We start from the raw sequence: 55,699 nt of genomic DNA, 5'->3' as shown, positions 1-55,699 counted from the left end.
ACTTTCTCTCTAACCAAGCGACAGTCTATTTCAATGTACTTGGTTATCTCATAGAAAATTGGATTTGCAGCTATGTGATGAGTTAATTTGTTGTCACAATGAAGTAATGCATGCCCTTTATGCTCAATATTAAGCCAAATAACTTTATAAGTTGTATTGGTCATTGCTCAATATTCAGCATCTACAGAGGACCTAGAAACAATATGTTGTGGACCAAATAACTTTTCCATGAGATGATTGAATCTCTAATAAAGATGCAGAACCTTGTTGTGGACCTTCTTGTATTTAGACAGGCAACCAAATCAAAGTCAGTGTAGGCCTGAATTTTAACTTCAGATGTAGCTAAAAGAAAGATGCCTTGACCAGGAGATTGTTTAACATATTGCAGTATCCTATGTGCCGCATTCAAGTGACTAACTCTTGGTGTAGCCAGAAATTGACTCAATTTATTAACTGAGTAAGAAATATCTGGTCTTGTGATTGTTAAGTACTGCAACTTACCCATAATTCTTCTGTATAGGGTTAAATTTGCCAATTTTTCTTTCTCATCTTGTCCAAGTCTAAGATTGGCTTCCATTGGTGTGCTCACTAGCTTACAACCAAGGTAACTAAGATCCTCTAATAGTTGCAGAGCATATGGTCTTTGGGAAACAAAAATTCTCTTATTTGATTAAGCAACCTCTAGTCCTAAGAAGTATTTCAGCTGTCCCAAATCTTTTCTTTAATTGAGCATTCAATTTGAGTTTTAGTGTTGAGTTCTTGAGCATTATTGTTGGCTAAGATGACATCACCTACATATACCAGTAGAAAGATGAATCCTCCAATGAAGTGTTTTATGAACAGAGAATGATTTGTTGCAGAATGAGAGAAACCTTCAACATATAAAGCACTCAAAAACTTTGCAAACCACTCTCTTGAGGCTTGTTTCAAGTCATATAATGACTTTCTTAGCTTATAAACATGGTTTGGTGGTAATTTCCCCTTATGTCTATACTCAGGAGGTAGAGACATATAGACATCTTCTTGGAGATCACCATGCAAGAAAGTATTGTTGATATCTAATTGGTGTAGATGCCAATCTTTGATTGCAGCAAGTGCAAGAACTAGCTTTACAGTAACTAGTTTGGTGACAAGGGCAAAGGTGTCAGTATAATTGATCCCTTATACTTAGATTAATTGTATGTCCAGACATACCACAATGAGTACATGTATACTTAGATCGAAAAGGTTGGACAACACCAACAAACTGTCTGGTGGTATTTGATGTAGATCTATCAATTTCAAAGGAATTACTAGAGCTACTAGTTAATCCTTATTGCCTTTTTTCTTGAATGACAACAACATAAGCTTTATTCACACTTGGAAGTGGATCATGCATCAAGATCGGAGATCTCATAACACTGTAGGAGTCGTTCAATCTAACCAGGAATTTGAGAAGTCGATCCTCTTCTTGATATTTCTAAATCACCTTCAAAGCACCACAAGAATACACTGGTTGTGGTCTGTATATTCCCTACTTTGATCTCATAAAACTTTCAATCGAGTAAAATAGGTAGTGACACTGTTTAATCCTTGAGTAAGACTTTGAATAGTCTTTTTAACTTCAAAGATTCGATGTGCACTTTTTTCATTGAATCTTTCATGAAGCTCTATTCAAATTTCAGTAGCATTATCATGATACATAATGCTATCAGTGAGTTCATAAAAAATAGCATGAAAGATTGAAGATATAATAGTGTTATTGCAACGACACCAACTGACATAATCTTCATGATCATCATTGGGTTGAGGTAGTCTTCCATTAACAAACTTTATTTTATTTCGAGCAACGAGAGCAATTATTATAGATCTTCTTTAAGTACTGTAATTTTTACTTCGAGTAAGAATTTTTGGAACAAGCACATCTCCTGGATTATCGCCATTAGAGAGATAGTAAGGATTTGAAAGGTCATTGGCATTTGTCGATTGATAATTTTCTCCAAGAACAAAAAACATATTTGAATCATTCGAAGCGTTCTCTGCTTCACGATTTCCATGAGTCTGAACTCCTCTACCATATGCCATTGACAACAAAAACAAGATCAAGGAAGAAGAAGAAAAGAGCTCACACTAATGGTTCTAATACCATATTAGCTCAAAGGAGCAAACAAAGTAGAGAGAGAGAGAAGAGTAATAAAATACAAGAAGAATGGTACTACTTATAGTAGCTTAGTACAAAGAACTAAGAAGAGAGTAGAAACTCAAAGGCGGCTCACACACACCTAACAACTTAATTAGCTCTAAATTAATCCTAACAACCTTGATACTAACTCATTAATACTTTTAAATTATTCAAATAGATTTCATTATTGTTAAAAAAGAAAAAAAATTGAGATTTAATAAAAGTGCTTATGATAATCCTATCTAACTTTTGCTCTAATTCTTAAAGAATTTTTCAAATGAAACTTGAGACCATAGGGATGAATCTAAAAAGAAAATTGTAAATATAACATTCATATAACAATATTTTATTTCATATTTACATGTACTTCTTCTAGGGGTGTTCATCAAATTGTTCAAACCATTCAAACCACCCGTACTACACCGCACCGCAAAAAAAAATGTAGTTTGAAATTCTTTGCAGTGCGGTCGCGATTTGAATTTTTCTTAAACCGCGCGGTGTAGTGCGGTTTACGATTTTGAATTATTAATATGCGGTTCAAACCACACTCCACCGCACATTATAAAAATATCAATTTTTATATTTAGTTAGATTCAATATATGAATGTCCAACCTAAAGCCTACTAATTATTGTATTATTAAAACTTTATTTTTTTTCATATTTATTTTCAATAATCCCTATAATTTCCCTTTTGTTTTTTGCTTCTCCATCACACACTGTTTTGCTTCTGGTCTCATTCTTCGGCCCTCTACTATGGGCCCTAGCCCATTAAATATGGCCCAATTATATGGAAGTTTTCATTTTTATAATGTATGTTTTCAGGAATGCTAATTTTATTTATTTATTTTTTACGTTTTTACAACTCTATTCAAAAAGTCTTTTTTTTTTTCTATTATTATTATTATTATTATTATATGGTTTTTTACATCTAATTACAACTCTACCAGCTTTTTATAATCTTTCTAAATTAACTTAATCTATTTTTTGTACAACATGCCATTCGTAACTTTCCAACCACCAAAGCTGAGTTTTCGTACACGCATTGTATTTGTGGAAAGATAGATTGTCATTACAATAAAATTTATATGTTTTAAGTAATCAAATATGGGCAAATTGAAGATAATTGTATATAATTTTCTTTACATAATTAATATATATGAAAATCTATAAAAACTAAACATTTAAAGAGAGCTACAATCCCATATTCTCTAAGGCTAAGGCTCCTCAGTTCAAGAGACCTTCTAAATTCTTATTATTTTTTTTCTTTTAAAAAAAATTACAGATTTTATAAGTTTTTGTACTATTTATGCATCAATATGTTTTTCTTTTTCAAAGATATTATGAGAAAAATTCAACAAAAAAAGTGTAAAATATGGGAAATCAAATAAAGGTAACCATGTACCGTTAGAATAACGAGAAGGATAATTAATTATCTTATACTATATTTTTTTTTAATATATATTTTAACTTTTTCTTAAAATTTTCTCAAAATATTAAATTTTTAAAAATTTAGAGTATCTCCAACTATACTCTTTAAACATACATTTTAGCTAAAATAGAAAATGAGATTTAAAAAGATAAGGTTCAACCATACAAAAAAGACTCTTTATAATAGAGAATGAATAGAAAACTCTCTAAATATAGGGAGCTCTATACTCTTTTGCTAAATTTTTTAATAATATTTTAATTAAAAGTAAAATTATTTTTTTATTATTTTATAAAATTAATTTATATTTGATATATTTAAATTATAAAATATTATTAAATTAATCAAATACTAACTATAGTAATCAGTATAGTTGGAGCAAAACAATAATACTGTTAAAAATACTCTTATAATTTAAAAACTAAAAAAATAAAAATCCCCCTTATTGTTTTACATTAGTCTATAAGGTCCACAATGATTAGTAGTTAAGTCCACAATGGTTTGACAACAAAATATATTTGTTTCTTAAGAAAAATCAATTGATTGGAACTCACAATAAAAAAACTATTTTAAAATTTTTGCTCCAAACTCCATAAAAACTTGAGTGGCCCTTTTTAAATTTTAGACCATATATAATAATTTCATTTCTAGCTTTAAATTAAAAATTGTGAGAGAGTGATGATATCATTTCAATCTTAATTAATCATTAAGGTGTGCATCTTCAAAAGGAGAAATTGCAAAAAAGAAGAGGTACACAAAAGGATTTGATCTCAACACACTTTTAAATACAATCTTAATTATTATTTCAGTCTCATAACACTACTATTAAATATTAATTGGTGTTAGGTGAATTTGAGTGGAGTATTATCCATTAATTAATGTTAAAAGTGATGAGTGTTAATAACATAAGACAAAGAAGTATACCTAATAAACTAAAAAAATGATGACACCTCATATTCAATATCACGTGCATGCATAGTAGTAAGTACACATTATAAATAAAAGTTGTTTTTATCTTAATTACTTGACTTTTGTTTCTATGTGTTAATTAATAAATTACACCATTAATTAATCAAATTTTGAGAGGGGAAAAAAAGATGTTGACATGAATCATAACTTGAGTAGCTTAACTTTGAGTCACAATTGAATATATTTGATTTTCTTTTAGTTTTTTATTAGTAAGAAAATCTTGAGTTTTGGTCATTGAGTTAATAAAATTATTAAAAATCACATCTATATTTATTAATTATATGGGTAAATATTATTTTGTACTTTGTGTTTTATAAAAGTTATTGATTGGACCTTCTGTTTTGTTAAATGACAAAATAGACCTTGTATTTTCTAAAATAGTAAAAATAGGACCCTGGACTTAATTTTTGACAACTCTTTTTTTTAATAAAATCAACTTGAAGATAATTCCTAACACGAATAGATACAAAAAATATAAAAAGTTTTATCAGAACATATTTAGATCAGATTATTATTAAATTTTATTTTGATAAAAAATCAGTTCAGGATCTTATTTGTACCATTTAGGAAAATACAGGGCCCATTTTATTATTTAACAAAACAGAGAGTCCAATTAATAAGTTTTGCAAAACATAAGGTCCAAAATAATATTTACCTCAATTATATTCAGTTATTTATTCATCTTTATAAAACCCAATAACCTGCAAATAGTAAAAATCATAATTTTTTTTACTAAAAATATTATCACTAAAAATATATTTTTTTTATTTTTTTTTATTGTGAGGGTAAAACTATATTAAGCATAAATTAACCTACAAAAATATAGATTGTTATTTTTACAAAAGTATTATTTATATTTCTATGTTGTTCACATGACTAATAAAAACCTAATAGATCAAAAAAAAATATAAATTAATCATAATTCATCAAAATATGTAAATTTTTGCGTAGCATAAAAAAATTAAAAAATATGTAGCATATTAGACACTTTGTATAAAAATTCTAACTTTAGTATGTGCGGAACTATGTGTAGAAGCGTACATGCTCCTAATTCCTAAAGGGAAATTTCATTAATTGACCCTAATAAAATACCCCATTTCAAAATATATACCCTCCACTAATTTATACAAATTAATTCCATTATTACTCATTTGTACCCAAAATACCCCTCAAATTTAATTTTCCTATTCACACTCTCTTTCCGTCTCTCTCTCTTTCACTCTCTCTCTCTCTCTCTCTCTCTCTCTCTCTCTCTCTCTCTCTCTCTCTCTCTCTCTCTCTCTCTCTCTCTCTCTCTCTGTCGTTCCATCTCTCTCTCTGTCGTTCCCTATTCCCTCTTCGACATCGACCCAACATCACAGTCCCAACAACACCCCACCACGACCACGACCCACTCCGGCCATCCACCCACGACCCCGACCCAACCACGAACCACCACGGACCAGAACGACCAGTGACCAGTGACCACCACCACGACCCAGTGACCACCACGAACCACCACGGACCACCACAAAACGTCGCCACCACCACCACCCGTGATCGTCGACACCGAACAGAGGCCATCGCCACCACGAGCAGTACCCGTCGCCACCACCACCCGTGATCATTAAAAAGTAATGTTTATTTTTGAGAAAAAAATACATTTTTCATAGATTTGGATGCCAATTATTGCATGTTGTTAAGATTAGTGGATTTTGTGTAGCTTTTGTGATCTTTAGGTTGTAGATGTTAGTGTTTCAATGAAATCTGTGTATATTACAGGGTTGTCGATGACATGTCGATAGGTTGTCGATAGGATGTCGATAGATTGAGTGTCTGTTTGAATTTTGCTGTAATTTGTATGTCGATAGGATATCGCTTGTATGTCGATAGGATGTCGACTGGTAGTTTAAGTGTATTTCTGCCCTATATTGTCGACGACTTGTCGACAGTATGTCGATGGTATGTCGATTAAATTAACTTGTTGATTGTTAGGTTGTATTGTCGACTGAATGTCGACAGTATGTCGACAGTATGTCGATATATTGTGTAATTATTATTTGATTGAATTGTCGACTGAATGTCGACAGGATGTCGATATTTTGTCGACATAAAAGTATTGTGTCTGCTTTTGATAATGTCGACATAATGTCGACATGTTTTGAAATTTTTGTGTACTTACTGTTTGATAATGTCGACTGAATATCGACATGATGTCGATGTTATGTCGACCATTTTTTATTTTTTTGGCAGTTATGTTGATTTGTTTTTTGTTTTTTCAGATGGCTCCCAGACTCATCATTCCAGCACCCGAGCATTTTACTGGCCGCGTCACATATAGGGGCACTGGAATTTTTGCAAAAATCAAAGCTCGGTTTGAGGAGTTCAACCTTAATAACACGGCGAAGGAAAGCCGTTTCGGGAACTTCTGGAATGCCGTACCATTGACATTCTCCTCGGTGTTATTTCACCAGCTGATGCTCCACAAAATGAAAGTGGATGCTCAGGAGGAGTTGAGGATGAGGTTTTATGTTGGTCGGAAGGAGGTCCGATTCGGGGTGCTGGAGTTTGCACTCATTACGGGTTTGGACTTCTCCTCGGGGCCAACAGAAGAGGAGAAGGCTGCGCAGGTCGCGCGCTCGGGGTCAGACCGATTGATCAACAGATATTTCAACCGGTCTGATAGTGTGAAGACAGAAGCACTCCAACTTCAGTTCACAAACTGCCAGAACCCGGAAGACTTGTACAAGCTCGGCTTGTGCTTGTTTGTGGAGTCAGTGCTTCTGGGCCGCGAGGCAAACGCGCTGATTACGCCTCACATACTTAGATATGTGGAAGACCTCGAGTTCTTCTTCCGGATTCCTTGGGGGAAGCACTCATTCGCCAGACTCATGCACTCGCTTCAGAAAGACATGTTGAAACAGAAGGCCAACTACGAGAAGAAGCTGAGTTCGGATGTTCAGCACGAGTGCAAATACACAGCATATGGCTTCGCACCTGCAGTACAATATTGGGCGTACGAGGCCATTTTGGAGGTTGGGAAGAGGTATGGCACGAACCACGGGATTCGGTTCCCCAGGATGCTTAGCTGGACGAGCAAAGGCGATATTGGGAAGAAAGACGTCAGCGCATTATTTTCTAGACGGGTATGATTTTCACTTATGTTCAGAATAATTATTTAACATAAATGCTTGTAATAAATGCTAAATGGTTTTATTTTGATATTTTTTGAACCATAAACAGAATCTTGAAGTGGTGAAGGGGCTACTTCCACGGACAGAGGAGGAGGCATTTGTGAGGACCATATCTTACGATGGTGTGGAGAACCTGGTTGATGATGTTGTGGATGACACAGAGGCTGAGGCAGTAGTCGTACCGTAGACTCGGTGTCCCGTACACTCAGAAACGTACACTCAGGTACCAATTTTTGGAACTTTTTTTTTATGTCTTTATTTTTTATTGTTTTTGTTTTGTGATATTTGTTACATTGTGGAATTATCGTATGCTTACCGTATTTTTTTTATATATATTTTTTCAGGCCACTGGTTCAGAACCTCAGCCCAGTGCACCATCGTCATCAGGCGTTCGGGGTGCCGAGTACACTGATTTAGTGGCTCGGTTGGATAGGATCGAGGCTGACACTCAGGGTCTGTATGCTGCTCATGTCGAGCTGAAGAAGGCATACGAGACCAGTCATGTAGAGCTGAAGGGTGGTCAAAACGTAATTATGGAGCAGCTCAGACACATATTGGCCATGTTGAATCGTCCGCCAACGACAGCCGGACCGAGGCCCCAGGCGAGATCCATCTACCCCACCACCAGCTGCTTCACCCCCAGTAGAAGAGGATGAGGTCTTCCCCGACGATTACGATCCTTATGAGGGAGCTCCAGCGACTCCGATCGAGGCACAACCTCTTATCCATGTACATGACACCGAGTCGCAGGGTGAGATTCTGTCGATAGAGGCACAACCTGCAGTGGTTAAGAGTCGGAAGAGGAAGAGAAAGCCTCATGTATGGTTCGGTGACTATACGGAGATGAAGAGGAGACATAGGCCATCTTCGACTTCTGATCCCCTGGAGCCACCGGATGAGAAATTGTTAACCACTTTTTGAAAGTGGTGTGTTGGACTCATTCCGAACCACCGACTTCGGGATTTGAGAAGTGGTGATTACGGTCCAGGATTCTTTTGGATAATGCTCACACCAAAGGAATGGTTTACAGATGACGTAAGTAAAGTATTTTATAATATTACTTCACTTTACAACTTTATGTGCAATTAATATATTTTTCTGTCTAACTGACATTTCCCTTTATATGCAGCATATAGATGCAGCAATGCATATGCTGAGGAGGCGACGCACCGACTATCCACTGACATTTCCTCAGAAGGGTATCATTCTCTCCACATTCGTGACCGCCATGATGAGCAGTGCATGGACGAGCCACAAGGGTCCGAGAAAAAACTTTAAATGGGAGGATTATATCCTGGACTACTGCAGAGGGGCTCATAAGGTATTGTTTTAGTAAGATTTTAAATGTTAATTGTTTGGTAAGATTATTATGGTTTGTTAATTGTTTCGTTGTTCTCTGTAATTACAGTCCCAAGTCTTTGAGAGATGGAGGGGTAACGAGTTTATTTACTTCGTTCTGAACCTTCCCGAGGCAAGGCACTGGGTCACAGTTGAAGTCGACATAGAGCTGTGGAAAATTAATGTCTACGACTGTGATTCCAAACCGTCCGTCATTGGACCGCCTTGGAACCCATCCCGAAGGTTTGGGCGAACCGCTCGCCCTCGCTAATCCTTGCAACCGAGGAATTTCCACATAACAACCGCATCATGGCGTTAGCTAACCGTGACATCACGGTGCTTCCAAAATGCACGCGACTCGAGCCACTCACGACTTAGTTCCGAAGTCAGCAACCAGGTACATAGCGATAAAAAAGTACTGTAGTATTAAAATATGTTTTACGTTAGACTGACTTTACATTTTATTTTGCATTTAGTGGTGATTGTGGCGTCTATTGCATTGAGTATGTGGAGCATCTCATGATGCAGCGTGGATTGACCTTGTGACGCCAGACCGGATAGCTATGTTTCGTCAACGGTGGTGTGTCGATTTATTTTACCAAAATGTTGGCTGATTATATGTGTAATTATTGGGACATTGTATATTTTGTGTAATTAACATTACAGTTATGTATATATAGATTTTCTTTTCGTTCAAATTTTGATAATTATTCGTGGTTTCAAATATAAAATATCAACACTATTCAACAAAAATAACTATTAAACCTAAAAATAATTAAAATATTTGAAAAATATTCAACCTCAACAAAAATAACTATGACAAAATATGCATCATTACAATATATCAAATTTCCCAACGAATACGTACAAGACGCCTCAGATGCGGGCTTTGCATGTTGCTCTGTTGTGGCCTGAACTGCCACAACGGCTGCAGTTTCGTGGTACAGAACCTTTTTTATCACCAGACGGGAAACGGTTCTCCCGTCTTCTTCCAGCGTTGCTTTTTCTTGGACGACCTACAGGCTTCTTTTCCACAGGTACCCCAACTTTCATATTCTTGATGTGTTCTGGGAGAACCCAATCATCCTCGTCACCAGCAAGATTGATGGTATCATCGTAAATCTTCCTCCACGTTTCTTTTGAATAATAAGGTGAGCAAAGCGTGTACACACTTGTGTTCGCTTTCAATGCCGCGGCACATGCATGAAGGCAAGGGAGTTTCAATAACGTGAACACGCCGCAGGTGCATGTTCTTTCAACTAGATTCACATCACCACCTCTTTCACCGTTAGGTCCCCTACCAACGTTATACAAATTGGCTCCATTTCGTTGGACGCGCCTGTACCTTGCATTTTCATGAATTTTTGCCAAGTTTTTTTCGAAGAGCGTGGCCAAAGGGGTGGCACATTTGTCAGCATTTTCGAGGCGATCAGCGAACCACGATTGGAGTGTGAACCTGATAAATTCAACCAAAGTAGTTATTGGATATTTCCTGAACTCTTCTGTGACACTATTGAAGCTTTCAGCAGCGTTGCTCGTCATGATGTTGTATCTATCGCCCAAACAATAAGGGTGAGCCCACTTCTCAAACCCTATACTCTCCACATATGCAGCAATGGCCGGATTCATCTTTCTAAGCTTCTCAAACTCTCTATCGCATTCAGTCTTCGACCATGCGTAAGCAACATTATATATTTGGTTGTGAAAAGCACCAGTCTTGAATTTGGCGTTCACGTTCATAACAATGTGGTGATAGCATGCACAGTGGACTGCTTCGGGAAAAACGAGTTCAACAGCATGATCAATGCTTGGATGCCTATCTGACACAAACACTAAGTTCTCAACCACGCCAATTGCTACCCTCAACTTCTGTAAGAAATACGTCCAGGAGTCGTTATTCTCACTATCAACGATACCATAAGCAACCGGCAACAATTGGTTGTTCGCATCGTATGCCACAGCAACTAACATTATACCGCCGTACTTGGTCTTCAAGAAGGTGCCATCGATACTCAAAACAGGACGACAAAAAGAAAAGCCCCTTCTACATGCACCGAGTGATATAAAACAAGATTTGAACCGCTCATCCTCTAAGTACAAGTCAGTAATGGTACCTGGATTCTTCTGTTCCAGCATGTACAAGTACTCAGGAAGCTTCATGTATGAAAACTCAGGCGTACCCCTAGCATACGTAAGTCCCATCTCCCTGCACCTCCACGCCTTCACATAACTCATACTGATACCGTAGTTGTCAAACATGTCCCTCTGTATGTCTTTAGCCTTGTACTTAGTTCCGTCTTGGGTGTACTTCCCCTTAATAAGGTGGCCAACTACCCATGGTGCTGCTTGACGGTGATCTGAACGTCTCGCATTCAAGTTACATGTGTGTTCATTGTGAAATACAGTGACCTCAAAGTTGTCAGAATGCATCTTCTTCCTCCCCTCAATCTCCATTTACAATGCGGAGCCTTGCATGTAACGTACAACACATCAGGGGATGACTTCTTCACCATCCACTCGAAATTGTTATTAAGTGCAAACCTACCCACTACTTGTCTCAGTTCTTCCTTGTTTTCATAAAAATTACCAAGCTCTATCACCCCTGCTTCCTTACTTTGTAAACAAGTAGTTAGCTCATGATTTTCCATTATATCTTCCTTTGTCCACATGGGAGCTTTGAACTTGGTACAAACTTCAAAAGAGGAGAACGTTGAGAACGTTGCATGACGAGCATGTTCTTCAGTTCTGCCTGGTCGACTACTGCTAGTTCCAGGTGTAGTGCGATTTTCACTACGAGGTTGTCGTTCTCGCTGTGTACCTTGGTTACTCGGTACACACTCTAACCTCAACAATGGTCCCGCTACGGGTTCATCGACTGCTAAATCATGTTCATCGTCCATATTCAAATCTACAATAGGATCGTTATTGTAGAAGGGTGTATCGAACTCTTCAAACTGATGAAATCCTGTCGCTTCTTGTTCTTGCCCTACATTGGTCGGAACCTCTAAATTGGTCGGAACCTCTAAATTGGCCGGAACCTCCTCATTCACACCAATCCCAACATCTGTTTCGGGAACGCAAGACCCTACCACACTCCGAGGGAGAGGATTAGTAGGCGGCGTAGGCTCCGAATTCCCAACTTTTCTCACCTTAGTCACGAATAATGGCATAAACTCTGTATTTGACATTGTTGCCCTCATCTCTAAAAACGTTCTCAGTTGGCGTTCTCTCTTAATAACCTCTGGCGCAACCATTTTTCCCTTCATGTACAAGGAACAAATCTCCAACTTTAAATCATACGCTACCGGATCAACTTCCAACTCTTCATATAAAATTTGTCGCAGTTCTTGTAGGGTTGTCTCGGTTGTAACTGTCAACGTCAAGCTGCTATTTGCTTTGTAGATCCAATTATAATTCTCACATAACCAAACACCATCGTACGATACAACAAGGAACACTTTGTCTCCTGCAATTGCAAACCAAAAAAACAAGGTGAGTAAAGGAAAAAACACCCAAAAAAAAATCGACATCCCATCGATATCAATAGACATAATGTCGATAATCACAACAGCAGAAATAAGGGCACTGATTGTCGACATTGTGTCGACATACTATCGACATAACGTCGACAACCACACCAAGCATGCTCGCCATCGACATAATATCGACATACCATCGACATTCAATCGACAATTAACAACGGTTGCACATTTAATGTTAATAAATTTTACCTACGTTCCCAACAACCCTTCCCAACTGACACGTTGCATGTCAGACACGTGTCCTATCGACAACATGTCGACATGACGTCGACATGGCATCGACAAATGTGTTAGCAGTGACACTAAATTGGCATGTTGTCGACATGATGTCGACATAGTATCGACATTCAGTCGACAAATACACCATTTCATGCGTTTTACCTGTACAGTTACGCATTTAATGACCATTAAATTTTCATACATTCCCAACATGTTTACTGCTCTATAAAAGCAAATCCCTTTCTTATTCATAAGTGCTCTTGTCTTCTACTTCTCTCTTACTCTTAAAAATTTCTCTTATTCTTAAGTTCTAACTATGGCCCCATGAAAGAACGGCAAATTCCCCATCTTAACTCCTGAAGAGCTGAAGCAGGAGCCTGATGTTGGCATAGTTACTCCTGAAATGCAGAAAGTTTTTGACGCCCAAAGAGCTTTCGAAAGAGAACGATGTGGGAACGAGTTCAGGTTCAGGCAACTTGAAGCACATTTTTGCAAAACTGGTGTATGGCCGGCTCCACCACCAGGGTTCCCCGAAGGATGCCGTCGTTGCAAACTAGGCATCTTTAACGGTAAACCGGTGAAGCCTGGAACATTATGCAAGTATTGCAAGGCTCACCCACAAGCCAAAGAATTTAAAAAAAAATAATTTCTTATGTTATGGCTTGTGGTGAGTTTTATTTAATGTTTGTTTTTTTTTATGAACTTTATTTTCTGTTTTTTTTATGTTTTTTTATATTATTTTATGTTTTTAATGAACTTTATTTAATGTTAATGTTATGTTATGTTTATGTTTTATTCACGGTTTTTTTCATTTGCATCGATATTTTGTCGACATCATGTCGACAAAATATCGACAACTTCTTAAAAAAATAAAAATGCTTGTGGTCGACATTCTGTCGACAAAATGTCGACAAATAGTAAATACCATGTTGGTTGCATGATGTCGACAACATGTCGACATTATGTCGACATAACGTCGATAATGGTCGTCACTGACCTTTCCTTTTGTAATCATCGACAAACCATCGACATAGTATCGATATATCATCGATAACACTGGAAAACCCAGAATTCGACTGAAAACCAGATCTGCCAGATCTCAACAATTTCAGACCAAAAAACAGCAGTTCCAACAATAAACACACATATAACAATTTTAAACTACATAAAGTCAAACAAAATGCTTAAAATACCACTTACCCATTATAATGGTGTAAGATTCTTGAGTGATATTGAGTTGTGCTTCGGTTTTCCACCAACACCCACCGAGAAAACAACCATTCAACAGGGAATAAAGAGAGTGACGAGAGAGTGGGACGGATAGAGGGAAATTTTTTGATAAATTTTTTAGTTTTTTTCTAGAGAGAGAGAGTGGTGCACGAGAGAGAGGGAAGAGGGAAGAGAGAGTGAAATATCAATTTCAGATTTTAGTTTTTTTTTTTTTTAAAAAAAAAGGGTAAAATGGGAAGTTCATGTAATTAATGGACTAAATTTGTACAAATTAAGGAAGGGTATAAATTTTGATATGGCTTGTATTATTAAGGCCAAAAATTGAAATTTCCCTTCCTAAATAAAGTCCCACAAAGTTAAAAAAAAAATTAAACACATTGATGTGGTATTGTTAGGGTCAGACTTTAGCTAAAATCAATTAGGCATGCACTTAGGGCTAATTTAGTTTAGGAGTCCAAAAAATATATTTTTATTAACATACATATTTTTTAGTTGTTTTAAAAAATTCTACATAATTTTGTAATAAATAGGTTTATATTGTGATTGTTAATCCGAAAACTTTCCATGGTGACGTAGATATCAATGTTTGACACGTGACATGAAGAATGATGTCACGGAATTGAGTAGACCCGAGTCATAGCAGTTAAGGCTGAACATCGGGCGGGTTACCGAGTTTCGGGTTCGCGGGTTTCGGGTTCACGGGTTTCGGGTTCAAAAAAAGGAAACCTAACCTGGACCCGAATAGGGCACGGGTTGGCGGGTCACGGGTTGGCGGGTTTCGGTTGGCCGGGTTGACCGGGTTGGCGGGTTGACCCGGTCAACTCTTTAAAAAAATTAATTTTTATTCAAAACTAATAAAAATAACAATAAATTAAAATAAAATTTATATATATTATTAAAAAATTATTATATATTTCTGAATATAAATTATTTAATATAATATATATAAATTTTTAATAAAAAATTATATATAAAAATATATTTAATTTATATTATTTAAGAAAATAAATTTATAAGAAAATCAAAAAAAATAAAAAAAATCTGAGAGTTTAAATTTTAAAAAAAGTTTAGGATTTTTTATTTTTTAATTAATAATTTAATATATATATATATAAATTGTAATAAAAAATAAAAATATATATAACATATTTAAATTGCGGGTTGGCGGGTTCAACTCGAAACCCGGATTTCCTAAAAACTCAACCCGCGAACCCGCCCAAAGGATACCGGGTTGAACCCGACCCGCCCGAACATTTTTTCAAAAAAAAAAAAAAATTGCGGGTTCACCAGTTCGGGTTTGGGCGGGTTGCTCGGGTTCGGGTTGAACCCGCTAGAAATGTTCAGCCCTAATAGCAGTCAACCTAGAAGGGGACCCTAACCCTACGCCCAAGTTGACTTCGGGATCTCCGGGATGGAAGTTCAGACTTCAATAACTTTAATCCAACCCACTATCTTTCAATATTTGGTACCATGAAGATATAGAGCAACCTAATCCAAGGTCTGAGAGCTGATATTACATGAACTTGCAACCCGGAAGCCAACTTGGGCACCTAGGGTTTCCACCCAGCGCCCAAGTTGACATTTCTCAACTAGGGTTTCAGTTTCTGAGAACTTCTTAGTGCAAAGTGGCCAAAAATTGCATTAAGACATCAACTAGACATACCACGAACATGTTTGAGGCATCAGAATCAGATTCGGAACAAGTTTATTTTTGAGCACCTGAGACCCCGAGCACCCAACGCCCAAGTTGATAATTTGTCAATCTGAGTGCATTCCAAGTGTTTGATCGAATATTTGACTTTTACATTAAATCCATCTTCATCAAAAATGAGGAAATAGGTCCTTCCAGGGGAAATAACAGTTAATGGGCACAAATAACAGAGCCTAGCGCCCAGGTTGACACTTAGGGCTAGCTCTGCGCCCAGGTTGACAATTTGCCAACCTGGGCCGCAAAAAATGGAGTTTTCTCAAAATTCTTTCGAGCATCATCTTTATCTTCAGAAAATATTGAGAATCATCTATTTCCAGGGACCATGGAACTTCCAAAGGGGCAGAAGATGGACCTAGTGTTGGAATTATATTTATCCAGGATCTTAGATCTATTTGCAAGTATGTTGATTTAACAACCTAATATTGAACTTCTAAAACGATGAACTAAACACATAAAAGTTAAGAATAACTTACAGTGATTGTAGCGGAATTAATGTCTCCTTCCACTCAGATCTCTAACCCTTGATTCCTGTCTGTAGCAGAGTATAATCAAGATCTGAGCCCTAAAGTTCTTCAGTTGGATGTGATCCTTCACAGTCTTCCAAACTATGATGAGATACTGAATGATGTGAGTGGGCACTTCTCTCTCACTAGGAATTTCGAAATCTCTCTCTTGTTTTTCTCTCTTGATTTCGTGTGACACACTTTGCAGAGCAAAGTTTTCTCAAGCAAACTCATGCATACAAAGAGAGGAGAGGGGCTGCTATAAATAGGAAAAGGGAATATCACAACTTTCCAAATAAACAGTTTCCTCTTTTACTGTGTAATTGAATAACTGCCTTATTTAGTGTGATTCACCACTTTCCTATTTAGGCTAGGCTTTGATTAGCAATTAAATGACAAATTAAATTGAAAATAATAATTGGGAAAAAGCAATGATGTGGCCGGCCATGGTGTGAATGGGCCTCACATGGATTTTGCAGTTTCCTCAATTTTATTTCTATTTCTCCAAAAATGCCATTTTTCCAATTCTAATCATTTAAATGCCAAAACCAATTATTTAATAACTAAAATAGATTATTAAATAATATTGCCATTTGAAATTAATTATTAATTCAGACATGCAAAGTCTCATAATTAATAATTAAACCTAAAAACCCTCTTATTTACAATTTCATCCCTAAACTGTGAGAATTCACAAATTAGACATAGTCTAACTTTTAGAATTATAATTGATTAATCATAAATCAATTATAGAGTCCTACAAACAGTATAGTCTCAACTAGAATGGGGACCATGGGTCTATATAACCGAGCTTCCAATAAGTTGAACCGATTTACCAAGTAAATCCCTAACTTATTAATTCCTCGTTGAATCCACTCTTAGAACTTGGAATTGCACTCTCAGACTTATATAGAGCATATCATATGTTTCACGATATCAATATGCTATCTCCCTTAACCATTGTTATAATCTTAATGTGATTTAGAGATCCTCTATATAGATGATTTACATCGAGACGGGACCAATTTACCGTTTACACCCCTCAATGTATTTTGTCCATTTGAACACTTAGTTACCTGTAAATGATGTTTTAGTGATCTAATATATAGTCACTGAAACAAGAGCTCATCCATTTACTTCTATTTAACTAAGCTCAAAAGGAATCATCACTTTACTTCTATACACCAGTAGAAGCTATAGATTTCCATATTTATGTTTAGCACTCCCTATTCAGTTATGCTATCATGTTCCCAAAATATATGTATTATCCTGACTCAAAACAGGCTTTAACTAATAAATCAAAGAACAAGAATAGCACTCCTGAGATTGAGCCTAAGCATATCAGGATTTAGATTCTCTTAATCTAAGATCAACTTCTGACATTGACTTGGAAAGATACAACGGTAAGTTTACAATATCTTTAACCAAGTTCAATATCGGTCCAGTCCAATGCATACTCCATGCATTCGAAACCAGTATACTTTGCCAATGTTCTGGAAAGAACATAACACTTACTCCAAGTGTAAGTATACTTCATCGCTGATTATCACATCAGTGTAAATCCAAAACACTGATGAACAGGGACCGAATCTTTTGAATCATATAATCACAATCACATTCCACTGTATTGACGATACTGTAATTGTGAATAACTATATGTTCTGGATTTAACTGATTTTGTGCATATATCAAGTATATGTATTAAACCATAAACATGCAACATACATGTAAACATACTTCACTTCTAAATTGATAACTAATCAGATTGTAACGAGTTTTATTTAGGGCATAAAACCCAACACCTAGCGCCCAGGTTGACACTTGTGATTAGGCCCTATGCCCAGGTTGACATTTTGTCGATCTGGGCTGTGTCTGATTAAATTCAACAAAAAGTGCTTTGGGTATCTTCACTATTATTAGGAATAACGAAGATTCAAGTAAACTTGGAGAGAAAACTACAAACTTGAGTCCCTGGAAACACGGCCCAACGCCTAGGTTGACCTGGTGTTGGCCCAGCGCCGAAGTTGACAATCAACCTGGGATGTTTCCTTCAATTGCTTAAATGTCAAATCTGATGCGACCATTGAATCTGACATGATCAAAATGGAGGAAGAGATCCTGTCTCAAGTTCAGAAGCCTTGGAAGTATCAAAAATAGATTCCTGAATGCTCAGTTAAAAGGCCCTAACGCCCATGTCAACAAATGACCTAGTTTGCTGGGTTCTGCTTGTCCGAATCTGATGTCGTTTCGACCGTCCATCAAATTTTTCACAAGTGCAATGATCCATGAAGTCAGATAAATCAATTGCACAACTTCAATTTTTGGCAAATTGACTCACACAGAAATCGAAAGTTTTAAGTTTCGTTTTTGCAAAACAACAACATCTCTAAGAACGTGTGACCAGCTTCATCAAAGCCTATAAAAGGACTAAAGGGTGTCAAACGACCACTTAGGCATCTCAAAGTACTTCCCTTGGACGTTTTTACACTTATACATCGTCCAAGTTGATGTCATCTACCTGGGCACTGAGATTTCAACCTGGGCGTTGGATGTCAACTTGGGCGCTGGGACCTGAACTGCCTTCAGTATAACGGTCATAACTCACTCAATTTTATCCGATTGATGCAATTTAACTTGCATTCTGAAGTTATTTAAGTGCTCCATCAAGTCATGTCTCACACCCTAGTCGAAATTTTGAAATTATCGTCATCAAAATTTACTCCTAAGGGAGTTATAAAAATAAGCTCTCGGTAACTCGCAACGGGTCCTGTCATGCACTAAAAATAAGCTATCACTACCAGAAGTTAATTTTTACCGTTAAATCATCATTAACAGTGGAAAACACTTTACTTGTATTTTTTTTTTCTTATTTTTGTGGGCCTCGTTCATCTATAAAAGAAAAACTCCCTTAACTCATTTTTCACATTCAAAAAACTACCCACAAAGTCAAAACTTCTCTCTTTAGAATTCAAAGCTTCTGATTGATGTAATTACTATTTTATGAGAAATAAAAATTTGAAGTAAATATAGCCCCAATGCTATCACGCCAATCTAACAAATGAATATAGCGTAGAAGTCTAATTTAAATTTTGAATCAACAATGCTAATCTCCATTAAAAAAAATTCTCATGTCATAGTAATATTGCAGTTGATTTTGTTTAAGATGAAATAATATTTTAGTTGACCACAAATTAGAATCTAAACAATAGTGTCAATTCATGTTATTGTTGACTTGGTCAAAATTTAGTTACGTCTTCATGTTATTTATTATCATTACAAAAAGAAAAAAAATCTAGATACAACTCATGCATGAGGAGAGAAAGACTATATTATTATTATTATAGGTAGTGGAGCAAGCAGCCGTTGAAAAATCTTTAAAGCTATTCCACTAACCATTATTATTATTTTTTAAAAAATATAATACCAATTAATGTTCCAAAAAATAAGTATTGTACCAAAAAAAAAGAACAAGAGTAATAATAAGTCGGTGACTTTAAGGTATATTATTTGGTGTATTTATTTTTGAGTTTTGTCTTACATTATATTCAACTACTTTAAATTTGATCAATCATTAAAATGAGATCAAGTTTTCCACTTAATAATCATTATCACTCTTCTATTTTTTTCTTTTTTCCACCACCACCGACCAATTTTTTTCCCATCAATTTGGGGTAACAAAAAAAAAAAAAAAAGAAAATTGCAGGTACCTTGAACAATATATTAATTAAAGTGACTTACAAACATGATAAAAGAGTAAATATAAAAATATTTTTTAAAATTATATTTTATAAAACGGTTTTATTTTTTAATTTTTTAACTAAGAAAAATTACTTTTAATTTTTTTAAAATATTTTGTTTCTTAATCGATATTTTGGACTCTACCCCGACCCAAATTCAAATCTTGACCTGGATTTGGACTTTCACCTGGATTCAAATCTCAACCTGGACCCCGGATCTAAACCCGAACCCAAACCCCACACCCAGATCCGAATCCGGACCCCTACCCGAACCCCAAACCCAGATCCAGACCAAGACTCAGTCTCCGGACTAGACCAGGACCCCCTTCTTGGTCACGGCAACGGACCCGAACCCAGACCCTAACTTGGCGCTGAATTCGGACCTTGACCCAGCTCCAGTGTTGGACTCAGACCCCGATCTGGACTTGGTCTCAAAGTCGGACCCCAGCTCCAAACCCGACATAAATAAAATTAATAAATAAAAATAAAAATAAAATTCACAAATCACACTTTTATTTTTTTATTTTTAAATTGAAAAAAATAGTTGTAAAATATATTTTTGTTTTTCAAACACAAAATTAGAGTAATTTGTGGGACGGACCCAGAATTTTTACTTTGTGGGGGCTTATTTATCATTAAAAAATATTTATACCTATATTATAATCACTCTTACTAAATTTATTTAATTTTGTGGGAGTTTTTCTACTATTTTAGTCTATAATTATTAAATTTAAAAAAAATTACATTTAATTTTTTAAAAGACAATATTTTTGTTAGCCCCCATATCAACATTACTAGGTCCGTCCCTGGCGGCATAAATACCTAAGTATAACTCTCGGTTGTAAATAAATATCAAGTTTAATTTTTGGCTATAATAATATTTAAGTTATATTTTTAAAACTCTGTAGATAACTAACAGTTAAATGTTAAATCATTATTTACGTGTTGTTTTTTATTGGTACATTTAAATTAATTTTTTAAAAATAATAAAAATTTAATAACTTAGATTAATTAAAAATTATTACGTAGTAATTTATTTAATACTTAATAGTTAAATATTTATTTATAATTAAAAATTAAATTTAAATATTTATAACGTAAATTACTATTATAATAAACCCAATTTTTTGTTGGACATACTGCATACCATAGATTGTCTTTTCTTGATAATATTATTAAAAGAATGTAGTGTTTTTAGTGGCATCTTATTGTTGAGCTATGTAATAGATAAGAGTGAATACTTGTGAAGGGTGTGTGTGTTTTTTAAATATATATTAATTAAAAATTGAACATTGTCAATAATAATTGTGATATAAATTAAACTTTAATTGGGATAAGAGTGATCCTTGCAATTATATCATCAATCCCCAAAAGAGTGAGAATCCCATTCCATTTCTTTACTTTATCTTTCACTGTTTTTGGTGAAGAGTACAAACAAACTACAAAGCTCAATATGACCAAATTAAGATTATTACTAAGTTCCACCATTCTGCCCACTCATTCACTACCTGCCACTTTCAATAATTCACATTCATATCAAATTATTATCAATACTATCATTAATTATGATATTATCCCTTTTTTAGTTTAGAGTTTCTCATGCTAATAATAATCCTCAATAGGACTCCCAACAGCTTCTTTAATTTATTTTTAGAGTACATTACTAAAATTTTATTTTATTGTCTACTTTTATATTACACTATACATCAATTTTTATAAAATACATTATTAAAACTTTCCTTTTTAAAAATTTTTAATATATTTTATTTATTTTAACATATTATAATAATATATACATGTATCCCTCTATAAAAATAATTAGTATAACCCAAACAATTAATAAAATATATTTAGAGCAATTAATAGTATTCTATAAATATAGAGCATAAATAATAAATTTTAAAGAAATTTTATAATAAAAAACGAGTTTAGAACATCTTCTATAGCATATTTTTAGTATGGTTCTTTAAACTTTTTAAATTTCTCTATTTTAATGAATTTGTTGTAAATATTCTCTCTATAAAAGAGAAAATAATTTGAGCCTCCCTAACATTAAATTACAAAAGTATCCACTCTTTATTATTATGTAGAAATAGTTAATTGATTTTTCTCATATATATACATGTAAGGGAAAATATAATTGTGACAGTCAGTAGTCCTGTGATCCGTAAGGAGAAATATCGAGTAAGCTGTGCAATCCCACACCGCCTGGAAAAGGTCAAGTGAGATGATTCTGAGACTGTGTAGGTATGGGACTACACAGTTGAAGAGAGCTTAAATAGATTGATTGGTACCACCTATATCAATAAGGTGCATCTTATTTTTTGGTAGCCCATCACGAAAAAACCCCACGATTAAGTGTGCTTGACCTGGGGTAATTTCAGGATGGGTAACCTCCTGGGATGTTTTCCCAGGAAGTGTGCAAGTTAGGACAAAGCACACTAGAAACACTCGTGTTGGTCTGTAGGGTGAGTCATCAATCCAGGAAGCAGCCAGAGTGGCGTACGCGTGTATAAGAGTCATTATTATGTGGGTGTAAGGGCCCAATGAAAGCTTGAAGCGGGGACGTTACATTAGGTGTTTATTTATGTCTCCAAATCCCAACTTGCTTGCAGTAATTTTTGAACTGATTAGAATAGTACTCTAGGTCATTGTCTGTTCTAAGTTTCTTAATCTTCTTCCCTATTTGATTTTTAACCAATTTCTTCCATTCAACAAAAGTTTTGAATGCCTCATCTTTTGATTTCAACAAGTGAACCCAAATTTTTCTTGAGTAATCATCAATTATACTCAAGAAATAATTAGCACCACCAATGATAAATACCCTTGTTGGTCCCCATAGATTTGAATGAATGTATCCTAGAGGCTCTTTAGTTGTGTGTCTTCCTATACTGAACTTCAGTCGATGACTTTTCCTAAATACACACTCTTACCCTCTAAAATACCTTGTTTTTTAAGTTCTGTGAGCCCTCTCTCACTGAAATGTCCAAGCATTAGATGCCACAACTTAGTCTCATCACAACTCTTCTCAGATGCAACTGTGTGTGCATTACTAACAACAGTTTCACCTTTAAGAAAATACATGCCATTTCTATATTATCCCTTCATGACCATTACAAACCCTTTAATAATCTTAAGAGACTTCTCATTTATCTTAACAATACATCTATTTTCTTCCAAGACACCAATTGACAATAAATTTCTCTTAAGATTAGGTACATACCTCACATTCTGCACTTTCCTTTTGACTCCTCATCAAGCTTGAACATCATTGAGCTAATTCCTTAAATTGTGCAGGGTTTGTTGTCTCCAAGAAGTACTCTACCTCCTATCTTTTCTTCAACATTACAAAACAAATCTTTGTTAGGGCACATGTGAAATGTGCACCCTGAGTCAAGCATCCATTCCTGTCCAGAATCCACATTAGATACAACAACAACATCTGCAGACTCATATCCCGTGTATACATCTCCTCTAACCTTGCCATTGTTGCCTTCGGTCCTAAGTTTAGCCTTCGAAGCCAAACATTCATCTCTGAAAGGTCCCTCTTTCTTGCAATAATAACATTTCTTCCTTGTGGTTCCCCTTGAATTGGAGTTTGATCTTGGCTTGCCACTGCTCTTGTGCTTTTTAGTTTTGTTATCCCTGCTTTGTGGTCTTCCTCTGGTAAACAAGCCTTCACCATTGTCATCAGTTCTCTTCTGAATTTCTTTAGAACTTAGTTCAAATTTTACCTCAGACATGGTGAGTCTCTTTACCATAGAGTATTGTGTCTACAAAATCCTTATAAGTCTTTGGCAATGAATTGAGCAAGATTATTGCCAAATCCTCTTCTTCAAGCTTGAACCCGATGTTACATTCTAAACTGGTTTTCCAATTTCTATTTTCCTTCTCTAATTCTTGGTTTCCTGTTTTTCTTTCTTCCAACGACCAAGGGAATGCCGCGACATTGTCTGCTAAGCAGCGATATTGATGAGCAGTTTCACATTTTCTTCATTTTTCAATTTATTTTTATAAAGTAATCACTCTTGACTATAGACCACTACTTTTGGAACTGAAAATGTAAATTTTGACCAATTTTTTTTTTTTTTGATGAAGAATTTTGACCAATTTTAAATAATAAAAATCCCAACTAAGCATTATTTAAATCTTGAAGTTTACTTTTTTCTCATAATTACCTATTTTTGTCTTAAAAAGACTTGAAGAACAACAAAATAACCAAAAACAACCATTTCCTAATATTTCTCCTAAAAAAGCAAGCATAAATTTGAATAATAAAATGATAAAAATACTAAAACTCACACTAAAATTGACTCCAAAAATAAAAGTAAACCCAACAAACTTGTTGGACAATGTTCACAAGGTGTCACTATTTTTAGAAAAGACACCAAGAACATATATCACATCCACACATCTCCATCTTAGCCAGCTTTTTATGACCAAAGTTGAAAAAAAAAAGTGTTGAAAATAAAGCAATATAAAAAGAAACATTATTTCTTCCAAGTTTGAAATACTTCTTAATTATTTTGTTTTCAACTTTTAATGTTCGATTGCACAATAACCTACTAACATATTTTTGGTACAACTTTATTAAAATTAAAAAAGTGTTGAACTTCTTTACAATGTATAAGGACATGAATACTAGTACAGATTTGCTAAGACAAGAATAAGAGAAAGTGTTATCATTATTATCAAAGAAAAGAATAAGAGAAAGTGAATGATTTGTCAAATTTTGAGTGGTGAATCTAGAATATAATCGAACACCAATATTCGTTTATTTTCATACTAAATTTCACATTGTATTATATAATATATATATATATATATTTTTCTATAAGCATATTATATAATATGTAGAAATGGTGGATGCATCATAATTATAATTTTGTGAAGCATAACAATATAATAATAGATTACAAATCACAATTGTGTTGACTTAACCAATATTTTCTTTTAAAAAAGTTATCCATGATACGCTATTTAAATATATATTTTTAAGTTATTTGGGGTGAAATTTTTTATGTTTAAATTTTTTATACTTAATCTTATTTATTTTTATTTTTAGTGGTAAAAATTTTTTATGTTTATTTTTTGGAATAATTTTACAAATATACAAAAATAACAAAAAATTACAAAAAATACGATTTTACGGAATTTTAAATATTTTTACGAATTTTTTGATTTTATTTACAGAAAATACGGTCTTTTTATGTAATATTCATGTTAATTTGTTATTGATTTTTTGTTATATGTATGTTATTTTTTGTTGTTGTTTTGATGTTATTTAAATATTATTTTTTCGTGTTGTTTTTACAGGAAACCGTAAAAATGTAAAAAAAAATTCATTAAACGTAAAAATGTAATTTTTTTACAAAAAATTAGGGGTGTTCGTGGTGCGGGTGGTGCGGTTTTTAATTATTTTTTCAAACCAACCCGCACATGCGGTTTTTCTAATTTTCCAAACCGCACCCGCACCGCGATACTAAAAAACCGCAAAAAATAATGCGGTGCGGTGCAGTTTCTGCGGTTTATGCAGTTTGAACTATTACAATATTTTTTTTTTGAAATCATCATAAAACTATCATTAATATAATTATTGCAAAACACTTAAGAAAATACAACAAACTTGAGACTAATAAAAGTTATAACAACAATAATAAGTCAACAATCTTTTTAAAGTTTTAACAACACACCTAAATCAAAATAACAAACTTGAAACTAATTAAATTCCAACAACAATATAAATGTACAACTAACATACTTGAGCAATAGATTAATAATAAAAAAAATACAAACTTTCAACTCCAAATTTCAATGTATGGGCTTGGGTTTGTTGCTAAGAAAGAGGGTTTGTGAAGAGATGGATTTTTCCCTAAGATTTATGGGCTTGTGTTGGGCTCATATGTATGGGCTTAATTAAATAAATATAAAAAATTAAGTTTTAAAAGATGCGGTGCGGTGCGGTTTGAATCGCGGTTTAATAATTCAAAACCGCAAATCGCACCGCACCGCGCGGTTTGGGAAAAATTCAAACTGCAACCGCACCGCGAAGAATTTCAAACTGCATTTTTTTTGCGGTGCGGGCGGTTTGAGCGGTTTGATGTACACCCCTACAAAAAATGGTGCTTTATGTAATTAACCCTATTTGTTTTTTTTTTTTTTTATAAATTTGAGGTGTCAGCTCAATTTTACTGTTAAATACTAACTGGATTATTACTGTATTGACTTCAAAATTTTACTTTTATGTATACACAAGTGTACACAGTGGTAATCTAGTTGGTATTTAACAATAATATTTAACTAAAGCCTCAAATTTGCAAAGAAAAATAAACTTAAGGGTTTTGTCAAAAAAAAAAATTTAATAATTTAGTATAATAAAAATTAAAAACATAAGAGGATTTTGCCGCTAATTACTCTATATTTTTTCACTTTCTAAATTAACATTTTATAAAATTTAATTTAGTAAATTAAGTTAAAGTTAAATCTGTAGCATCTAGTGCTGTAAATTCATGTGTGTCGTGTTAGCCCGAATTATATTTTTTCGTGCTTTTCAAAATATGGGTCGAGTTGTGCTCTAAAAAAATATGGGTCGTGCCGTCCTGTGCCACTATTTTCAAAAAGTAGGCTCGACACGGCCCGTAGGCCTAGTATTTTTGTGTTGTGTTTAGATTCGTGTCGTGCCAACTTATTTTTCTTAAACATGCCAGCCAGTTTTCATATTTGGGCTCGAATTCGTGCTTTACTTTTTTTATATTTTCTTACAATTAATAAATTAATTACTAAACTATAAGTATATTTTATAGTTTCAATTATATTTATGTAATTTTTTAACAATATTTTATAGATAGTTATATAAAAAATTAATTAAAATTATTAAAATTTAAATATTTACTTATAAAATCTCAAATTTTTATATTACACTCTATAAATAAATTAATATATAATTTTTATTTTATATTTTATAATAATTTTAATTATAGAATTATAATATTCAATTTTATATTTAAGTTTAATTATTATTTTAACTCATTTATAATTGATAAATACATACATTATTATAATTATAATTATCAAATTATAGGATTTTTTAATATTTCGTGTCGTGTTTTACAGATTTATCGTGTCCCGTGCCTTTTGATCTGATCTATTCGTGCTTATGTGTCGTGTTTTTCGTTCTTCTAGTCTCGCGTGTGATTAATCAAATATTTTTCATATTGTGTCGTGTCAATTTATAACATTGTGTCATCCTGTCATGTCGTGTTCAAATTTATATTTTTTCGTACCTGATCATGCTTGTACAAATTTCTTGCCTATAAAAAAAATCTCACCTATTTACAACACTAGCATCTAGTAATTTTGTCATATTCCTCCTTTGGTTTGCATATCCTAAATAACTAGGTATTGCAAGGTATGATATGAAAATTATCATTATTCATTTTCAAAAAAAAAAAAAATTATCATTATTATTAATAAAATAAAAATGAGAAGTCATCATTCTATGATGATGGAGACTATATCACTCACCCATTTCCAATCATCCAAATCATGGAAATTGCAGAGAAAAATGGAAAATATAAGTTACTCTAAATAAGATATTTTTTATAAAATATATGATGATGGAGGGCATTTTCGGAAATAAATAATCAAGCATATTCTCTCCCTGGCAATTTGGCAAGCATATTCTCTCTCTGTGACAGAAAACAAAGTATGAAAAGTTAAGATCACATCCCAAGTCCCAACCCTTATAATCGTTTTTAAAAACACCACCTTTTTCTTTTCCTCTTAATTAAATAAAAGAAAATGTTCCAAGTTGTAAAGACTAAAGTGTATATTAATTAATAAATAAATATAATTTCTTTTTCATAATTTAAATAAGTAAGTTTTTGGTTTCTTTTCTATTAATCATATAGGGTGTTTTTACGATGCACATTTTAAAAGAGATATACCGATATATATTTTATTTATTTTGAAACACACTTGCAACACACTATTTGAACTATATTTTTAACATCTTAAATGTTTCTTAATTTTTTAAAATTTTGCAGGATATTTTAAATAACTATAACGTACATGACTATAAGAAAAAGATTGAATAAAAAATTATTTCGAATATCCAAACAGATAAGACTGTACCGGTGCATCATTTTTAAGGGGTATATTGTAGAATTTTCCAATCATATATGTATCATAATTAAGAAAAAAAATTTGTGATATAAATATTTAAGTTAATTTTTAATAATAATAATATTTAAAATTTTAGAATTTTTGTGTTAAGTGTAAACAAATATACTAATAAAAAAGTGATACACGAACAATAATTTTATATTTAATGATTATTTATTTATAGAATTTTTAAAAATATAATTTAAGAATTGTTATTGTAAAAAATTAAATTTAAATATTTATTTATAATTAATAGTTAAATTTATAGCAAAAATTATTGAAACAAATATTATAATTTTTTCTACACTTGCAGGGATATTTTTCATTTGGCTGCTTCTACACTCACGACAAGTGAGCATCAATTTTTTTTATGTTTGCTCTGGAAGATTTGGTATTGCAGGAATGAATTTCTTCATCACAAGCGGGCATTGATACCAGCCAGTATTGTCCAAGCAACTACAGATTTTCTGGACCAATATCAGCAAAACATTAGCTACCACAACACCTCGGGGACCATCCATTCTTGTGCAACCTCTGACAGTTGGGCTACTCCTTCAGCATTTCAACTAAAGCTTTCTGTGGATGCTGCCCAGAATGTAACAACTAACAAGACAGGTTTTGGTATGGTGCTCTACAACAACAACTAGGATGTACTTTTGACTATAGCAACACCGTGGCAAGAAACCCAACCGGCCTTATTAATGGAAGCTCATGCTCTCCACTATGCTCTTTCATGGTGCCAAAAACACAACATAAAATCAGATTAAATTGTTTCTGATTGTAAAACCCTTGTGAATTATATTTGTTATGATGCTAGTCATCATATACTTTTGAACAAATTTGCTAAAGACATTAAAAGCTTGCTGTCTTTTCTTTTTAATGCTACTTTTAGACATATTTCTAGATGGGATAATAAAAATACTCATCGTCTTACAAAGTATGCATTAGACTTAGATCATCAAATTTTTTGAAAAGATCAAAATTTTATATGTAATTTATATCCTGAACTTTAATCTTTCTGCAATGGATACAGGTTTTCTCAAAAAAAAAAAAACAAATATATAATTTATACCACTTATTATTGGAGTAGCCAAAAAAATATCAGACATTGAAATACCAAGTTGAGATATCCTCTTCATTATTCACTGACAAAAACAATTATTACAACTTTTTTACTGTATGAAAATCAGAGCAAGGTTAAATCTGTAATTTCACTACAAACTGTGAAAAAAAGAAGATGATAGGAATGGGAAGACGAGAAAGCTGTAAAATTAATTATGCCCTAATTACAGTAAGGTCAGAAAGGGATGCGTACTTCCCAAGCAGATTCGTTTTGTGATATTCTCTAAATTTAATTTAATTAAATATAAATCACATAAAATTATTTAAAAATATTACTAACTATTTGTGGTATCACTTAAAAAGTATTAGACGCAATCACTACTATGCTGTAGTTTTTCTAAAATTACATATTATTAAATTTTATTTTTAAGATTATAAATTATATGAATTTTTTTTTAAAAAATAAATAAATTTTTTATTTGCCAAACTTTGACACTTATATAATTTTACTTTCTACATTATTTGTTTATTTATTTTAAAAAGAAATAATTTTAAATCTGTCCCATTAAAGTACGATGACCTATTTAATTAACTCAAACTAGCTAAAATGACTTTAAACATTCAATCATTACTCTAAAATTACAAATATATCATCTCAATTTTTATTGTTAGAATATTCTATATCTATGCAATTACTTTTTACATAGACTCTCAAATTACAATAAAATAGTCATAGATTGGTCTTATTACAAAATATAATTCAAATGGTAACAATAATATAAGTGCCAAAATTTAGGAGAGGAAAAATTTTATTTATTCTTTTTGAAAATTTACGAGTGCATATAGGTAATTTTTACATAAAAAATTACCAAAATAATTATTTTAAGAGAAGTGCTACCATCAGTATTCTATTACAATTTTCTAGTCAACTTCTGTTTTCCGAAAAACACATGTTAGATTTTTTTTATGATGGTGTTCATTATAGTTACAACATCATCTATATAAATATTTGAAAAATTTCGAATAATTTACAGTGTTTAAAATAAGTTTGAAGTTTTTTAAACACACGTGGTAAATTAGAATATCAAGAATTCTATTTTTGATACTATAAACTATTTGAAATTTTTTAAAAAAATTAGAGAAATAATATAACAAATAATATTCTGACATGTAATTTCGAGCACAAAAGTTAACTAAAAAGGTATAATAGAAAGTTATAAGTATCACTATCTTACTATAAAATTACCCTATAGTTTATTATTTTAAAGGTAAATACTATTTTAGATCTTATATTTTGCAAAAGTTATCGATCAGATCCTCTATTTTGTTAAATGATAATCATTTAGACTCTGTATATTTCAAAATAATACAAAATAGACCCTAAACTCAATTTTGTCAATTTTTTTAAATATAACAAACCTGAAATCAATCTCTACCACAGATAGATGTAAAAAATATAATCATTTTTGTTATAACATCTCTATGTCAAGTCCCTATTAAGTTTTAATTTAAAAAAAAATTGAGCTCAAGTCTATTTTGTTCCATTTTGAAAACACAATATCAAAATTATTATTTAACAAAATAGAGGATCCAATAAATAATTTTACATAAAAAAATAAGATCCAAAATAATGTGTATTATTATTTTAAGGAGAATTATTCCATATACTATTTTTAAACTTTTTTTTTTTCAAATTTATGATTTGAGTTTTTACGGTAGCTTCTATGTGGGTTACTATATGAATTTTAGTTGCGATTTAAGTTGCCCCTATGTGTATTTCTATAAAATTACAAAAAAAAAAAAAAAAAAACTTTAAAGTGTAAAAATAAAAAAAACCATTAAAATTAAGGGGAGTTACCTCATATACTGTTTTTTTTTTAACTTTTTTTTTTTTTTTTTCAAATTTACGGTTTGGGTTTCTAAAGTGGTTTCTCCGGTGGTTTTTATGTGGGTTGCTATACGATTTTTTGTTGTAATTTAGGTTACAGCACTAGTTGCAATATAAATTTTTATGTAAAATTCTATAAAAATATAAAAAAAATTATTATGAGGTATAAAAATGAAAAAACTCCCCAAATTAATTACTACAGTAGAACCTCTATTTAAGAATATTCTATTCAAGAATAACCTCTAATTTGTTATAAAAAAATCAAGTCCCAATTCAGGCCTATTATAAATAAGAATAACCTCTAAATTGTAATTAGTTATACAATTTCTAAGTCCCGTATTAATAAAGTATACCTCTATATAAGAATAATTATATCTTAATAAAATATATACATATATTTTATAAAATTATTTATGTAAAATTAGTAATTTTATTTCAAATTGTAATACATGTATAAATATTATATATACTAAAAAATAATTCTATTATGATATAATATTAAGGATTGTTTAATGTCATTGTTGTTACGTTGATATTTTTTTATATTTCGATTTTTTTTAGTGTAACCCTATTTAGTTATAACCTCTCAATTAGAATATAATTTGCTTAGTCCCAAGTGTATTCTTGGATAGAGGTTCTACTGTATATTTTTGCTTATGAAATCTATCATTTCACAATGTAATTTTTTAATTAAATAATTGTAATAATAATAATATAAAAAAGGTCACAACTTTTCTTTCATGTGGCTATATATTATATATATTGTATATATATAAAGCAAGCAAAACCCAAGTTTGTGTGGCCTCTCTCCTTACAGAAGTAGCTCTTGCCTCTACGCTTTAGCGATCGGTCAAGTGTGTGTGTGTGAGAGAGAGAGACCCCTTTTTCTGGGTTAGGTTTTCGTTTTTGCTTTATTCTCTCTTTTAGATAAGCTATGGCTGGTGATGGTATTGCTACCAATGATTTGTCTATGAAGAGACCCAGAGAAGAAGAAGAAGAACAACAAGAAGCAAATGGGGTCTCAGTTTCCTCGATTGTTTCTATGGAGACTGATGCGACAAAACAACCTAATTCAATCTCAACCGTCATACCTGGGTGGTTCTCTGAGATTAGCCCAATGTGGCCTGGTGGGTTCTTTTTATCTTTAACGTTTTTCGCCTTTGTTTGATGAGAAATTTGGGGCACTTGTTATGAAAACCTTTGAATCTTTATTAAATGTTATTGAAATGTTTAATCTTTGCTTTTGGTGGCTTCAGTAGAATTTTGATTGATACGTTGTTGTTTACTATAAGATGATCTATGCGACGTAGTTGTTTTCTGGGCCAGCTTTTTGTACTGTGGGGTTTTGAGTTTTCAGCCATTGTTTTTTGTTTTTTTGGTATGCCATCATTTTGTGTTAAAGAAAAGTCTTGACTTGTACTATTTGTTTTTCCTTTTGGTCATTTTCTGTATTTGGTTCTCTCTAAGCTAAGCTATTGGTTTGATAACACAGTTTGTGTCTTTTTATTACATGTTTGATAATATTCCATGGTCATTAAATAGCTTCTCAGATGTTCGTTGTTGAGTCAGAGATTGCACTTGATTTGCAATATGAGTTATTTTATGCATATGGAAATTTGTTGCTTTAACCCTTAGATTTACTGTATTGAGGTCTATTACTATTTTGTGTAAAGTGTATTAGGATTTCTGGATACTCTGTAGTTGTAAATGGGATAATTTAGAATCCTGTGTTTTTACTGGAGCTTATCCATTTCCATTTGTTAAATTAACTCACTTCAGTTATACATTTTAGATGTGATTTTGGGGTGAAGACATTAGTTTAATTTTTGGTTGATATGTTTTTGTTTTTTTTGATATGATTGGTTTTGTATTATGCAAATTGATGTAACTATGTTTATGTGCAGGAGAGGCACACTCCTTGAAGGTAGAGAAGATTTTATTTCAGGGGAAGTCTGATTATCAGGATGTGATGGTTTTCCAGGCAAGTGATGATTCATTATGTTACTGAAATTTCTTGTACATTTGTTTGCTTCTTTTAGTGACAAGATTATTGTCTTTGGTATCTGCTTGCAGTCATCAACCTATGGAAAGGTTCTTGTTTTGGATGGAGTGATCCAGCTCACAGAGCGGGATGAATGTGCCTACCAAGAAATGATCACTCACTTACCCTTGTGCTCAATTCCAAACCCCAAAAAGGTCATTATGTGAATTTTTTCAGCTTACAGAAACATAAAATGTACTCAAGTTTTTTTTCAGGATTATGTTTTGAAATGACCAAATGAGTATTTTCTTTTTTCATTTTATGATTGTCTCATCTAGAATACATTTATTTGTTTCTTCAGGTTTTAGTTATTGGTGGAGGAGATGGTGGAGTCCTTAGGGAAGTTGCTCGCCACGCCTCTGTCGAGCAAGTGGATATATGTGAAATTGACAAAATGGTGGTTGAGGTGAGTCCTAATGTTGATAATTAAACTATTGATGTTCTTTAAATGTAATAGGGTAGGTTAAACAAAGAGCAAATAAATAATTAACTGTTGATATATACATAGTCAACCGATGAATTCTTTATGTTTCACTGCAATAGTTTCATTTGGGTACAAATAGTAAGATTTAATTGGCATTCAGATAGAACATGTCACCTTTCACAGGCCCTACTATAGTAAATTGTAATACTATTCCCACATAAATGAAACTCGACTGCAATAGCTTTAGATTCACCGATTACAATTACTTCCCCATCCTTTTGCAGGTGTCTAAAGAGTATTTCCCTGATGTGGCAGTTGGATACAATGATCCACGGGTGACACTTCACATTGGTGATGGTATGATCAGTTTGTTCTGTTTCCTTTTCATTTTGTTTTCCCTTTATTTGCTCTTTCCTACATCCTAATTTCTCCATGTACTCTCTACAACGTTGTAGGAGTTGCATTTTTAAAGGCTGTTCCAGAAGGAACTTATGATGCGGTTATAGTGGATTCTTCTGATCCAATTGGTAAATTCTTTGTTCTCAGCACAGCATTGGTCTTGTCTAAGAATGGTTGTGGAAAGTATGTTTAAGTAATACTTTACTTATGTTCATTTTAATTAGGTCCTGCTCAGGAGCTTTTTGAGAAACCATTCTTTCAGTCAGTAGCAAGGGCCCTTCGTCCTGGAGGAGTCGTCTGTACTCAGGCTGAGAGTATATGGCTCCACATGCACATAATTGAGGATATTGTTGCAAACTGCCGCCACATATTTAAGGGATCAGTTAATTATGCATGGACCACAGTCCCTACATACCCAAGGTAGAAGATTTTTTGAAACTCCCTAAAGGGTCCCTTTATTTATCTACTTGAATGTATAATTTGAGCTGATTAAATCCGTGCAAAAAAAACACCTTTTCACTACTGACTTTGCTGTTATTGTTTTTCTTGTGTTTCAGTGGTGTTATTGGTTTTATGCTATGTTCTACCGAGGGACCAGATGTTGACTTTAAACACCCTGTGAATCCGATTGATGAACAAGACGATTCTGGAAGACCCTTGAAATTTTACAATTCCGAGGTTTGATTCTGCTCTTTTGCGAGATTTTTTTCGCCCTTCTTCTTGTACCTACTTGATGTTGTTAAAAACTCCAACTTTGCTTTATTTTTGACGAGTTTGTTCTTGTTTTCAGATTCACACGGCTGCTTTCTGTTTACCGTCTTTTGCGAAGAGGGTGATCGAGTCCGAAAAATAAGGGGAAAAAGCTTTTGACACATGCTGCTCATTTCTATTGAGGTGAAGTGGTTTTCTTGGCAGTGAACCAAGAAATAATAAGTTGAGATTCAAATTGATGTCTGCATTTGTTAGTTAGCATTAGAAATAGTAACCTCTTAATTTTGATGAATTTAGATAATGTTTGTATTTTTTTTTTTGGGTTTCTCATTGGTATTAAGAGTTCAAGTTCAGAAACTTTGCTGTGATCTTTAGTTTACACAGCCCTCCAAGAGAGATATTGATCCTATTATTATGGGGTGATCATTTGATTCAAAAATCATATCAAAACACATTTTGTTCCTCTACTTTGGCATAACACTTCATTACAATTTGCATTATTAACAAGACCCTATTTCGGAAGTGTGGGTCAAAAGAGAAGTTCATAGTATGGTATCATTATAAAAGTGACAAAACTAAAATCTACTCAAGTATTTTCTTTTACACATGAGTGAAGCCTATTTGAGTAAAATTCAGCTTATCCATCTCACCTACTTCAATATCTTTCTTCTCTGAAATTTGGGTTTTACGGTCATAAAAATAGATGGTGCTTGCAAAGTTGCAATCCATTTAAGCACATTCCCAAAGAAGAACAAACTAATCTGCAACACAATCCAGGTAATGTTCCAAAATAGAATGAAATCAACCTCAAATTTTGACACCAAATGAAGAAAATCAACACTAAAACAAGTCCTGAATCCATATATTCCTTCCAATATCGAAATTACAAGACTCATGTTCCACCTAGAAGTCAATTTCAAGTAACTTTTTAGTACTACCAAAACATGTAACAAATACAAAATTTTAGACTCATACTTTTTTAAAAGCAATAGGTATATTACTATTAGCCAAATCAATCCGATAAGACTACAAGAAGAGTTGAAGACAACATAAATAAGTGTGCTTAAGTTGCCTTTCAAACTTTTTCCTTTAAAAGCCGTTGATGAAGTCTCTTCTTTCTATATCTTTAGACTTTAATGACAAGTAAACTACCACAAGAAGATTTCAAAGGTTTGAAGTAGAAAAGTTACATAGTAAACTGAGAAGTATGATGAAGGAATGGAGATTACAATGGTTAAGATGATGAAGTTGATGTTCTTGGCATAGACTTTGACAGATTCTTTGAGCTTTATTTTTTTTTTCCTAAGAATCTTTTATTAAACTTCATTAACAAAACCAAAAACCAAACTGTTTAAGCATACAAGACATGAGCTTTTTAGTGTCAAAATTGGGTTACAACACAAGATTCAACTCACTACAGATCAAAGGTGGTTCATAAACTTTCTTCACCAAGATCCTATTTTTACAATCAAAGTAATAAACAACACAAGAAACCCATTTAAGAACATTCCCAAGGCAAAAGAAAACCAAGCAAATCTGTGGAACAATGGAAAGTTCAGACTGTTCAATTCCATATGAATCATAGAACAAGAACCAAGACAACCTTAAACACTGTCCCAACACAAAGAAAACAAGCATCAAAACAAACCCACGACGCTCATTTCCTTTGCTGAAATAAACAGATAAAGCTATAGCTTCAACACCATAAAACTCCTCCAATATCGAAATCACAACACTCATAGACCACATAGCATTCCATTCCAAGTACTTTCCTAGTAACAAAACAAAAACTGTCCCAAACACTAAACCAGACAGAACATCATATAAAGGATTTCCCAACATGGTACAATAGTAAATTGTTACTAACCAAATCAGACCGAGCAAATTACATGTTGAGAAGAAGACAACATAGATTAAAGTGACTAAACTCCCTTTTAGCTTTGCTCCACAAAAGGGTTGTTGTACCATGTTCTTTAGAGTCAATGATTGTGTGTCTTTAGTGTAAATCTTTGATGAAAAGTCAACGATCACAATCACAGTGATGAGTTCTAAGAGATGGAGTGGTACTAAGTATAGAAAACAGAGTTTGATTAGTTCATACCAGAAATTCTTGTCTAGTAAATCTACTATGTCAAATGGTATAGGCCACTCCCTAAAGGTGTATTCGGGTCTTTGTTCGAGGATATCAGAGGTTTGTGTTATGAAATCCTGAAGGGTAGTTTCGTAATAAACCAAAAAAGACCAGAAAGGAAGTGATGTGAGAATGGTTAGGATGATGAAGTTGGAATTCTTGGCTAAAATTTTGAAAGCTTTTTTCAACACATCAATGGCTTCTAACTCGACTTGATCGTCCATTAATCGCTCCCCATTCTCCATTTTGTTATACTCAAAACCAAAAGTTTAATGAAGAAATGATCTTTTCAGGAATTGGGGTGATGATCACAAATATATCTTAGTCTTGGTGAGTGGTTGACTTTGACTTTATGGCTCACAAAGACCTGAAAAAGCTGGCACTTTCTTTCTTTCTTTATTTACTTGTTTAATAAAAAAAGGGGATTAAATTAATTTGGTTGCATCTTAGTTTTCACATGTTGAATCTTTTGTAATCTTAGCCAAATGATTGTTTAACCATGTATCGATTTTTGGGTGAGTGTGATGACATTAGTGACAGATATGAGACCTAAAGAATATCAGAAATAACTAAAGGCAGAACAGAGGTGCACATTTTGAATATTAATATAATGAAAGAAATATTTTTTATTCTAAGAAAAAATGTTTTTTTTTTATTAATAATCTTTTAGCATATTCTGGTTTCCTTGCTATCAAAACAAAGTGTTATATATGTATATAATAAATAAATCACAAACAACCAAAAATAATGTGAAATTAATTATACATACTATGACTAATTATATTGTATTGTGTTGAATTGTATTGTATTGTATTTATATTATTTAATACAATATTATATTTGATATTAACACTCGACCCCAACACTGACTCCAGGTCGGATCTGAGTCCGAGGTCTAGTTTTGGGTTCGAAGAACAGGTCGAGTGTTCTATTCATATGTTCATATGATTTAAAGTGAAAAGTGATAAACTTGTTAACATATTACCTGTAATATAAACGAAAAACATGAGCTTTAGAGCATGTTTGACATCATAATTAAAAAACTGTTTTTTCTTTTTAAAAACAAAAAATTGTTTTTTTAAAAATAATTTGACTTGTTTGGTCTTGTTTTTTAAAAATAATTTTAAAAAAATAAAGTTACAAAAAACAAGAATTTTGTTCAATATTACTTTTAAAAACACTAACCAAACGTGATTTGTGTTTTAAAAACTTCAAAAACTATTTTTTGTTCTTATTTCTAAAAAAAAAAATCGAAAACAAATTACAGAAAACAATACCAAACATGCTCTTAATCTCTCTGTTGTTTTTTTTTTTTTTCCATTTTTAAGAATCTTTTTTTTTTTTTGAAAAATTTAAGAATCTTTTATTAATAAACTTGAGAAACAAACAAACCTCCCAAAAGATAACAAAGCCAAATACCATTTCAGTTCATATAATCTAATCTTGCAGATCAATTAAATTATATCACCAAACCAAAACATTTACCAAGATAATAAAATCTTTAGCAAAACTTATTAGCTCCTCTGAGATTCACATGACAGGAAAGAGCAAAAGCATATAAAGCAATAATACAATAACTTATTGAAAGAACCATACATATATAAATGGTTGGATAATAGGATTAGGTGGTCAAACTGTACTGATCGAGGTGTTTGAAGCCCTGGATAACAAATTGTTTGACGAGTGTTGGGTCAGCAGCATCCTCACTCAACTTCTCATACTCACAATTCCATTTCAACAAACTTCCTTGCTCATCCTTATTAGGAAACACTTGAACACTTGCCTTGAAACTTTTGTAGTACTTTAGTAAATCTCCACCTATGCTACTAAATCCATATATTCTCTCTTCATCATCAACAATTTCTATCTTCTCTTTTGCAATTTCTATTGGTGAACCTTAAATATAACAATACAAAAACAATAACCAAATCAGAATAAAAACCTTATATATATGTATCAAATACAAAAACAAACAGATCAAATACCTGGTCCATATTGAATGAGTCTAACAGAACCAGGATGAACACCATCACCTTCCAAAACTTGAACACTTGTGTAAGTACCAGGAGGAAAGGCATCATTGTAAACTTTGATGAAATCTCTAATTGATGGCCAAATCTTATCTGCATTAGATTTGCATTCAATTTCAGCATCAAGCTTTCCTATAATACTACTACTTGCCATTTTATATGTAGTATTGAAACTTGAAAGGACCAATAATTATAATTTGATGTATATGATAATCAATCACATAAACAACTATCTCTATTTATAGAAGAGAGAGAGAGAGTTGAAAGAAAGAACCTTTTTTTTTTATATATACAAAAACTAAGATGATAAACTAAATTGCTCAAAAAAAAAAAAAAAAGATGATAAACTAAAAGACAAGCAAATATTATTTACAAAACATATAAGAGAAATGCTAACCAATATACATATTTATTTTTATGGCATATTGCTAACTAATCGTAAGACGTCATCTTTAAGTGGTGCTAGACACCACCGTTACTGTTAATGCCTTACAATGTCAAAAGATATACCCGTGGTGTCTAGCACCACCTAAAGTGTCATATTACTATTGGTATAATTAAGTATCGAATCCTACGTAATTTAATTTTATGACTATTACGGAATATCACTAACTATTTACAAGATGTTATTGGTGCTTATTATAATACTATATTAGTGTCGAATAACAATATTCCAAATATTATTTTAAGTTTTCAAAAACATAAAATTATTTTTAAATCTCAAACTAATTTATTTATTTATTTATTTATTTTCTTTTAAAAAAACTAATCATCTTCCAAACATTATTCCCCACATGCAGCTAGCATTGATTGTCTTTTTAATAATAAATTAAAATTTTATCACTTATTATTATTCAATATCATCTCCCACGTTCTTCAGTCTCTCCCATTATTATTATTTATTTATAATTTTTAAATTTTATGCCGAACGACACTAGCAAATTTTGTCTATAAACATTTATGAAGTTCATAAAAGTATCAATATTTAAATTTTAGAGAAGGCTTATTTATGTAGATTATTTATTTAGTAAAATATAAGAATATTATACCATTAAACATAAATAAGTGTGGGAAATTCGACCATGCACTCTCTTAAAATGGATACATTGATCCACCCTTATCTATTTTAGCACTCGAAATAATTTTTTAGTCAAATTTTTTCTCTTGGTCATGTACGTTATAGTTATTTAAGACATCTGGCAAATTTGTAAGAAATTTGAAAAAATTTAACACCCCGAAAAATACGTTCAAACAGTGTATTGCATGCGTGACTATTTTATTTTATACGCGTGTAAAATAGACTGTTTGAACATTGTTTTCTATATTGTAAATTATTCTGAATTTCTCAAAATTTTGTAAGTTATCTTAAATAGCTATAACGTACATGAATATGAAACAAAAATTAGACTAAAAAATTCTTCTAAATGCCGAAACAAGTCAAAGGGGCATCAGTACATCCCTTTTAAGGGGGTGTATTGTAGAATTACCCTTATTATTATAAAAAACTGTGTTAATGTCATTACATAGTATTGATATTATTATTTTTTTTAAAAAAATTAAAAATAAATAAATAGTATAACAATATTTATAATTAAAATAAATATTATATTAAATAATAATGTGTGAGATTATAATTATATCATTCTTAAAATGTGTTATACTATTAAAGTATTTTTAAAATTAAGAGTGCAAAAATAATGTGAAAAAGAGATAAAATAAAATATTATATTTTTAGATGATATGAAGATTTTTAGACTTTTAAAAAATGTCATGTTTAGCAATAGGACTTTAGTATACATATGTGTATATTATTTAAGGCTAATTAAGATTTTTACTCTATGAACTTTTTCATGTATCAAATCATGTCTTTTGAATTTTTTTAACAGTTAAATTTTTTTCCAGGATTATCGAAATTGTTTGATTTAAAGACTTTTATCAAATTTTATTCGATTTTACCAATTTTGTGATTGTTCATGTACTAAATTATGCTCTCTAAATTTTAATATCTATCAAATCATCTCCTCGAATTTCGACATGTACCAAATTATGTCCCTGAACTTTCATTCATACTAGATTTTTCTTACTAAAATTGAAAAAAAAAAAATCCTTATATCTAATAATCTCAATTGTTTAGGGGGATTTTTAATGGTTTTAAAAATTTAAGAAACATAATTTAATATATGTCAAAGTTCGGGAACAAAAATTTTAATTAGCGATTATTTAATAATTGTGTGATTAATTTGTATTTTAGCTAAAATTGAACGGCAGAGCCGATTGAATATGACATATAATAATAATGATTATAATAATACAAGCTTAAACATTTGTTAACATATGTATAGATATAGATTTATCATCTACTTTTTTGTTTTATCCATTTTCCTCATTTATTAATTTTTTAAATTATTAGACATATTTATTTATTTTTATTTCGACCTTCTCTATTAGTTTGTATTTATATTAAATACAAATAATTATAACACAAATATATTATATATCTATCTGTCTATATTAATAAATACCAAGTTGAGGTTACATTTCCTATATATTAGTTTGTATTTCTATTAATTTTATTATTTCTTTTTATATATATATCCGTATCTTATTTATATGCCACTATATATTAAAAATCATTATTATTATTACCCTACATTATCAAAATTTATAAAATAAAATCTTTATTTATGGATGTTACCACATTATTACGTAATATATTAATATGTATGTGGCATTACTCTTAGGGTTCGTTTGGAACGCCGTATTAGGTCGTATTGTACTGTATTGTATTATATTGAATTGAATTATATATCATATTTTTATATAATATTATATTAAACTTTAATTTATACTAAAATATTATATATTTAGGTGTCCATAAAAGTTAATGCCACGTATAGTTTTACATAAAAATATTGTATAAAATACAATACAATACAATACAATACGACCTAATACGGCATTTCAAACGAGACCTTAGTAAATAATTATCTTATGCTTATGGCCAAAGAAAACACGTCAAAAAAAAAAAAAAAATATGGCCAAAGAAAAAAAAAAGTAATTACAAAGACCGTATTATAATAAATAGTTATAAGAATGACTTTAATTATAAAATTGTATGCGCATTTGGAGAAAAGAAATTATGAGTACATATATAGATAATGACAAATACAATATATAGAATAATTTTATGTAGAGTAGACACACCTATTTTATCATTATAATATAAATACATTTTCTTAATCTTTGATCTCTATAACTTTTAACTTTTGAGTATATACGTTAACTAATATATACCCATATGTATCCAATTTTTTTTATAGTGTATATTGTATAATATTAGTTCTGCCACCCAACAAGAGAAAACACCAAAAAAAAATAAAAAGAGAACTATCACTCTTAATATACCATATTAAAAAAAAAAAAAGATTATTTCACAAATACATAAAAATAATAAAAAAAATTACAAAAATACAATTTTACGAAATTTTAAATAATTTTATTATTTTTTTTTTATTTTATTTACAAATAATATAATTTTTTTACGTTGTACTGTTGTTAATTTGTTGTTATTAATTTCCCTGCCCATTGACCATACCACAAAACTACCCTAAACAAGTAGGAACAAACCATAATAAATGGCACAAAAACAAAAAAAAAAGCGTACAGAAGTCATACAAAAGTCCTTAAATTTAACAATCTCAATAGTTTAGGGGGAATTTTTAACGGCCAAAAAAGTTCAGGGGGCATGATTTAGTATATATCAAAGTTCGGGGGAAAAAATTACTAATTAGCCTTTTATTAAATATTAAAAATTACAAGAATTGCTAGCTTTCATTGTTAGGACCAAACAATAATTGTGGAGGAACAAAAAGCATAGGAAAATGTTAAGATGCAGGTATAAAAATGAATATTTAGATCAAAAAATTTATGATGATTTAAGTTTGGTATATTTATGTTGCACTATGGTATATATTTATTTTGTGATAAGGTATATTAATTAAGAAATAAGTAAAAATAATAATCAATGGAGGTATATCATTTTAAATTTGTGGTATATTTATTGTGTGCTAAGGTATATTCTTTTTTGACCATGTAAAATTGATCGTATATTAATTTTTCACTATGGTATATCTGTTTAGGTTTGTGGTACATGGATTTTATATGCTACGGTTTTTATTTATTTTATGTTGTTTTCAGTAATTATTGAAATATAAAGTTATACACAAATATTTAACAAGACTGATTCTTTTTTTATAAACAAATATTAAATTCTAAAGGACAACAATCATCAATTTCTATAAAACAACAATCACAAGAAAATGTGGCTGTTGAAAAACAGGTATAAATTTGTTTCTTATATCTAACATTTTCTAAACGTGTTTAGGTCTAAAACATTTTTCTTCAACAAATTAAATTTATTTCTTCATCTTATTTTTTTTTTTACAGAAAAAAGAAGTGACGGGGATATACTCAAGAACAATGGTATAAAAAGGCAAGAAAAAAGAGAACAACCAACAAGCAGGTCCCTTGAAGAGAATGAAGAAGAATTAGGATACGATTGCTTTAATGATAATAACTTGTATTTAATATTTCATGCGAATTTTAAAATTTTTGTAATAGATATTTTAATACTTAAATGTGTCAAATATATATTATAAATTTTTATATATTACACTTTTGAAAAAACTAACAGTATGACAATGTTAATTTAGTATATGAATTCTTATATTAGTTAAAATCAAAGCAAGTGTTTTAATTCTTATATTCTACTAATTATTTATTCAGCTAACGATCATTAATCATTTTTCTATTCTTTCCAAAATTTCTGTAACAATGGAGATACCAAGCTTCTTTGGCACACTGAAGTGTGCATTCTTTACCACCATTTTGTACCTAAAACTTATACTAATCCTCTCTGCTGGTCTGCCTTCGATCGAAAATGAGTACTCCCTTAATACAATCATTTTCCACTCGCCACCAAAGGTTTCTGCATTAGACATTCCACTTCAATTGGAAAACATATTCACCAAGTCTACAATGAAATTTCTATCGGTGATAATTCCGGTAGTACAATCAACGTCAAAATCTTACTATCTTACAAGTAGCAACTTTCGAATTGACGATATGGTAATCCCATCAGTTGAGTCTATTATCGGCAACTTCATTAGATGTTTTTTTCAATTTATTTTAGTTTATTTTATCGATTTAGAATTATCATTATATAATTTTGTATATATAAAATTCATCAAAAAAATTCTATATATAAATATCATAAAATAATTTTATCATTTATAGAGAAAGAGAAAGAAAAGAGAGATTCATGAATCTAATTTGTTTATGCTACTTTCTATTACATTTTACAATTGTACTGCTCTTATCATACATCTACAATCAATCAGGAAGGATTATCCATTTTACTTCAGTCTCTTCATCAGTTCATTGTTAGTGTTGAATGAGTTATAGTTTGGGCGACATTGAGTGTCTATTACCAGCATTTCAAGTCTATCACCACCGTCCCCCCTCACCAAGAGAATGAAGACGAGTTGAGCACCGTGGCCCCTCCGGAGAATGAAGTTACGGAGCTGAGCATCGTGGCCCCTACGGAGAATGAAGTTGTAAAGCTGAGCACCGTGGCCCCTCCGGGGAATGAAGATATGGAGTCCACCACCGACCACCGTGGCTGAGCAGGAACTAGTTTTACTGTTTTTTTTTTTTGAAGAAAATAATCAACTTTATTAATTGCAATCATTCATGATTACATGAAGCAAATCAGTAGAAACGTCATTGCTTGAAAGAGTACGATCAACAACAAAATAGGAAGCCCTCGCAAAGGAGTGAGCAACACTATTAGCAGACCGCTTAATAAAATAAATAGAAACATCACCAATTTGTTCCAATAACAATTTGCAATCAGATATAATACTTCCAAAATAAGATAATAAAGGAAGATTACTACGAATTGCTTGAATCACCGAGAGACAATCCGACTCCACGACTACCCCGTGCCAAGCCTTCTTCTTAATCCAGCTTAGAGCTTCACGAACCCCCATGGCCTCAGCCATCTCCGGTTGTACAATACCAGCCCTACAACATGTAATAGCCTCCACCAAATTACCACTTGCATCCCGAGCAACACACACAAAACTATATGTGCCATTGATGTCAAAAATTGCAGCATCAACATTGATTTTAATCAATGTAGCAGCTGGTTTCTGCCACGTATCCGAGCCATCAGCAGCAGAGAAATAAGTAGGTATAGGGACGAATGATCTGTCTTGAGCTTGAGACCAATTCGAGAGAGTAACTTGAGCAAGAACAGCTACACTCTCGGCTGTAGACACTTTCTCAGACCAGACCAGATCGTTTCTGGTTTTCCAAATCGCCCAGCAGGTCACGGCAACTTGCTCTCTAGTGGTTGCATCAACTCGATCAAATACAGCTTCCAACCAACCAGCAAAAGAAACATAGCCCTGAATATTTAACATGATACCACTGCAGTTCCAACATTGTGCAGCAAAAGGACAGTCAACCAAGCAATGAAAAGGAGTCTCAGGTTGATTAACACACCTGGGACAATTGCTTTGTATCGGTACATGTCTTGATTGGAGCCTTGTTTTCGTGGGAAGACAATCTGAAGTCGCTCGCCATAACAAATCCTTAGCTTTAGGAGGAACACGTAATTTCCAAATTAGTTTCCAAACCCCTGAGCTATATAAATTAACTCCTGCTTCCTTATTCATTTGCAAATATTTGTATGTTGATTTAACTGTAAAGTGCCCAGTTTTTTCCAAGTTCCAAAACCAGGAATCACATACCCGACTTGAAGATAAGGGAATACTAAGAATTAAATTAGAATCCCTGTTGTTAAACAAATCTCGCACCAAGTCTCCATCCCAAGCTAACTCTCCAGGAACCATCAACACACTAACATTTTTGTCCAATAAGGCCGGATGAGAGGAAGTAACAATTGGATTTTCAGGGTCAGGTAACCACGGATCCCGAATAATGTTCACCTTAGTCCCATTACCAATGCGACATCTTACCCCATTGCGCACCAAGTCTTGAGTTTCATGAATACTGCGCCAAACAAAACTCGGGTTACCACCCAGCTCCGCCGAGAGAAAATTCCCATTCTTGTAATAACGGGCTCTAAAAACTCTACTTACCAAAGACTCCGGAAAAGATAAGAGACGCCAACCTTGCTTACTCAATAAACTAAGGTTGAAATCTCTAAGATTTCTGAAGCCCATACCCCCTTTAGACTTGTGAATGGTAAGCTTGTCCCAACTCTTCCAGTGTATGCCTTTATTGTTCTTAGTAGAGGATTGCCACCAAAATTTACACATTAGTTGTTCCATCTCCTGACAAGTCTCCACAGGTAACAAAAAGACATTCATTGCGTAACTAGGGAGGGATTGGGCCACTGTTTTGATAAGCAATTCTTTCCCAGCTTTTGATAAAAACTTCCCTTCCCAACTTTGAATTTTCTTCCTCATTCTATCTTTCAAAAACCCCAACACTGCAGTCTTATTACGACCCAGTGTATTAGGAAGCCCCAAGTATAGACTATTTTCATTTGCTTCCTGAATCCCCATCATTGTACAAATTCAGACTTTCTCATCATGACTAGTATTCGGACTGAAAAAAAGGGAAGACTTCTGACAATTGATTTGTTGACCCGAAGCTTCTTGAAAGTGCTCCAGTAACCGAACCACATTTCTTGCTCCATCCTCTGAGGCCTGACAGTAAATGTAACTATCATCCGCAAACAGCATGTGTGATATTAAAGGAGCTCCCCTAGCCACTTTACATCCCCGAATCTTACCCCGTCTCTCAAAGTCATGTAACAGAGCAGAAAAGCCTTCAGCACACAAAAGGAACAGGTAAGGCGATAGCGGATCACCTTGTCTTAAACCTCGTGAAGGGACAATAGGACCAACCTCATGCTCTCCTACTACAAACTTATAGGCGACCGAACTCACACACTTCAAAATTAAGCGAATACACTGATCTTGAAAGCCCAACTTTTTCATCATAGCTTCCAAAAATCCCCATTTTACTCTATCGTACGCCTTGCTCATGTCCAGCTTAATTTCCATGAAGCCTTGTTTACCCTTTTGTTTTCGTTTGAGATAGTGCATTATCTCATACGAAATCAAAATGTTATCAATAATTAGCCGCCCAGGTAAGAAAGCGCTTTGAGTTTCTGAAATAACTTGAGTGAGAATCCCTTTGAGTCTATTAGCCAATACTTTTGATAAAATCTTGTAGATAACATCACATAAAGCAATCGGCCTCAACTCATTCATACTTTCAGGATGGGACTTTTTCGGAATAAGCACTACATTAGTATGTATAAGGTAATTAAGAAACTCACCACAAGAAAAGAACCGCTGGACCAAAGTTGTAATGTCCTTCCCGACTATATCCCAATGCTTCTGATAAAAACCAGGGTTAAATCCATCAGGGCCTGGCGATTTGTCAGGATGCATTTGAAAAAGCGCTCTTCGAACTTCTTCCTCTTCCACCACCATTAGCAAGTCTCGGTTTTGATCCTCAGACACACGAGAAACCACACAGTCAATTACCCTCTGCCAATTCGAACAAGATGAAGTGAACAACTCGGTGTAATATCTACTCATGACATCCGGAAGTCCATTGTCCCAGTCGACCCATACACCATCATCATTCTTCAACCTAACGATCTGATTACTTCTTTTTCGACTACTAGCACAAGCATGAAAATACTTGGTGTTTTGGTCCCCAGCTTGTAACCACAATTGCTTAGACCGTTGCCTCCAGAAAACTTCCTTCTTTGACAAAACTTCAGATAACTGAGCTTGAATTTCCTTGTAGTGCGAGACAGACACAAGATCTCTTCTCCATTTCAAGAGCTTGAAAGACTTATTGCATTGTCTTATTTGTTTATTAAAATTCCTTGTGATGTCTCTACCCCACTCAGCAAGAGCACTACTACACGATTTCAACTTGACATGTAAGGACTGAAATGAACCATCCTCCCAATTAGCTTGTACAATCTGCCTACACATCGGTTCACGAGACCACGCGTTCTCATAACGGAATTTTTTATGAACTTGCACCGGTTTTGACTTGGAAAGATTAACCCATATAGGACAATGATCCGACACTGTAACTTCCAAATTTTCAAGAAAAGCCGAAGGAAATAATGTCTGCCAATCATGAGAAATAAGAGCTCGATCCAACCTTACCTCGACCCATTGATCCGTACCCTTTCCTTTCTCCCAAGTGTAGGGATGACCACGAAGATCCATATCAATAAGATGACATTCCGAAACAACATCTTGGAAGCCAGTAAGTAACCAATTCGGGTAAGGGCGTCCACCCCTCTTATCACTATGGTTCAATGTATTATTCAAGTCTCCTAACAAACACCAAGGCAAAGAAGACTCACCCGAAAGTTGTCGAATAGTTTGCCATGAATTTGGCCGAAGACTCCTTTGGGGCTCTCCATAGAATCCAGTCGCTCGAAATTGAGGATAGCCTTCAATGGTGACCTCCAAATCAATATGGTTATGACTGAAGCTTAGTAATTTACCCTCCTCCTCCTTACTCCACAACATTGCTAAACCACCACTATGCCCCCGGGCCTCCACCACAAAACTACCTTCAAAGCCCAACATCCTTTTCACCATATTTACTTTTTCAGTTTTACAAATTGTCTCACACAAAAAAATAACTTTGGGTTTCTTTTGGAAAATAATTTCCTTAAGGAATTGAACCACCCTCGGGTTCCCAAGCCCTCGGCAATTCCAGCTTAAAAGACTCATAATGGCTGGCGGGACCCAAAATGAGTACCCGCCAATAAATCGTTTTTTGGAAAAATACCATTATTTATCTCCACGCATTCATCAGAATCCACTTGCAAAAGCCCCTCCTCATTTCTAGAAACAAGCCCACGGTCCACCACTTTTTCTATGCCATTTTCAATAATGACATTTTCAAAAGGCCTACTTTCCACATTGATGGGCCTCTCAATCTCTTCAAGTACCAAATCTGGTCCCACCTCCTTTCCACTTAGTTGTTCAATTTGACTTTCCCCATTTATACGGCGCCTCTTCAAATCAGTAGTAAAGAGACCCACTTGTGCTATTATCTCATTACTTCCTTCATTTATCCCTTTAGAAACAATCCCTTGATTTTCTCCTTGTTTTCCTTCAACTCTTAACTGCATACTGTCCACATTCTTCTCCCCTGATTTCTCTCCACTATCCACTCCATCAATCATAATAATATCCCTTAATGGCCGATTCTGATTGATTCCACCCTCCCCATGGTTCTCCGGTGAACTCTGGCCGACAAATGAACCCATCGGCTGGCCCATGTTATCTCTAAGCCACCTAGCCCCGATTTGTTTTCCTTGCCTTATGTCTGGAGCTTTCATAAACATCCCATAAGGTTTGGCAATTGTTTCGATCGGTTCGTCAAACAACCGATGACAGAATCTTTCCGAATGTCCAATTGTACCACAAATGAAGCAGAACGTTGGCACCCGTTCGTATTTAAAGTCAGCCCAGAACCACTCCGTCTTGTTTTTATAGATACGCATTTTCCGTTTTAATGGTTTCTCTACATTGATCTGAACTCGAACTCTGAAATAGTCTCTCCAAATACCAGCAAAGTTTTTCGGACAAGAGGACACATATTTGCCAATGTACGCCCCCACCCCTTGTAACACACGGTCCGATCGAAAACCGATTTCGAGATTATAAACTTGCACCAATATTTCCATGCTATTTAACGATTTAGTCCGTGGATTCTCCCCTCCCTGTATCCTTTCAACCAGCAGCAGACTTTTATTGAATGTCCATGGCGTTCCCTCCAAAACTCTGCCAATATCCACCTCGTGGAAGAACTGAAACAAGAATCGATTAGTCTCCAACTCCTTGACATACATCCCTTTCCCTGGTCTCCATAAAGACGCCATTACATTTCTTAGAGAGTCAAAATCGGCCGGCCTATCAGATAGCAATTTCCCGACTAAACACCACCTCCCATCAAATTCATCAACCAACACATCCTCCTGATCAAATAAGAGCCCCACTTCATTTTCATCCTCCACTTGTAGATCAGCCCACTGATGTCCCAAATCTTCCATAGTTCTGCTACTAGACGCCATAAGATCATAAACAACCGTAACCGAACGCACAAAAGACAATTACTAACTCATAAACATGTCACAAGACAAGACCCAAATCCAAGGACATTTGTGAAAGAGTTATGAGAATCTCAGAAAGGTGCTCTCTTTAGTTTTACTGTTTTAATGTTTGTTTTTTAATTTCTATTGCATTAATATTTCTTTTTAAAGTTAATGTAATCAGACAGTTTTATTGTTTTAATGTTTGTTTTTTTTTTTAAAAAAAAATTATGGCTTAATTATGACTTCACAATCCAAGTGATAACACACATGACAACACTAATTATGGGGAATTATGCCACGATTAACTCTAATAATAATTGAGGGAAATTTAGCAAGAAACAAAAGAAAAATTTAAAAAATTAATAATAATAATAAAAAAAACACACACTGATAGAAAAATAACCATATTGTCACGTGCATATAAAAGTAGGAATAACAGAAAAAGGGGTTATTCAGAATTACAATGATATTCTCATCATTACTTCTAAGACAACATTGATTCCACCTGATTTCATTTTTTTTTATTCGATTGATTTCTTCTTTTTTTTCTTTTGATTCGACTGATTTCATTTCGGACACTAACAACTAATTAAAAAAAAAAAGCTTGTCTTTCAAGAATGAAAAAAACGTGTGTAACAACAAATATTATTTTTTTTTGAAAGATGTTTATTATCAAACAAAAGAATTACACAAGTTTCGGCAAGTCCGCCATTAAACCGGCAGACGCACAAAGGGGATAATCTCCCAACCACAACTTATTACAATTTGAAAACATGGCCTCTTTGGCCAGCAAGTGAGCAGCCATGTTATTCTTCCTCTTTATGTGCTTCACTGCAACACAATAGCCAAAAGCAGGGGAGTCTCGAATGTCATCAAGCAGCGTGCTCCAGTCCGTTTTGGCTTGATAATCACCATTCAAATAGCTCACTGCCCGAAGACAGTCAGTTTGGATAATGAACGGGTAGGCCTTCACCTTGGAAGCAAGATGAATGCCCATTCTTATAGCCAAAACCTCCGCCAATTCCACCGTGGAAGAGCCCCTGTTCTGCTTAATTTCAGCAGCCACCACTTCACCCGTATGGTTCCTGATAACAGTCCCCAAGCCGAGTTTCGCTTCTTTACAAGGAACACTAGCATGACTGTTAATGCAATATGTCCCGGGGTGAGGAGGATCCCACCCATCATCTGATGTGGGAGTCGGCTTCAGCTGGTTGTCCCTTATAGAATTGTTATGAAGCAGAAAATCCATTTCCAATTGAGCCCACCCTACACCATAACTTGTTAGGAAGAAGATGAAAGTTGAGTCTTTTTTTGTTCCTCCCTATTCCAAATGAGCCAAGAGAGAATGATGAAAATTAAAAAATCTGCTTCGTTTGTTTGTTGCTTTATGTTCATAAGCATGTCCTTAGTTTCACCTCGCCACTTTTTGATTACTTTCCACATCAGAAAATGTTGCCATATATCAGTAACTGACGGGCAGAACCAGAGCCCATGTTCGATTGTTTCTACCTTTGCCCCACACCAGCAACACAACGACTCTATCTTCATGCCCCGAGACCTAAGAACCATGTTAACCTGCAGCCAGCCATTACAGATACGCCACACAAAATTTCAAACTTTAGGAGGGATCTCCAACTTCCAAATCTCGTTCCACCATTTCCTAGTGATCTCATCCGAGGACGGACCTGCTTTTATCTCACTGAATGTAGCCACTTTATAACCACTACTCACCGTGTATATACCGTTTGGGGTGTAGTGCCAAACTAAATCATCATTAGCATTATTAAAGCAAGGGGCCATACCTAGAATAAGGGGGACATCATCCGGGTGGAAGGTTTGATCTATTATATCTTGTCTCCAATAACCTTCTGTATCGTTCATTTGATCCAAAGTGGCCCCATGATTAACTTTTGCTGGAGTGCGAAGCGAAAGTGGATGGACGGAGCAGCCATTTGTCTTCATTAATGCGCACCCCTCTACCCGATGGAACCCTCCAACGAACACCCTTTTCAATTATTTTCCGACCCCATAAGATGCTTCGCCACATAAAGGAACTAAATCCTCCAAGTTTAGCTTATAAGAATGTAGAGTTGGTGTAGTAACATGCTTTGAGAACACGGGCCAACAATGAATTGGGATGGTTTATAATCTTCCACCCTTGCTTCGCTAATAAGGATTGGTTGAATTTCTTCAAGTTTTTGAACCCCATTCCTCCTTTATCCTTTGGTTTGCAAACTTTGTCCCAATTCCCCCAATGTATTTTATTCTTAGTCTCCGAAGAACCCCACCAAAATCTTGCCATCATTGCATGAATGTCCTTAATTAGCTCTTTCAGAAAGCGAAAACAACTCATTACATAAGTTGGAATGGCCTGAATTACAGCTTTTATGAGTACTTCCCTACCCGCTTGGGAGAATAAGCTAGCTTTCCAACCTTGAAGTTTATCCCGAATCTTGGTGCGAATGGACCCAAAGACTTCTTTTTTCTTTCTCCCAATTGTAGCCGGCAGCCTAAGATATTTAGTGTGGCAGTCAACTAATTTAACCCCAAGATCAGCCGCAAGCATAATTCCATCTGCTTGCTTTATCTTCCTTCCATCACACAGCTCCGATTTCATAAGATTTATTTGTTGGCCAGACAGAAACGAGTATTCTTCTAATATGGACTTCATACATCTACATTCAGTTGGAGTTGCTTCAAGGAACACAAAACTGTCATCGGCGAAGAAGAGGTGAGATAATTTGATACCCTCTCTTCCAAACTTTATACTGTGGATTTTATCCGCTCTTTCAGCCTCTTGAATGAGGCAAGAGAGGCCTTCCGAGCAGAGGAGAAACATATAGGGAGAGAGGGGATCGCCTTGGCGAAGGCCACAGTAGGGTTGAATAAGACCACTAACTTCCCCATTCACAAGGACGGAGAAGGAGACCGATGTGATACAATTCATAATTTTATCCACCCAACAAATATTATTTTCTTTGGCAAAAATAAAAACAAATATTATTTTAAAAAAAATCTATTAAGTCTATTAAGAAAATAAATCTCATATACGGCTGAGATAGTAATTTCCTCTTTTATGGTCCTAAGACACCGGATGTATATGTCCAAATTACGACACGTGTTCTAATCTAAATTTTAAGAGGGAAATTTAAGTTTTTATACTTACATTTGGTTAAAAAAAAATTTCCTAAACAAATAATAACTAATATTTGTAGGATATGACAACTTTTATGATATCCCTAAAATACCCCCATTTACATCACTCCCATTTACACCATCGGGCCACCCATCGGACCCATCGGACCACCCATCTGCTACTAATTTTTTTTTTTTTTTTTTGTACATACAAAAGTAGCATCGAGTGACCATCGGACCACCATCGGACTACCAATTTTTTTTTTTTTTTTTTTTTATGTTTTTGCACTAAAAAAAGGTATGGAAAATTTGAGAGGGGTATTTTTGGGTTTTAGATAAAGTGGTCTTATATTTTCAATGGTGATATGTATTAGTTTAGGAATAAAATATTATGTATATGTAAGTATAGAAAATCAAATTTCCCTTTTAAGACAACAATTTTCAGTTATTATAAAGAAACAACTTAACTTAAAAATCTAAATAAAAAGAAAGTTTTTTTTTTTTTTTTTTTAAGTGGTAAAAGGAAAACGTTATTAAAAGAAAATCTTTGTTTACACATGTATTTGGGAGAGGGATTAAAATAATATATTGATATATTTTATTTATTTTTATTTTCTAAAAATAAACCTAATAATAATTCAAAAAAAAATTACCTTTGAGAATTATGTTAGCGTGAATATATAATTAGCCTAAAAAAATTTGTTTCATAATAATTTGGAACTTATATTTTAAAAATAGATTAAATTAATATCCTAATGTTAATTTGGTAAAAAAAAATTAGCAAATTCATGATATCAATTATAGTTTCAGATCTAAACAGTGACGGATCCAGAATTTTTACCTTGTGGGGGCTTATTTATCATTAAAAAATATTTATACATATATTATAATAATTCTTACTAGATTTATTTAATTTTATGGGGGCTTTTTTTATTATTTTGGTCTATTATTATCAAATTAAAAAAATTACATTGAACTTTTTAAAAGGCAATATTTTTGTTAGTGGGGGCTACTTATGGGTCCGTCCCTGGATCTAAACCGAATGACAACTTCAGATTTAATAATATTAAAAAATTATTTCACCAAAATTCAGTCTAGCATATTTGTCTTACCCAAGTTTATGTACATAGAGGCAACTTTTTTAAAGTTATAAAAACAATAGTTAAGTGTTAATTATGACCCATTTATATTGGTTATCATCTTAACATGAAGTATTAAAAATTTATATGCATAATTAAAATTAATTAAATAAAATATATGATTTTAATAATTATTTTTAAATTAATTTTAGATAGTTATAGTTAAATTTTAAAATAATTTAATGTTAATAATATATATTTTTTTTTTTGAGAAAAAGACCATTACATTAATTCTTAAGAAAAATTACATAACAGTCATAAGTGGAGGTAGAAATTCCTCCAACCAAGAACAATCAGCATCCACCGTAAGAGCAAACTTAGCCAAGACATTGGCATAAGTATTAGCAGATCTCCTAACATGAGTGACATGTGCTCGTGGGAAAAAGGATACCAAATAGTTAACATCTTTTAACATAGAATGAAAAGCAGAATTACAATGAAGTGCATCTTTTAAACCCTGAACTACTAACAATGAATCAGTTTCAATGAAGTCAGCAGTTAAGCCAAGGCTGATGAACCATTGCAGAGATAAAGCCATAGCAGTAGCTTCCATCTCTTCAGGTTTGAAACACCCCAAAATCGATTTTGAAAGAGCAGCTTTGATGTAGCCATTGGAATCCCTCAACACAGCACCTATACCAATTAATTTATTTGATCTGTTGCAGGCTGCATCAGTATTAAGCTTCCATTTACCCATAGGAGGTGCAATCCAAGGACTAGCTGAGGGTGCATTTGATGAGACAATTGCTGGAGGGGGGTCTGTAACTGCAGTAAAACCAGAAACCTGTTGCGAGTTGTGCACGGTTTGATATTTCGAGAGGTATCCAGTAGCAAACATGAAGATGGCAGCAGGCTATTTGGGCAATTTACCATGAAACTCAGCATTTCTCTCAAACCAAATACTCCAACAGAGAGTTAGAAACTGCTCAAATTCTGGTGTAGATGTATTGGTCGAGACATAGAGCAGGAATTCCTCTGATGTAGTGGTAGCGACCAATTTAAAATTCAAATTATGAGGATAAAGACACCAAACCTCCTTAGCTCTTGTGCAGAGGAACAAAGCATGATTTATTGTTTCTTTCTGCATTTTACACAAAGGACAGTAAGGTGTGTCTGCAATATGCTTGCGGTTGAGTTCAGCAGCCACTGGTAGGACATTATGAAATAATTCCAGACAAAGATACGAAGTTTCGAAGGTAACTTCAACTTCCAAAACTTAGTCCACCAATTTTCACTTGAAAAAGTACTGCTAGCATCATGAAGTTCAGCCAGTGAAGAGACAAGGTAATAGCCAGATTTGACCATGTAATTACCCGAATTAGTGCCATTCTAAATTAAAATATTATTTGAGGGATAGATGGTAAGAGGGATGGAGAGTATTCTATCT

General features: G+C 33.1%; 4 protein-coding genes across 4 annotated transcripts; 2 read left to right on the top strand and 2 right to left on the bottom strand.

The window, feature by feature from the left end:
* The first annotated feature begins 6,250 nt into the window (after positions 1-6,250).
* On the top strand, positions 6,251-14,699 carry LOC133036592 (uncharacterized). The gene is made up of 6 exons (XM_061113103.1): positions 6,251-7,682; positions 7,780-7,902; positions 8,316-8,459; positions 8,860-9,051; positions 13,161-13,294; positions 14,636-14,699. Exons 1-6 carry the CDS (start codon positions 6,747-6,749, stop codon positions 14,697-14,699), a joined length of 1,593 nt encoding a protein of 530 aa, XP_060969086.1. The 5' UTR covers positions 6,251-6,746.
* A 17,168-nt stretch (positions 14,700-31,867) lies between these two features.
* LOC115712839 (spermidine synthase 1) lies at positions 31,868-35,165 on the top strand. The gene is made up of 9 exons (XM_030641228.2): positions 31,868-32,250; positions 33,028-33,104; positions 33,197-33,319; positions 33,466-33,570; positions 33,873-33,945; positions 34,044-34,115; positions 34,212-34,407; positions 34,545-34,665; positions 34,778-35,165. Exons 1-9 carry the CDS (start codon positions 32,058-32,060, stop codon positions 34,838-34,840), a joined length of 1,023 nt encoding a protein of 340 aa, XP_030497088.2. The 5' UTR covers positions 31,868-32,057; the 3' UTR covers positions 34,841-35,165.
* On the bottom strand, positions 34,977-37,114 carry LOC115712840 (uncharacterized). The gene has a single exon (XM_030641229.2). It carries the CDS (start codon positions 37,072-37,074, stop codon positions 36,091-36,093), a length of 984 nt encoding a protein of 327 aa, XP_030497089.1. The 5' UTR covers positions 37,075-37,114; the 3' UTR covers positions 34,977-36,090.
* A 1,142-nt stretch (positions 37,115-38,256) lies between these two features.
* Positions 38,257-39,263, bottom strand: LOC115714567 (MLP-like protein 423). Its single transcript, XM_030643307.2, has 2 exons — positions 38,815-39,263; positions 38,257-38,725 (listed from the first exon to the last, which is right to left on the bottom strand). The coding sequence occupies exons 1-2, from the start codon at positions 39,011-39,013 to the stop codon at positions 38,451-38,453; spliced, it is 474 nt and encodes a 157-aa protein (XP_030499167.2). The 5' UTR covers positions 39,014-39,263; the 3' UTR covers positions 38,257-38,450.
* Positions 39,264-55,699: the final 16,436 nt, after the last annotated feature.

This window comes from Cannabis sativa, chromosome 4 (genome assembly GCF_029168945.1).
Source record: "Cannabis sativa cultivar Pink pepper isolate KNU-18-1 chromosome 4, ASM2916894v1, whole genome shotgun sequence".
Classification (NCBI taxonomy): Eukaryota; Viridiplantae; Streptophyta; class Magnoliopsida; order Rosales; family Cannabaceae; genus Cannabis; species Cannabis sativa.
This window is presented reverse-complemented; position numbering and strand designations above follow the sequence as displayed.

Excerpts from the sequence above, each read along its gene's own strand:
- LOC133036592 (XM_061113103.1), top strand. The coding sequence starts at position 6,747 with ATGATGTCGATGTTATGTCGACCATTTTTTATTTTTTTGGCAGTTATG. Across the intron at positions 7,903-8,315 it reads ATGACACAGAGGCTGAGGCA|CCGGACCGAGGCCCCAGGCG; the intron begins GTAGTCGTACCG and ends CGCCAACGACAG. Across the intron at positions 9,052-13,160 it reads ACTGCAGAGGGGCTCATAAG|AACGGCAAATTCCCCATCTT; the intron begins GTATTGTTTTAG and ends GCCCCATGAAAG.
- LOC115712839 (XM_030641228.2), top strand. The coding sequence starts at position 32,058 with ATGGCTGGTGATGGTATTGCTACCAATGATTTGTCTATGAAGAGACCC. Across the intron at positions 33,105-33,196 it reads AGGATGTGATGGTTTTCCAG|TCATCAACCTATGGAAAGGT; the intron begins GCAAGTGATGAT and ends ATCTGCTTGCAG. Across the intron at positions 33,946-34,043 it reads GACACTTCACATTGGTGATG|GAGTTGCATTTTTAAAGGCT; the intron begins GTATGATCAGTT and ends ACAACGTTGTAG.
- LOC115712840 (XM_030641229.2), bottom strand. The coding sequence starts at position 37,074 with ATGGAGAATGGGGAGCGATTAATGGACGATCAAGTCGAGTTAGAAGCC.
- LOC115714567 (XM_030643307.2), bottom strand. The coding sequence starts at position 39,013 with ATGGCAAGTAGTAGTATTATAGGAAAGCTTGATGCTGAAATTGAATGC. Across the intron at positions 38,726-38,814 it reads ACTCATTCAATATGGACCAG|GTTCACCAATAGAAATTGCA; the intron begins GTATTTGATCTG and ends GTTATATTTAAG.